We start from the raw sequence: 71,740 nt of genomic DNA, 5'->3' as shown, positions 1-71,740 counted from the left end.
ATGGCAGATTGCAGGAGCCACTTTGCACCATCAAACTACCCCGACTTGGCACTGGTGCCACCTCTGGTCTGGGAACCATCCTGCGTATCGTGGATTCTAAGGAGCCAGCCGGCCACTCCAACCCACAGGCCCCCAAACAAAAACAACGGCGCTTTTCCCTGGAAAACAAAACTCGCCTGCCAACTTTTTGATGGCAGATTGCAGGAGCCACTTGGTACTATCAAACCAGCCCAACTTGGCACTGGTGCCACCATGGGTCTGGTCACCATCCTGCCTATCGTAGCTTTTCAGGAGCCAGCCAGTCACTCCCAGCCATAGGCCCCCAGACACAAACCTCGGCCCGTTTCCCTGGCAAACAAAAGTAAGCTACCCCGCTTCTGGATGGCAGATTGCAGGACGCACTTGATAGTATCAAACCAGCCCGACTTGGCACTGGTGCCACCTCAGGTCTGGGAACCATGCTGCGTATCGTGGATTCTAATTAGCCATCTGGCCACTCCCACCCACAGGCCCCCAAACAAAAACAACGGCGCTTTTCCCGGGAAAACAAACCTCGCCTGCCAAATTTTGATGGCAGATTGCCGGAGCCACTTGGTACTATCAAACCAGCCCAACTTGACACTGGTGCCACCATGGGTCTGGTCACCATCCTGCCTATCGTAGCTTTTCAGGAGCCAGCCGGTCACTCCCAGCCATAGGCCCCCAGACAAAAACCTTGGCCCGTTTCCCTGGCAAACAAAAGTAAGTTATCCCGCTTCTGGATGGCAGATTGCAGGAGCCACTTTTCACCATGAAACCAGCCCGACTTGGCACTGGTGCCACCTCTGGTCTGGGAACCATCCTGCGTATCGTGGATTCTAAGGAGCCAGCCGGCCACTCCAAGCCACAGGCCCCCAAACACAAACCACAGCGCTTTTCCCTGGAAAACAAAACTCGCCGGCCAACTTTTTGATGGCAGATTGCAGGAGCCACTTGGTACTATCAAACCAGCCCAACTTGGCACTGGTGCCACCATGGATCTGGTCACCATCCTGCCTATCGTAGCTTTTCAGGACCTAGCCGGTCACTCGCAGCCATAGGCCCCCAGAGAAAAACCTCGGCCCGTTTCCCTGGCAAACAAAAGTAAGCTGCCCCGCTTCTGGATGGCAGATTGCAGGAGCCACTTGGTACTATCAAACCAGCCCAACTTGGCACTGGTGCCACCATGGATCTGGTCACCATCCTGCCTATCGTAGCTTTTCAGGACCTAGCCGGTCACTCCAAGCCATAGGCCCCCAGAGAAAAACCTCGGCCCGTTTCCCTGGCAAACAAAAGTAAGCTGCCCCGCTTCTGGATGGCAGATTGCAGGAACCACTTGGTACTATCAAACAAGCCCAACTTGGGACTGGTGCCACCTTGGGTCTGGGAACCATCCTGCGTATCGTGGATTCTAAGGAGCCAGCCGGTCACTCCCAGCCACAGGCCACCAAACACAAACAACGGCGCTTTTCCCTGGAAAACAAAACTCGCCTGCCAACATTTTGATGGCAGATTGCAGGAGCCACTTGGTACTATCAAATCAGCCCAACTTGGCACTGGTGCCACCATGGGTCTGGTCACCATCCTGCCTATCGTAGCTTTTCAGGAGCCAGCCGGTCACTCCCAGCCATAGGCCCCCAGAGAAAAACCTCGGCCCGTTTCCCTGGCAAACAAAAGTAAGCTACCCCGCTTCTGGATGGCAGATTGCAGGAGCCACTTTGCACCATCAAACTAGCCCGACTTGGCACTGGTGCCACCTCAGGTCTGGGAACCATCCTGCGTATTGTTCATTGTAAGGAGCCAGCCGGCCACTCCAAGCCACAGGCCCCCAGACACAAACAACGGCGCTTTTCCCTGGAAAACTAAACTCGCCTGCCAACTTTTTGATGGCAGATTGCAGGAGCCACTTGGTACTATCAAATCAGCCCAACTTGGCACTGGTGCCACCATGGGTCTGGTCACCATCCTGCCTATCGTAGCTTTTCAGGAGCCAGCCGGTCACTCGCAGCCATAGGCCCCCAGACACAAAACTCGGCCCGTTTCCCTGGCAAACAAAAGTAAGCTACCCCGCTTCTGGATGGCAGATTGCAGGAGCCACTTTGCACCATCAAACTGGCCCGACTTGGCACTGGTGCGACCTCTGGTCTGGGAACCATCCTGCGTATCGTGGATTCTAAGGAGCCAGCCGGTCACTCCCACCCACAGGACCCCAAACACAAACAACGGCACTTTTCCCTGGAAAACAAAACTCGCCTGCCAACATTTTGATGGCAGATTGCAGGAGCCACTTGGTACTATCAAACCAGCCCAACTTGGCACTGGTGCCACCATGGGTCTGGTCACCATCCTGCCTATCGTAGCTTTTCAGGAGCCAGCCGGTCACTCCCAGCCATAGGCCCCCAGACAAAAAGCTCGGCCCGTTTCCCTGGCAAACAAAAGTAAGTTATCCCGCTTCTGGATGGCAGATTGCAGGAGCCACTTTTCACCATCAAACTAGCCCGACTTGGCACTGGTGCCACCTCTGGTCTGGGAACCATCCTGCGTATCGTGGATTCTAAGGAGCCAGCCGGCCACTCCCAGCCACAGGCCCCCAAACACAAACAACGGCGCTTTTCCCTGGATAACAAACTCGCCTGCCAACTTTTTGATGGCAGATTGCAGGAGCCACTTGGTACTATCAAACCAGCCCAACTTGGCACTGGTGCCACCATGGGTCTGGTCACCATCCTGCCTATCGTAGCTTTTCAGGAGCCAGGCGATCACTCCTAGCCATAGGCCCCCAGACACAAACCTCGGCCCTTTTCCCTGGCAAACAAAAGTAAGCTGCCCCGCTTCTGGATGGCAGATTGCAGGAACCACTTGGTAGTATCAAACCAGCCCGACTTGGCACTGGTGCCACCTCTGGTCTGGGAACCATCCTGCGTATCGTGGTTCTAAGGAGCCATCCGTCCACTCCCAGCCACAGGCCCCCAAACACAAACAATGGCGCTTTTCCCTGGAAAACAAAACTCGCCTGCCAACTTTTTGATGGCAGATTGCAGGAGCCACTTGGTACTATCAAATCAGCCCAACTTGGCACTGGTGCCACCATGGGTCTGGTCACCATCCTGCCTATCGTAGCTTTTCAGGAGCCAGCCGGTCACTCGCAGCCATAGGCCCCCAGAAACAATACTCGGCCCGTTTCCCTGGCAAACAAAAGTAAGCTGCCCCGCTTCTGGATGGCAGATTGCAGGAGCCACTTGGTACTATCAAACCAGCCCAACTTGGCACTGGTGCCACCATGGATCTGGTCACCATCCTGCCTATCGTAGCTTTTCAGGACCTAGCCGGTCACTCCAAGCCATAGGCCCCCAGAGAAAAACCTCGGCCCTTTTCCCTGGCAAACAAAAGTAAGCTGCCCCGCTTCTGGATGGCAGATTGCAGGAACCACTTGGTACTATCAAACCAGCCCAACTTGGCACTGGTGCCACCTTGGGTCTGGGAACCATCCTGCGTATCGTGGATTCTAAGGAGCTATCCGGTCACTCCCAGCCAGGGGCCACCAAACACAAACAACGGCGCTTTTCCCTGGAAAACAAAACTCGCCTGCCAACTTTTTGATGGCAGATTGCAGGAGCCACTTGGTACTATCAAATCAGCCCAACTTGGCACTGGTGCCACCATGGGTCTGGTCACCATCCTGCCTATCGTAGCTTTTCAGGAGCCAGCCGGTCACTCCCAGCCATAGGCCCCCAGAGAAAAACCTCGGCCCGTTTCCCTGGCAAACAAAAGTAAGCTACCCCGCTTCTGGATGGCAGATTGCAGGAGCCACTTTGCACCATCAAACTAGCCCGACTTGGCACTGGTGCCACCTCAGGTCTGGGAACCATCCTGCGTATTGTTCATTGTAAGGAGCCAGCCGGCCACTCCCAGCCACAGGCCCCCAGACACAAACAACGGCGCTTTTCCCTGGAAAACAAAACTCGCCTGCCAACTTTTTGATGGCAGATTGCAGGAGCCACTTGGTACTATCAAATCAGCCCAACTTGGCACTGGTGCCACCATGGGTCTGGTCACCATCCTGCCTATCGTAGCTTTTCAGGAGCCAGCCGGTCACTCGCAGCCATAGGCCCCCAGACACAAAACTCGGCCCGTTTCCCTGGCAAACAAAAGTAAGCTACCCCGCTTCTGGATGGCAGATTGCAGGAGCCACTTTGCACCATCAAACTGGCCCGACTTGGCACTGGTGCGACCTCTGGTCTGGGAACCATCCTGCGTATCGTGGATTCTAAGGAGCCAGCTGGTCACTCCCACCCACAGGCCCCCAAACACAATCAACGGCACTTTTCCCTGGAAAACAAAACTCGCCTGCCAACATTTTGATGGCAGATTGCAGGAGCCACTTGCTACTATCAAACCAGCCCAACTTGGCACTGGTGCCACCATGGGTCTGGTCACCATCCTGCCTATCGTAGCTTTTCAGGAGCCAGCCGGTCACTCCCAGCCATAGGCCCCCAGACAAAAAGCTCGGCCCGTTTCCCTGGCAAACAAAAGTAAGTTATCCCGCTTCTGGATGGCAGATTGCAGGAGCCACTTTTCACCATCAAACTAGCCCGACTTGGCACTGGTGCCACCTCTGGTCTGGGAACCATCCTGCGTATCGTGGATTCTAAGGAGCCAGCCGGCCACTCCCAGCCACAGGCCCCCAAACACAAACAACGGCGCTTTTCCCTGGATAACAAACTCGCCTGCCAACTTTTTGATGGCAGATTGCAGGAGCCACTTGGTACTATCAAACCAGCCCAACTTGGCACTGGTGCCACCATGGGTCTGGTCACCATCCTGCCTATCGTAGCTTTTCAGGAGCCAGCCAGTCACTCCCAGCCATAGGCCCCCAGACACAAACCTCGGCCCGTTTCCCTGGCAAACAAAAGTAAGCTGCCCCGCTTCTGGATGGCAGATTGCAGGAACCACTTGGTAGTATCAAACCAGCCCGACTTGGCACTGGTGCCACCTCTGGTCTGGGAACCATCCTGCGTATCGTGGTTCTAAGGAGCCATCTGTCCACTCCCAGCCACAGGCCCCCAAACACAAACAATGGCGCTTTTCCCTGGAAAACAAAACTCGCCTGCCAACTTTTTGATGGCAGATTGCAGGAGCCACTTGGTACTATCAAATCAGCCCAACTTGGCACTGGTGCCACCATGGGTCTGGTCACCATCCTGCCTATCGTAGCTTTTCAGGAGCCAGCCGGTCACTCGCAGCCATAGGCCCCCAGAAACAATACTCGGCCCGTTTCCCTGGCAAACAAAAGTAAGCTGCCCCGCTTCTGGATGGCAGATTGCAGGAGCCACTTTGCACCATCAAACTAGCCCGACTTGGCACTGGTGCCACCTCTGGTCTGGGAACCATCCTGCGTATCGTGGATTCTAAGGAGCCAGCCGGCCACTCCCACCCACAGGCCCCCAAACAAAAACAACGGCGCTTTTCCCTGGAAAACAAAACTCGCCTGCCAATTTTTTGATGGGAGCTTGCAGGAGCCACTTGGTACTATCAAACCAGCCCAACTTGGCACTGGTGCCACCATGGGTCTGGTCACCATCCTGCCTATCGTAGCTTTTCAGGAGCCAGCCGGTCACTCGCAGCCATAGGCCCCCAGACACAAACCTCGGCCCGTTTCCCTGGCAAACAAAAGTAAGCTACCCCGCTTCTGGATGGCAGATTTCAGGACGCACTTGATAGTATCAAACCAGCCCGACTTGGCACTGGTGCCACCTCAGGTCTGGGAACCATGCTGCGTATCGTGGATTCTAATTAGCCATCTGGCCACTCCCACCCACAGGCCCCCAAACAAAAACAACGGCGCTTTTCCCTGGAAAACAAACCTCGCCTGCCAAATTTTGATGGCAGATTGCCGGAGCCACTTGGTACTATCAAACCAGCCCAACTTGGCACTGGTGCCACCATGGGTCTGCTCACCATCCTGCCTATCGTAGCTTTTCAGGAGCCAGCTGGTCACTCGCAGCCATAGGCCCCCAGACACAAAACTCGGCCCGTTTCCCTGGCAAACAAAAGTAAGCTACCCCGCTTCTGGATGGCAGATTGCAGGAGCCACTTTGCACCATCAAACTGGCCCGACTTGGCACTGGTGCGACCTCTGGTCTGGGAACCATCCTGCGTATCGTGGATTCTAAGGAGCCAGCCGGTCACTCCCACCCACAGGCCCCCAAACACAAACAACGGCACTTTTCCCTGGAAAACAAAACTCGCCTGCCAACTTTTTGATGGCAGATTGCAGGAGCCACTTGGTACTATCAAACCAGCCCAACTTGGCACTGGTGCCACCATGGGTCTGGTCACCATCCTGCCTATCGTAGCTTTTCAGGAGCCAGCCGGTCACTCCCAGCCATAGGCCCCCAGACAAAAAGCTCGGCCCGTTTCCCTGGCAAACAAAAGTAAGTTATCCCGCTTCTGGATGGCAGATTGCAGGAGCCACTTTTCACCATCAAACCAGCCCGACTTGGCACTGGTGCCACCTCTGGTCTGGGAACCATCCTGCGTATCGTGGTTCTAAGGAGCCATCCGTCCACTCCCAGCCACAGGCCCCCAAACACAAACAACGGCACTTTTCCCTGGAAAACAAAACTCGCCTGCCAACTTTTTGATGGCAGATTGCAGGAGCCGCTTGGTACTATCAAATCAGCCCAACTTGGCACTGGTGCCACCATGGGTCTGGTCACCATCCTGCCTATCGTAGCTTTTCAGGAGCCAGCCGGTCACTCGCAGCCATAGGCCCCCAGAAACAATATTCGGCCCGTTTCCCTGGCAAACAAAAGTAAGCTGCCCCGCTTCTGGATGGCAGATTGCAGGAGCCACTTTGCACCATCAAACTAGCCCGACTTGGCACTGGTGCCACCTCTGGTCTGGGAACCATCCTGCGTATCGTGGATTCTAAGGAGCCAGCCGGCCACTCCCACCCACAGGCCCCCAAACAAAAACAACGGCGCTTTTCCCTGGAAAACAAAACTCGCCTGCCAATTTTTTGATTGGAGATTGCAGGAGCCACTTGGTACTATCAAACCAGCCCAACTTGGCACTGGTGCCACCATGGGTCTGGTCACCATCCTGCCTATCGTAGCTTTTCAGGAGCCAGGCGGTCACTCGCAGCCATAGGCCCCCAGACACAAACCTCGGCCCGTTTCCCTGGCAAACAAAAGTAAGCTACCCCGCTTCTGGATGGCAGATTGCAGGACGCACTTGATAGTATCAAACCAGCCCGACTTGGCACTGGTGCCACCTCAGGTCTGGGAACCATGCTGCGTATCCTGGATTCTAATTAGCCATCTGGCCACTCCCACCCACAGGCCCCCAAACAAAAACAATGGCGCTTTTCCCTGGAAAACAAACCTCGCCTGCCAAATTTTGATGGCAGATTGCCGGAGCCACTTGGTACTATCAAACCAGCCCAACTTGACACTGGTGCCACCATGGGTCTGGTCACCATCCTGCCTATCGTAGCTTTTCAGGAGCCAGCTGGTCACTCCCAGCCATAGGCCCCCAGACAAAATCCTTGGCCCGTTTCCCTGGCAAACAAAAGTAAGTTATCCCGCTTCTGGATGGCAGATTGCAGGAGCCACTTTTCACCATCAAACCAGCCCGACTTGCCACTGGTGCCACCTCTGGTCTGGGAACCATCCTGCGTATCGTGGATTCTAAGGAGCCAGCCGGCCACTCCCAGCCACAGGCCCCCAAACACAAACCACAGCGCTTTTCCCTGGAAAACAAAACTCGCCTGCCAACTTTTTGATGGCAGATTGCAGGAGCCACTTGGTACTATCAAACCAGCCCAACTTGGCACTGGTGCCACCATGGATCTGGTCACCATCCTGCCTATCGTAGCTTTTCAGGACCCAGCCGGTCACTCCAAGCCATAGGCCCTGAGACACAAACCTCGGCCCGTTTCCCTGACAAACAAAAGTAAGCTGCCCCGCTTCTGGATGGCAGATAGCAGGACGCACTTGGTACTATCACACCAGCCCAACTTGGCACTGGTGCCACCTCTGGTCTGGGAACCATCCTGCGTATCGTGGATTCTAAGGAGCCAGCCGGTCACTCCCAGCCACAGGCCACCAAACACAAACAACGGCGCTTTTCCCTGGAAAAGAAAACTCGCCTGCCAACATTTTGATGGCAGATTGCAGGAGCCACTTGCTACTATCAAATCAGCCCAACTTGGCACTGGTGCCACCATGGGTCTGGTCACCATCCTGCCTATCGTAGCTTTTCAGGAGCCAGCCGGTCCCTCCCTGCCATAGGCCCCCAGAGAAAAACCTCGGCCCGTTTCCCTGGCAAACAAAAGTAAGCTACCCCGCTTCTGGATGGCAGATTGCAGGAGCCACTTTGCACCATCAAACTAGCCCGACTTGGCACTGGTGCCACCTCAGGTCTGGGAACCATCCTGCGTATCGTTCATTGTAAGGAGCCAGCCGGCCACTCCCAGCCACAGGCCCCCAGACACAAACAACGGCGCTTTTCCCTGGAAAACAAAACTCGCCTGCCAACTTTTTGATGGCAGATTGCAGGAGCCACTTGGTACTATGAAATCAGCCCAACTTGGCACTGGTACCACCATGGGTCTGGTCACCATCCTGCCTATCGTAGCTTTTCAGGAGCCAGGCGGTCACTCGCAGCCATAGGCCCCCAGACACAAACCTCGGCCCGTTTCCCTGGCAAACAAAAGTAAGCTACCCCGCTTCTGGATGGCAGATTGCAGGAGCCACTTTGCACCATCAAACTGGCCCGACTTGGCACTGGTGCGACCTCTGGTCTGGGAACCATCCTGCGTATCGTGGATTCTAAGGAGCCAGCCGGTCACTCCCACCCACAGGCCCCCAAACACAAACAACGGCACTTTTCCCTGGAAAACAAAACTCGCCTGACAACATTTTGATGGCAGATTGCAGGAGCCACTTGGTACTATCAAACCAGCCCAACTTGGCACTGGTGCCACCATGGGTCTGGTCACCATCCTGACTATCGTAGCTTTTCAGGAGCCAGCCGGTCACTCCCAGCCATAGGCCCCCAGACAAAAACCTCGGCCCGTTTCCCTGGCAAACAAAAGTAAGTTATCCCGCTTCTGGATGGCAGATTGCAGGAGCCACTTTTCACCATCAAACCAGCCCGACTTGGCACTGGTGCCACCTCTGGTCTGGGAACCATCCTGCGTATCGTGGATTCTAAGGAGCCAGCCGGCCACTCCCAGCCAGAGGCCCCCAAACACAAACAACGGCGCTTTTCCCTGGATAACAAACTCGCCTGCCAACTTTTTGATGGCAGATTGCAGGAGCCACTTGGTACTATCAAACCAGCCCAACTTGGCACTGGTGCCACCATGGGTCTGGTCACCATCCTGCCTATCGTAGCTTTTCAGGAGCCAGGCGGTCACTCCCAGCCATAGGCCCTGAGACACAAACCTCGGCCCGTTTCCCTGGCAAACAAAAGTAAGCTGCCCCGCTTCTGGATGGCAGATTGCAGGAACCACTTGGTACTATCAAACCAGCCCAACTTGGCACTGGTGCCACCTCTGGTCTGGGAACCATGCCGCGTATCGTGGATTCTAAGGAGCCAGCCGGCCACTCCCAGCCACAGGCCCCCAAACAGAAACAACGGCGCTTTTCCCTGGAAAACAAAACTCGCCTGCCAACTTTTTCATGGCAGATTGCAGGAGCCACTTGGTACTATCAAATCAGCCCAACTTGGCACTGGTGCCACCATGGGTCTGGTCACCATCCTGCCTATCGTAGCTTTTCAGGAGCCAGCCGGTCACTCCCAGCCATAGGCCCCCAGACACAAACCTCGGCCCGTTTCCCTGGCAAACAAAAGTAAGCTGCCCCGCTTCTGGATGGCAGATTGCAGGAGCCACTTGGTACTATCAAACCAGCCCAACTTGGCACTGGTGCCACCTCTGGTCTGGGAACCATGCTGCGTAACACAGATTCTAAGGCGCCAGTCGGCCACTCCCAGCCACAAGCCCCCAAACACAAACAACGGCGCTATTCTCTGGCAAACAAAACTCCACTGCCCCTCTTCTGGATGGCAAATTGCAGGACGCACTTGGTACTATAAAAACAGCCCGACTTGGCACTGGTGCCACCTTGGGTCTGGGAACCATCCTGCGTATCGATCTTTTTAATGAGACAGCCGGCCACTCCCAGCCATATGCCCCCAAACACAACCCACGGCCCTTTTCTCTGGCAAACAAAACTCAACTGCACCGCTTCTGGATGGCAGATTGCAGGAGCCACTTGGTACTATCAAACCAGCCCGACTTGGCACTGGTGCCACCTTGGGTCTGGGAACCATCCTGCGTATGGTGGATTCTAAGGAGCCAGCCGGCCACTCCCAGCCACAGGCCCCCAACAAAAACCACGGCCCTTTTTTCTGGCAAACAAAACTTAGCTGCCTCACTTCTGGATGGCAGATTGCAGGAGCCACTTGGTGTAATCAAACCAGCCCGACTTGGCACTGGTGCCACCTTGGGTCTGGGAACCATCCTGCGTATCGTGGATTCTAAGGAGCCAGCCGGCCACTCCCAGCCACAGGCCCCCAAACAAAATCAACGGCGCTGTTCCCTGGAAAACAAAACACGCCTGCCAACTTTTTGATGGAGTTTGCAGGAGCCACTTGGTACTATCAAACCAGCCCGACTTGGCACTGGTGCCACCTTGGGTCTGGGAAACATCCTGCGTATCGTGGATTCTTAGGAGCCAGCCGGCCACTCCTAGCCACAGGCCCCCAGACAAAAACCTAGGCCTATTTCTCTGGCAAACAAAAGTAAGCTGCCCTGCTTCTGGATGGCAGATTGCAGGAGACACTTGGTACTATAAAACCAGCCCAACTTGGCACTGGTGCCACCTTGGATCTGGGAACCATGCTGTGTATCGTGGATATTCAGGGGCCAGCCGGCCACTCTCAGCCATATGTCCCCAAACAGAAACCTCGGCCCGTTTCTCTGGCAAACAAAACTCAACTGCCCCTCTTCTGGATGGCAAATTGCAGGATGAACTTGATACTAAAACCGCAGGCCGACTTGGTAGTGGTGACACCTTGGACCTGGGAACCATCATGCGTATCGAGCATTTTAAGGAGCCAGCCGGCCACTCCCAGCAATATGCCCCCAAAAACAATCCACGGAATTTTTCTCTGGCAAACAAAAATCAGCTGCCCCGCTTCTGGATGGCAGATTGCAGGAGCCACTTTGCACCATCAAACCAGCCCGACTTGGCACTGGTGCCACCTTGCATCTGGGAACCATGCTGCCTAGCGTGGATTTTCAGGAGCCAGCCGGCCACTCTCAGCCATAGGCCCCCAAACAAAACCCACGGCCCGTTTCCCTGGCAAACAAAATTAAGCTGCCCCGCTTCTGGATGGCAGATTGCAGGACGCACTTGGTAGTATCAAACCAGCCCGACTTGGCACTGGTGCCACCTTGGGTCTGGGAACCATCCTGCGTATCGTGGGTTCAAAGGAGCCAGCCGGCCACTCCCAGCCACAGGCCCCCAAATACAAACAACGGCGCTTTTCCCTGGAAAACAAAACTCGCCTGACAACTTTTTGATGGCAGATTGCAGGAGCCACTTGGTACTATCAAACCAGCCCAACTTGGCACTGGTGCCACCATGGGTCTGGTCACCATCCTGCCTATCGTAGCTTTTCAGGAGCCAGCCAGCCACCCCCAGCCAGAGGCCCCTAGACAAATATTTTGGCCCGTTTCCCTGGCAAACAAAAGTAAGCTACCCCGCTTCTGGATGGCAGATTGCAGGAGCCACTTTGCACCATCAAACTAGCCCGACTTGGCACTGGTGCCACCTCTGGTCTGGGAACCATCCTGCGTATCGTGGATTCTAAGGAGCCAGCCGGCCACTCCCACCCACAGGCCCCCAAACACAAACAACGGCACTTTTCCCTGGAAAACAAAACTCGCCTGCCAACTTTTTGATGGCAGATTGCAGGAGCCACTTGGTAAAATCAAACCAGCCCAACTTGGCACTGGTGCCACCATGGGTCTGGTCACCATCCTGCCTATCGTAGCTTTTCAGGAGCCAGCCGGTCACTCCCAGCCATAGGCCCCCAGACAAAAACCTTGGCCCGTTTTCCTGGCAAACAAAAGTAAGTCATCCCGCTTCTGGATGGCAGATTGCAGGAGCCACTTTTCACCATCAAACCAGCCCGACTTGGCACTGGTGCCACCTCTGGTCTGGGAACCATCCTGCGTATCATGGATTCTAAGGAGCCAGCCGGCCACTCCCAGCCAGAGGCCCCCAAACACAAACAACGGCGCTTTTCCCTGGATAACAAACTCGCCTGCCAACTTTTTGATGGCAGATTGCAGGAGCCACTTGGTACTATCAAACCAGCCCAACTTGGCACTGGTGCCACCATGGGTCTGGTCACCATCCTGCCTATCGTAGCTTTTCAGGAGCCAGCCAGTCACTCGCAGCCATAGGCCCCCAGACACAAACCTCGGCCAGTTTCCCTGGCAAACAAAAGTAAGCTGCCCCGCTTCTGGATGGCAGATTGCAGGACGCACTTGGTACTATCAAACCAGCCCGACTTGGCACTGGTGCCACCTCTGGTCTGGGAACCATCCTGCGTATCGTGGATTCTAAGGAGCCAGCCGGCCACTCCCAGCCACAGGCCCCCAGACACAAACAACGGCGCTTTTCCCTGGAAAACAAAACTCGCCTGCCAACATTTTGATGGCAGATTGCAGGAGCCACTTGGTACTATCAAATCAGCCCAACTTGGCACTGGTGCCACCATGGGTCTGGTCACCATCCTGCCTATCGTAGCTTTTCAGGAGCCAGCCGGTCACTCCCAGCCATAGGCCCCCAGACACAAACCTCGGCCCGTTTCCCTGGCAAACAAAAGTAAGCTGCCCCGCTTCTGGATGGCAGATTGCAGGAGCCACTTTGCACCATCAAACTAGCCCGACTTGGCACTGGTGCCACCTCTGGTCTGGGAACCATGCTGTGTATCGTGGATTCTAAGGAGCCATCCGTCCACTCCCAGCCACAGGCCCCCAAACACAAACAACGGCGCTTTTCCCTGGAAAACAAAACTCGCCTGCCAACTTTTTGATGGCAGATTGCCGGAGCCACTTGGTACTATCAAACCAGCCCAACTTGGCACTGGTGCCACCATGGGTCTGGTCACCATCCTGCCTATCGTAGCTTTTCAGGAGCCAGCCGGTCACTCCCAGCCATAGGCCCCCAGACACAAACCTCGGCCCGTTTCCCTGGCAAACAAAAGTAAGCTGCCCCGCTTCTGGATGGCAGATTGCAGGACGCACTTTGTAGTATCAAACCAGCCCGACTTGGCACTGGTGCCACCTCTGGTCTGGGAACCATCCTGCGTATCGTGGATTCTAAGCAGCCAGCCGGCCACTCCCAGCCACAGGCCCCCAAACACAAACAACGGCGCTTTTCCCTGGAAAACAAAACTCGCCTGCCAACATTTTGATGGCAGATTGCAGGAGCCACTTGGTACTATCAAATCAGCCCAACTTGGCACTGGTGCCACCATGCGTTTGGTCACCATCCTGCCTATCGTAGCTTTTCAGGAGCCAGCCGGTCACTCGCAGCCATAGGCCCCCAGACACAAACCTCGGCCCGTTTCCCTGGCAAACAAAAGTAAGCTACCCCGCTTCTGGATGGTAGATTGCAGGACGCACTTGGTACTATCAAACCAGCCCGACTTGGCACTGGTGCCACCTCTGGTCTGGGAACCATCCTGCGTATCGTGGATTCTAAGGAGCCAGCCGGCCACTCCCAGCCACAGGCCCCCAGACACAAACAACGGCGCTTTTCCCTGGAAAACAAAACTCGCCTGCCAACATTTTGATGGCAGATTGCAGGAGCCACTTGGTACTATCAAATCAGCCCAACTTGGCACTGGTGCCACCATGGGTCTGGTCACCATCCTGCCTATCGTAGCTTTTCAGGAGCCAGCCGGTCACTCGCAGCCATAGGCCCCCAGACACAAACCTCGGCCCGTTTCCCTGGCAAACAAAAGTAAGCTGCCCCGCTTCTGGATGGCAGATTGCAGGAGCCACTTTGCACCATCAAACTAGCCCGACTTGGCACTGGTGCCACCTCTGGTCTGGGAACCATGCTGTGTATCGTGGATTCTAAGGAGCCATCCGTCCACTCCCAGCCACAGGCCCCCAAACACAAACAACGGCGCTTTTCCCTGGAAAACAAAACTCGCCTGCCAACTTTTTGATGGCAGATTGCAGGAGCCACTTGGTACTATCAAACCAGCCCAACTTGGCACTGGTGCCACCATGGGTCTGGTCACCATCCTGCCTATCGTAGCTTTTCAGGAGCCAGCCGGTCACTCGCAGCCATAGGCCCCCAGACACAAACCTCGGCCCGTTTCCCTGGCAAACAAAAGTAAGCTGCCCCGCTTCTGGATGGCAGATTGCAGGACGCACTTGGTAGTATCAAACCAGCCCGACTTGGCACTGGTGCCACCTCTGGTCTGGGAACCATCCTGCGTATCGTGGATTCTAAGCAGCCAGCCGGCCACTCCCAGCCACAGGCCCCCAAACACAAACAACGGCGCTTTTCCCTGGAAAACAAAACTCGCCTGCCAACATTTTGATGGCAGATTGCAGGAGCCACTTGGTACTATCAAATCAGCCCAACTTGGCACTGGTGCCACCATGCGTTTGGTCACCATCCTGCCTATCGTAGCTTTTCAGGAGCCAGCCGGTCACTCGCAGCCATAGGCCCCCAGACACAAACCTCGGCCCGTTTCCCTGGCAAACAAAAGTAAGCTGCCCCGCTTCTGGATGGCAGATTGCAGGAGCCACTTTGCACCATCAAACTAGCCCGACTTGGCAATGGTGCCACCTCTGGTCTGGGAACCATGCTGTGTATCGTGGATTCTAAGGAGCCATCCGTCCACTCCCAGCCACAGGCCCCCAAACACAAACAACGGCGCTTTTCCCTGGAAAACAAAACTCGCCTGCCAACTTTTTGATGGCAGATTGCAGGAGCCACTTGGTACTATCAAATCAGCCCAACTTTGCACTGGTGCCACCATGGGTCTGGTCACCATCCTGCCTATCGTAGCTTTTCAGGAGCCAGCCGGTCACTCCCAGCCATAGGCCCCCAGACACAAACCTCGGCCCGTTTCCCTGGCAAACAAAAGTAAGCTGCCCCGCTTCTAGATGGCAGATTGCAGGACGCACTTGGTAGTATCAAACCAGCCCGACTTGGCACTGGTGCCACCTCTGGTCTGGGAACCATCCTGCGTATCGTGGATTCTAAGCAGCCAGCCGGCCACTCCCAGCCACAGGCCCCCAAACACAAACAACGGCGCTTTTCCCTGGAAAACAAAACTCGCCTGCCAACATTTTGATGGCAGATTGCAGGAGCCACTTGGTACTATCAAATCAGCCCAACTTGGCACTGGTGCCACCATGCGTTTGGTCACCATCCTGCCTATCGTAGCTTTTCAGGAGCCAGACGGTCACTCCCAGCTATAGGCCCCCAGACAAAAACCTCGGCCCGTTTCCCTGGCATACAAAAGTAAGCTGCCCCGCTTCTGGATGGCAGATTGCAGGAACCACTTGGTACTATCAAACCAGCCCGACTTGGCACTGGTGCCACCTCTGGTCTGGGAACCATCCTGCGTATCGTGGTTCTAAGGAGCCATCCGTCCACTCCCAGCCACAGGCCCCCAAACACAAACAACGGCGCTTTTCCCTGGAAAACAAAACTCGCCTGCCAACTTTTTGATGGCAGATTGCAGGAGCCACTTGGTACTATCAAATCAGCCCAACTTGGCACTGGTGCCACCTCTGGTCTGGGAACCATGCTGCGTAACACAGATTCTAAGGCGCCAGTCGGCCACTCCCAGCCACAGGCCCCCAAACACAAACAACGGCGCTATTCTCTGGCAAACAAAACTCCACTGCCCCTCTTCTGGATGGCAAATTGCAGGACGCACTTGGTACTATAAAAACAGCCCGACTTGGCACTGGTGCCACCTTGGGTCTGGGAACCATCCTGCGTATCGATCTTTTTAATGTGACAGCCGGCCACTCCCAGCCATATGCCCCCAAACACAACCCACGGCCCTTTTCTCTGGCAAACAAAACTCAACTGCACCGCTTCTGGATGGCAGATTGCAGGAGCCACTTGGTACTATCAAACCAGCCCGACTTGGCACTGGTGCCACCTTGGGTCTGGGAACCATCCTGCGTATGGTGGATTCTAAGGAGCCAGCCGGCCACTCCCAGCCACAGGCCCCCAACAAAAACCACGGCCCTTTTTTCTGGCAAACAAAACTTAGCTGCCTCACTTCTGGATGGCAGATTGCAGGAGCCACTTGGTGTAATCAAACCAGCCCGACTTGGCACTGGTGCCACCTTGGGTCTGGGAACCATCCTGCGTATCGTGGATTCTAAGGAGCCAGCCGGCCACTCCCAGCCACAGGCCCCCAAACACAAACAACGGCGCTTTTCCCTGGAAAACAAAACACGCCTGCCAACTTTTTGATGGAGTTTGCAGGAGCCACTTGGTACTATCAAACCAGCCCGACTTGGCACTGGTGCCACCTTGGGTCTGGGAAACATCCTGCGTATCGTGGATTCTTAGGAGCCAGCCGGCCACTCCTAGCCACAGGCCCCCAGACAAAAACCTAGGCCTATTTCTCTGGCAAACAAAAGTAAGCTGCCCCGCTTCTGGATGGCAGATTGCAGGAGACACTTGGTACTATAAAACCAGCCCAACTTGGCACTGGTGCCACCTTGGATCTGGGAACCATGCTGTGTATCGTGGATATTCAGGGGCCAGCCGGCCACTCTCAGCCATATGTCCCCAAATAGAAACCTCGGCCCGTTTCTCTGGCAAACAAAACTCAACTGCCCCTCTTCTGGATGGCAAATTGCAGGATGAACTTGATACTAAAACCGCAGGCCGACTTGGTAGTGGTGACACCTTGGACCTGGGAACCATCATGCGTATCGAGCATTTTAAGGAGCCAGCCGGCCACTCCCAGCAATATGCCCCCAAAAACAATCCACGGAATTTTTCTCTGGCAAACAAAAATCAGCTGCCCCGCTTCTGGATGGCAGATTGCAGGAGCCACTTTGCACCATCAAACCAGCCTGACTTGGCACTGGTGCCACCTTGCATCTGGGAACCATGCTGCCTAGCGTGGATTTTCAGGAGCCAGCCGGCCACTCTCAGCCATAGGCCCCCAAACAAAACCCACGGCCCGTTTCCCTGGCAAACAAAATTAAGCTGCCCCGCTTCTGGATGGCAGATTGCAGGACGCACTTGGTAGTATCAAACCAGCCCGACTTGGCACTGGTGCCACCTTGGGTCTGGGAACCATCCTGCGTATCGTGGGTTCAAAGGAGCCAGCCGGCCACTCCCAGCCACAGGCCCCCAAATACAAACAACGGCGCTTTTCCCTGGAAAACAAAACTCGCCTGACAACTTTTTGATGGCAGATTGCAGGAGCCACTTGGTACTATCAAACCAGCCCAACTTGGCACTGGTGCCACCATGGGTCTGGTCACCATCCTGCCTATCGTAGCTTTTCAGGAGCCAGCCAGCCACCCCCAGCCAGAGGCCCCCAGACACAAAACTCGGCCCGTTTCCCTGGCAAATAAAAGTAAGCTACCCCGCTTCTGGATGGCAGATTGCAGGAGCCACTTTGCACCATCAAACTAGCCCGACTTGGCACTGGTGCCACCTCTGGTCTGGGAACCATGCTGCGTATCGTGGATTCTAAGGAGCCAGCCGGCCACTCCCACCCACAGGCCCCCAAACACAAACAACGGCACTTTTCCCTGGAAAACAAAACTCGCCTGCCAACTTTTTGATGGCAGATTGCAGGAGCCACTTGGTACTATCAAACCAGCCCAACTTGGCACTGGTGCCACCATGGGTCTGGTCACCATCCTGCCTATCGTAGCTTTTCAGGAGCCAGCCGGTCACTCCCAGCCATAGGCCCCCAGACAAAAACCTCGGCCCGTTTTCCTGGCAAACAAAAGTAAGTCATCCCGCTTCTGGATGGCAGATTGCAGGAGCCACTTTTCACCATCAAACCAGCCCGACTTGGCACTGGTGCCACCTCTGGTCTGGGAACCATCCTGCGTATCATGGATTCTAAGGAGCCAGCCGGCCACTCCCAGCCAGAGGCCCCCAAACACAAACCACGGCGCTTTTCCCTGGATAACAAACTCGCCTGCCAACTTTTTGATGGCAGATTGCAGGAGCCACTTGGTACTATCAAACCAGCCCAACTTGGCTCTGGTGCCACCATGGGTCTGGTCACCATCCTGCCTATCGTAGCTTTTCAGGAGCCAGCCGGTCACTCCCAGCCATAGGCCCTGAGACACAAACCTCGGCCCGTTTCCCTGGCAAACAAAAGTAAGCTGCCCCGCTTCTGGATGGTAGATTGCAGGACGCACTTGGTACTATCAAACCAGCCCGACTTGGCACTGGTGCCACCTCTGGTCTGGGAACCATCCTGCGTATCGTGGATTCTAAGGAGCCAGCCGGCCACTCCCAGCCACAGGCCCCCAGACACAAACAACGGCGCTTTTCCCTGGAAAACAAAACTCGCCTGCCAACTTTTTGATGGCAGATTGCAGGAGCCACTTGGTACTATCAAATCAGCCCAACTTGGCACTGGTGCCACCATGGGTCTGGTCACCATCCTGCCTATCGTAGCTTTTCAGGAGCCAGCCGGTCACTCGCAGCCATAGGCCCCCAGACACAAACCTCGGCCCGTTTCCCTGGCAAACAAAAGTAAGCTGCCCCGCTTCTGGATGGCAGATTGCAGGAGCCATTTTGCACCATCAAACCAGCCCGACTTGGCACTGGTGCCACCTCTGGTCTGGGAACCATGCTGTGTATCGTGGATTCTAAGGAGCCATCCGTCCACTCCCAGCCACAGGCCCCCAAACACAAACAACGGCGCTTTTCCCTGGAAAACAAAACTCGCCTGCCAACTTTTTGATGGCAGATTGCAGGAGCCACTTGGTACTATCAAACCAGCCCAACTTGGCACTGGTGCCACCATGGGTCTGGTCACCATCCTGCCTATCGTAGCTTTTCAGGAGCCAGCCGGTCACTCCCAGCCATAGGCCCCCGGACACAAACCTCGGCCCGTTTCCCTGGCAAACAAAAGTAAGCTGCCCCGCTTCTGGATGGCAGATTGCAGGACGCACTTGGTAGTATCAAACCAGCCCGACTTGGCACTGGTGCCACCTCTGGTCTGGGAACCATCCTGCGTATCGTGGATTCTAAGCAGCCAGCCGGCCACTCCCAGCCACAGGCCCCCAAACACAAACAACGGCGCTTTTCCCTGGAAAACAAAACTCGCCTGCCAACTTTTTGATGGCAGATTGCAGGAGCCACTTGGTACTATCAAATCAGCCCAACTTGGCACTGGTGCCACCATGCGTTTGGTCACCATCCTGCCTATCGTAGCTTTTCAGGAGCCAGACGGTCACTCCCAGCTATAGGCCCCCAGACAAAAACCTCGGCCCGTTTCCCTGGCATACAAAAGTAAGCTGCCCCGCTTCTGGATGGCAGATTGCAGGAACCACTTGGTACTATCAAACCAGCCCGACTTGGCACTGGTGCCACCTCTGGTCTGGGAACCATCCTGCGTATCGTGGTTCTAAGGAGCCATCCGTCCACTCCCAGCCACAGGCCCCCAAACACAAACAACGGCGCTTTTCCCTGGAAAACAAAACTCGCCTGCCAACTTTTTGATGGCAGATTGCAGGAGCCACTTGGTACTATCAAATCAGCCCAACTTGGCACTGGTGCCACCATGGGTCTGGTCACCATCCTGCCTATCGTAGCTTTTCAGGAGCCAGCCGGTCACTCGCAGCCATAGGCCCCCAGAAACAATACTCGGCCCATTTCCCTGGCAAACAAAAGTAAGCTGCCCCGCTTCTGGATGGCAGATTGCAGGAGCCACTTTGCACCATCAAACTAGCCCGACTTGGCACTGGTGCCACCTCTGGTCTGGGAACCATCCTGCGTATCGTGGATTCTAAGCAGCCAGCCGGCCACTCCCACCCACAGGCCCCCAAACAAAAACAACGGCGCTTTTCCCTGGAAACAAAACTCGCCTGCCAATTTTTTGATGGCAGATTGCAGGAGCCACTTGGTACTATCAAACCAGCCCAACTTGGCACTGGTGCCACCATGGGTCTGGTCACCATCCTGCCTATCCTAGCTTTTCAGGAGCCAGCCGGTCACTCCCAGCCATAGGCCCCCAGACACAAACCTCGGCCCGTTTCCCTGGCAAACAAAAGTAAGCTACCCCGCTTCTGGATGGCAGATTGCAGGACGCACTTGATAGTATCAAACCAGCCCGACTTGGCACTGGTGCCACCTCAGGTCTGGGAACCATGCTGCGTATCGTGGATTCTAATTAGCCATCTGGCCACTCCCACCCACAGGACCCCAAACAAAAACAACGGCGCTTTTCCCTGGAAAACAAACCTCGCCTGCCAAATTTTGATGGCAGATTGCCGGAGCCACTTGGTACTATCAAACCAGCCCAACTTGACACTGGTGCCACCATGGGTCTGGTCACCATCCTGCCTATCGTAGCTTTTCAGGAGCCAGCCGGTCACTCCCAGCCATAGGCCCCCAGACAAAAACCTTGGCCCGTTTCCCTGGCAAACAAAAGTAAGTTATCCCGCTTCTGGATGGCAGATTGCAGGAGCCACTTTTCACCATCAAACCAGCCCGACTTGGCACTGGTGCCACCTCTGGTCTGGGAACCATCCTGCGTATCGTGGATTCTAAGGAGCCAGCCGGCCACTCCCAGCCACAGGCCCCCAAACACAAACCACAGCGCTTTTCCCTGGAAAACAAAACTCGCCTGCCAACTTTTTGATGGCAGATTGCAGGAGCCACTTGGTACTATCAAACCAGCCCAACTTGGCACTGGTGCCACCATGGATCTGGTCACCATCCTGCCTATCGTAGCTTTTCAGGACCTAGCCGGTCACTCCAAGCCATAGGCCCCCAGAGAAAAACCTCGGCCCGTTTCCCTGGCAAACAAAAGTAAGCTGCCCCGCTTCTGGATGGCAGATTGCAGGAACCACTTGGTACTATCAAACCAGCCCAACTTGGCACTGGTGCCACCTCTGGTCTGGGAACCATCCTGCGTATCGTGGATTCTAAGGAGCCAGCCGGCCACTCCCAGCCACAGGCCCCCAAACAGAAACAACGGCGCTTTTCCCTGGAAAACAAAACTGGCCTGCCAACTTTTTCATGGCAGATTGCAGGAGCCACTTGGTACTATCAAATCAGCCCAACTTGGCACTGGTGCCACCATGGGTCTGGTCACCATCCTGCCTATCGTAGCTTTTCAGGAGCCAGCCGGTCACTCCCAGCCATAGGCCCCCAGACACAAACCTCGGCCCGTTTCCCTGGCAAACAAAAGTAAGCTGCCCCGCTTCTGGATGGCAGATTGCAGGAGCCACTTGGTACTATCAAACCAGCCCAACTTGGCACTGGTGCCACCTCTGGTCTGGGAACCATGCTGCGTAACACAGATTCTAAGGCGCCAGTCGGCCACTCCCAGCCACAAGCCCCCAAACACAAACAACGGCGCTATTCTCTGGCAAACAAAACTCCACTGCCCCTCTTCTGGATGGCAAATTGCAGGACGCACTTGGTACTATAAAAACAGCCCAACTTGGCACTGGTGCCACCTTGGGTCTGGGAACCATCCTGCGTATCGATCTTTTTAATGAGACAGCCGGCCACTCCCAGCCATATGCCCCCAAACACAACCCACGGCCCTTTTCTCTGGCAAACAAAACTCAACTGCACCGCTTCTGGATGGCAGATTGCAGGAGCCACTTGGTACTATCAAACCAGCCCGACTTGGCACTGGTGCCACCTTGGGTCTGGGAACCATCCTGCGTATGGTTGATTCTAAGGAGCCAGCCGGCCACTCCCAGCCACAGGCCCCCAACAAAAACCACGGCCCTTTTTTCTGGCAAACAAAACTTAGCTGCCTCACTTCTGGATGGCAGATTGCAGGAGCCACTTGGTGTAATCAAACCAGCCCGACTTGGCACTGGTGCCACCTTGGGTCTGGGAACCATCCTGCGTATCGTGGATTCTAAGGAGCCAGCCGGCCACTCCCAGCCACAGGCCCCCAAACAAAATCAACGGCGCTGTTCCCTGGAAAACAAAACACGCCTGCCAACTTTTTGATGGAGTTTGCAGGAGCCACTTGGTACTATCAAACCAGCCCGACTTGGCACTGGTGCCACCTTGGGTCTGGGAAACATCCTGCGTATCGTGGATTCTTAGGAGCCAGCCGGCCACTCCTAGCCACAGGCCCCCAGACAAAAACCTAGGCCTATTTCTCTGGCAAACAAAAGTAAGCTGCCCCGCTTCTGGATGGCAGATTGCAGGAGACACTTGGTACTATAAAACCAGCCCAACTTGGCACTGGTGCCACCTTGGATCTGGGAACCATGCTGTGTATCGTGGATATTCAGGGGCCAGCCGGCCACTCTCAGCCATATGTCCCCAAATAGAAACCTCGGCCCGTTTCTCTGGCAAACAAAACTCAACTGCCCCTCTTCTGGATGGCAAATTGCAGGATGAACTTGATACTAAAACCGCAGGCCGACTTGGTAGTGGTGACACCTTGGACCTGGGAACCATCATGCGTATCGAGCATTTTAAGGAGCCAGCCGGCCACTCCCAGCAATATGCCCCCAAAAACAATCCACGGAATTTTTCTCTGGCAAACAAAAATCAGCTGCCCCGCTTCTGGATGGCAGATTGCAGGAGCCACTTTGCACCATCAAACCAGCCCGACTTGGCACTGGTGCCACCTTGCATCTGGGAACCATGCTGCCTAGCGTGGATTTTCAGGAGCCAGCCGGCCACTCTCAGCCATAGGCCCCCAAACAAAACCCACGGCCCGTTTCCCTGGCAAACAAAATTAAGCTGCCCCGCTTCTGGATGGCAGATTGCAGGACGCACTTGGTAGTATCAAACCAGCCCGACTTGGCACTGGTGCCACCTTGGGTCTGGGAACCATCCTGCGTATCGTGGGTTCAAAGGAGCCAGCCGGCCACTCCCAGCCACAGGCCCCCAAATACAAACAACGGCGCTTTTCCCTGGAAAACAAAACTCGCCTGCCAACTTTTTGATGGCAGATTGCAGGAGCCACTTGGTACTATCAAATCAGCCCAACTTGGCACTGGTGCCACCATGGGTCTGGTCACCATCCTGCCTATCGTAGCTTTTCAGGAGCCAGCCAGCCACCCCCAGCCAGAGGCCCCTAGACAAATATTTTGGCCCGTTTCCCTGGCAAACAAAAGTAAGCTACCCCGCTTCTGGATGGCAGATTGCAGGAGCCACTTTGCACCATCAAACTAGCCCGACTTGGCACTGGTGCCACCTCAGCTCTGGGAACCATCCTGCGTATCGTTCATTGTAAGGAGCCAGCCGGCCACTCCAGCCACAGGCCCCCAGACACAAACAACGGCGCTTTTCCCTGGAAAACAAAACTCGCCTGCCAACTTTTTGATGGCAGATTGCAGGAGCCACTTGGTACTATCAAATCAGCCCAACTTGGCACTGGTGCCACCATGGGTCTGGTCACCATCCTGCCTATCGTAGCTTTTCAGGAGCCAGCCGGTCACTCGCAGCCATAGGCCCCCAGACACAAAACTCGGCCCGTTTCCCTGGCAAACAAAAGTAAGCTACCCCGCTTCTGGATGGCAGATTGCAGGAGCCACTTTGCACCATCAAACTAGCCCGACTTGGCACTGGTGCCACCTCTGGTCTGGGAACCATCCTGCGTATCGTGGATTCTAAGGAGCCAGCCGGTCACTCCCACCCACAGGCCCCCAAACACAAACAACGGCGCTTTTCCCTGGAAAACAAAACTCGCCTGCCAACATTTTGATGGCAGATTGCAGGAGCCACTTGGTACTATCAAACCAGCCCAACTTGGCACTGGTGCCACCATGGGTCTGGTCACCATCCTGCTTATCGTAGCTTTTCAGGAGTCAGCCGGTCACTCCCAGCCATAGGCCCTGAGACACAAACCTCGGCCCGTTTCCCTGGCAAACAAAAGTAAGCTGCCCCGCTTCTGGATGGTAGATTGCAGGACGCACTTGGTACTATCAAACCAGCCCGACTTGGCACTGGTGCCACCTCTGGTCTGGGAACCATCCTGCGTATCGTGGATTCTAAGGAGCCAGCCGGCCACTCCCAGCCACAGGCCCCCAGACACAAACAACGGCACTTTTCCCTGGAAAACAAAACTCGCCTGCCAACTTTTTGATGGCAGATTGCAGGAGCCGCTTGGTACTATCAAATCAGCCCAACTTGGCACTGGTGCCACCATGGGTCTGGTCACCATCCTGCCTATCGTAGCTTTTCAGGAGCCAGCCGGTCACTCGCAGCCATAGGCCCCCAGACACAAAACTCGGCCCGTTTCCCTGGCAAACAAAAGTAAGCTGCCCCGCTTCTGGATGGCAGATTGCAGGAGCCACTTTGCACCATCAAACTAGCCCGACTTGGCACTGGTGCCACCTCTGGTCTGGGAACCATGCTGTGTATCGTGGATTCTAAGGAGCCAGCCGGCCACTCCCAGCCACAGGCCCCCAAACACAAACAACGGCGCTTTTCCCTGGAAAACAAAACTCGCCTGCCAACTTTTTGATGGCAGATTGCAGGAGCCACTTGGTACTATCAAACCAGCCCAACTTGGCACTGGTGCCACCATGGGTCTGGTCACCATCCTGCCTATCGTAGCTTTTCAGGAGCCAGCCGGTCACTCCCAGCCATAGGCCCCCAGACACAAACCTCGGCCCGTTTCCCTGGCAAACAAAAGTAAGCTGCCCCGCTTCTGGATGGCAGATTGCAGGACGCACTTGGTAGTATCAAACCAGCCCGACTTGGCACTGGTGCCACCTCTGGTCTGGGAACCATCCTGCGTATCGTGGATTCTAAGCAGCCAGCCGGCCACTCCCAGCCACAGGCCCCCAAACACAAACAACGGCGCTTTTCCCTGGAAAACAAAACTCGCCTGCCAACATTTTGATGGCAGATTGCAGGAGCCACTTGGTACTATCAAATCAGCCCAACTTGGCACTGGTGCCACCATGCGTTTGGTCACCATCCTGCCTATCGTAGCTTTTCAGGAGCCAGACGGTCACTCCCAGCTATAGGCCCCCACACACAAACCTCGGCCCGTTTCCCTGGCATACAAAAGTAAGCTGCCCCGCTTCTGGATGGCAGATTGCAGGAACCACTTGGTACTATCAAACCAGCCCGACTTGGCACTGGTGCCACCTCTGGTCTGGGAACCATCCTGCGTATCGTGGTTCTAAGGAGCCATCCGTCCACTGCCAGCCACAGGCCCCCAAACACAAACAACGGCGCTTTTCCCTGGAAAACAAAACTCGCCTGCCAACTTTTTGATGGCAGATTGCAGGAGCCACTTGGTACTATCAAACCAGCCCAACTTGGCACTGGTGCCACCATGGGTCTGGTCACCATCCTGCCTATCGTAGCTTTTCAGGAGCCAGCCGGTCACTCGCAGGCATAGGCCCCCAGAAACAATACTCGGCCCGTTTCCCTGGCAAACAAAAGTAAGCTGCCCCGCTTCTGGATGGCAGATTGCAGGAGCCACTTTGCACCATCAAACTAGCCCGACTTGGCACTGGTGCCACCTCTGGTCTGGGAACCATCCTGCGTATCGTGGATTCTAAGGAGCCAGCCGGCCACTCCCACCCACAGGCCCCCAAACAAAAACAACGGCGCTTTTCCCTGGAAACAAAACTCGCCTCCCAATTTTTTGATGGCAGATTGCAGGAGCCACTTGGTACTATCAAACCAGCCCAACTTGGCACTGGTGCCACCATGGGTCTGGTCACCATCCTGCCTATCGTAGCTTTTCAGGAGCCAGCCGGTCACTCCCAGCCATAGGCCCCCAGACACAAACCTCGGCCCGTTTCCCTGGCAAACAAAAGTAAGCTACCCCGCTTCTGGATGGCAGATTGCAGGACGCACTTGATAGTATCAAACCACCCGACTTGGCACTGGTGCCACCTCAGGTCTGGGAACCATGCTGCGTATCGTGGATTCTAATTAGCCATCTGGCCACTCCCGCCCACAGGACCCCAAACAAAAACAACGGCGCTTTTCCCTGGAAAACAAACCTCGCCTGCCAAATTTTGATGGCAGATTGCCGGAGCCACTTGGTACTATCAAACCAGCCCAACTTGACACTGGTGCCACGATGGGTCTGGTCACCATCCTGCCTATCGTAGCTTTTCAGGAGCCAGCCGGTCACTCCCAGCCATAGGCCCCCAGACAAAAACCTTGGCCCGTTTCCCTGGCAAACAAAAGTAAGTTATCCCGCTTCTGGATGGCAGATTGCAGGAGCAACTTTTCACCATCAAACCAGCCCGACTTGGCACTGGTGCCACCTCTGGTCTGGGAACCATCCTGCGTATCGTGGATTCTAAGGAGCCAGCCGGCCACTCCCAGCCACAGGCCCCCAAACACAAACCACAGCGCTTTTCCCTGGAAAACAAAACTCGCCTGCCAACTTTTTGATGGCAGATTGCAGGAGCCACTTGGTACTATCAAACCAGCCCAACTTGGCACTGGTGCCACCATGGATCTGGTCACCATCCTGCCTATCGTAGCTTTTCAGGACCTAGCCGGTCACTCCCAGCCATAGGCCCCCAGAGAAAAACCTCGGCCCGTTTCCCTGGCAAACAAAAGTAAGCTGCCCCGCTTCTGGATGGCAGATTGCAGGAACCACTTGGTACTATCAAACCAGCCCAACTTGGCACTGGTGCCACCTCTGGTCTGGGAACCATCCTGCGTATCGTGGATTCTAAGGAGCCACCTGGTCACTCCCAGCCACAGGCCACCAAACACAAACAACGGCGCTTTTCCCTGGAAAACAAAACTGGCCTGCCAACATTTTGATGGCAGATTGCAGGAGCCACTTGCTACTATCAAATCAGCCCAACTTGGCACTGGTGCCACCATGGGTCTGGTCACCATCCTGCCTATCGTAGCTTTTCAGGAGCCAGCCGGTCCCTCCCTGCCATAGGCCCCCAGAGAAAAACCTCGGCCCGTTTCCCTGGCAAACAAAAGTAAGCTACCCCGCTTCTGGATGGCAGATTGCAGGACGCACTTTGCACCATCAAACTAGCCCGACTTGGCACTGGTGCCACCTCAGGTCTGGGAACCATCCTGCGTATCGTTCATTGTAAGGAGCCAGCCGTCCACTCCCAGCCACAGGCCCCCAGACACAAACAACGGCGCTTTTCCCTGGAAAACAAAACTCGCCTGCCAACTTTTTGATGGCAGATTGCACGAGCCACTTGGTACTATGAAATCAGCCCAACTTGGCACTGGTGCCACCATGGGTCTGGTCACCATCCTGCCTATCGTAGCTTTTCAGGAGCCAGCCGGTCACTCGCAGCCATAGGCCCCCAGACACAAAACTCGGCCCGTTTCCCTGGCAAACAAAAGTAAGCTACCCCGCTTCTGGATGGCAGATTGCAGGAGCCACTTTTCACCATCAAACCAGCCCGACTTGGCACTGGTGCCACCTCTGGTCTGGGAACCATGCTGCCTAGCGTGGATTTTCAGGAGCCAGCCGGCCACTCTCAGCCATAGGCCCCCAAAAACAATCCACGGAATTTTTCTCTGGCAAACAAAAATCAGCTGCCCCGCTTCTGGATGGCAGATTGCAGGAGCCACTTTGCACCATCAAACCAGCCCGACTTGGCACTGGTGCCACCGTGCATCTGGGAACCATGCTGCCTAGCGTGGATTTTCAGGAGCCAGCCGGCCACTCTCAGCCATAGGCCCCCACACAAAACCCACGGCCCGTTTCCCTGGCAAACAAAATTAAGCTGCCCCGCTTCTGGATGGCAGATTGCAGGACGCACTTGGTAGTATCAAACCAGCACGACTTGGCACTGGTGCCACCTTGGGTCTGGGAACCATCCTGCGTATTGTGGGTTCAAAGGAGCCAGCCGGCCACTCCCAGCCACAGGCCCCCAAATACAAACAACGGCGCTTTTCCCTGGAAAACAAAACTCGCCTGCCAACTTTTTGATGGCAGATTGCAGGAGCCACTTGGTACTATCAAACCAGCCCAACTTGGCTCTGTTGCCACCATGGGTCTGGTCACCATCCTGCCTATCGTAGCTTTTCAGGAGCCAGCCGGTCACTCCCAGCCATAGGTCCCCAGTCACAAACCTCGGCCCGTTTCCCTGGCAAACAAAAGTAAGCTGCCCCACTTCTGGATGGCAGATTGCAGGAGCCACTTGGTACTATCAAGCCAGCCCAACTTGGCACTGGTGCCACCTCAGGTCTGGGAACCATGCTGCGTAACACAGATTCTAAGGCGCCAGTCGGCCACTCCCAGCCACAAGCCCCCAAACACAAACAACGGCGCTATTCTCTGGCAAACAAAACTCCACTGCCCCTCTTCTGGATGGCAAATTGCAGGACGCACTTGGTACTATAAAAACAGCCCGACTTGGCACTGGTGCCACCTTGAGTCTGGGAACCATCCTGCGTATCGATCTTTTTAATGAGACAGCCGGCCACTCCCAGCCATATGCCCCCAAACACAACCCACGGCCCTTTTCTCTGGCAAACAAAACTCAACTGCACCGCTTCTGGATGGCAGATTGCAGGAGCCACTTGGTACTATCAAACCAGCCCGACTTGGCACTGGTGCCACCTTGGGTCTGGGAACCATCCAGCCTATCGTGGATTTTAAGGAGCCAGCCGGCTACTCCCAGCCACAGGCCCCCAACAAAAACCACGGCCCTTTTTTCTGGCAAACAAAACTTAGCTGCCTCACTTCTGGATGGCAGATTGCAGGAGCCACTTGGTGTAATCAAACCAGCCCGACTTGGCACTGGTGCCACCTTGGGTCTGGGAACCATCCTGCGTATCGTGGATTCTAAGGAGCCAGCCGGCCACTCCCAGCCACAGGCCCCCAAACAAAATCAACGGCGCTGTTCCCTGGAAAACAAAACACGTCTGCCAACATTTTGATGGAGTTTGCAGGAGCCACTTGGTACTATCAAACCAGCCCGACTTGGCACTGGTGCCACCTTGGGTCTGGGAAACATCCTGCGTATCGTGGATTCTAAGGAGCCAGCCGGCCACTCCTAGCCACAGGCCCCCAGACAAAAACCTAGGCCTATTTCTCTGGCAAACAAAAGTAAGCTGCCCCGCTTCTGGATGGCAGATTGCAGGAGACACTTGGTACTATCAAACCAGCCCAACTTGGCACTGGTGCCACCTTGGATCTGGGAACCATGCTGTGTATCGTGGATATTCAGGGGCCACCCGGCCACTCTCAGCCATATGTCCCCAAACAGAAACCTCGGCCCGTTTCTCTGGCAAACAAAACTCAACTGCCCCTCTTCTGGATGGCAAATTGCAGGATGAACTTGATACTAAAACCGCAGGCCGACTTGGTAGTGGTGACACCTTGGGCCTGGGAACCATCATGCGTATCGAGCATTTTAAGGAGCCCGCCGGCCACTCCCAGCAATATGCCCCCAAAAACAATCCACGGAATTTTTCTCTGGCAAACAAAAATCAGCTGCCCCGCTTCTGGATGGCAGATTGCAGGAGCCACTTTGCACCATCAAACCAGCCCGACTTGGCACTGGTGCCACCTTGCATCTGGGAAACATGCTGCCTAGCGTGGATTTTCAGGAGCCAGCCGGCCACTCTCAGCCATAGGCCCCCATACAAAACCCACGGCCCGTTTCCCTGGCAAACAAAATTAAGCTGCCCCGCTTCTGGATGGCAGATTGCAGGAACCACTTGGTACTATCAAACCAGCCCGACTTGGCACTGGTGCAACCTTGGGTCTGGGAACCATCCTGCGTATCGTGGATTCTAAGGAGCCAGCTGGCCACTCCCAGCCACAGGCCCCAAAACACACACAACGGTGCTTTTCCCTGGAAAACAAAACTCGCCTGCCAAACATTTGATGGCAGATTGCAGGAGCCACTTGGTACTATCAAACCAGCCCAACTTGGCACTGGTGCCACCATGGGTCTGGTCACCATCCTGCCTATCGTAGCTTTTCAGGTGCCAGCCAGCCACCCCCAGCCAGAGGCCCCTAGACAAATATTTCGGCCCGTTTCCCTGGCAAACAAAAGTAAGCTACCCCGCTTCTGGATGGCAGATTGCAGGAGCCACTTTGCACCATCAAACCAGCCCAACTTGGCACTGGTGCGACCTCTGGTCTGGGAACCATCCTGCGTATCGTGGGTTCTAAGGAGCCAGCTGGCCACTCCCAGCCACAGGCCCCCAAACACAAACAACGGCGCTTTTCCCTGGAAAACAAAACTCGCTTGCCAACTTTTTGATGGCAGATTGCAGGAGCCACTTGGTACTATCAAACCACCCCAACTTGGCAACAAGTGGTTCCTGCAATCTGACATCCAGAAGCGGGGCAGCTTACTTTTGTTTGCCAGGGAAATGGACCGTTGTTTGTGTTTGGAGGCGTATGGCTGGGAGTGGCCGACTGGCTCCTTAAAATCCACGATACGCAGCATGGATCCCAGACCAGAGGTGGCACCAGTGCCAAGTCGGGCTGGTTTGATAGTACAAAGTGGCTCCTGCAATCTGCCATCCAGAAGCGGGGCAGCTTACTTTTCTTTGCCAGGGAAACGGGCCGGGCTTTCTGTCTCGGGGCCTATGGCAGGGAGTGACCGGCTGGCTCCTGAAAAGCTACGATAGGCAGGATGGTGACCAGACCCATGGTGGCACCAGTGCCAAGTTGGGCTGGTTTGATAGTACCAAGTGGCTCCTGCAATCTGCCATCAAAAAGTTGGCAGGCGAGTTTTGTTTTCCAGGGAAAAGCGCCATTGTTTGTGTTTGGGGACCTGTGGTTGGGAGTGCCCGGCTGGCTCCTTACAAACCACGATATGCAGCATGGTTACAAGACAAGAGGTGCCACCAGTGCCAAGTTTTGCTGGTTTGATACTACCAAGTGGTTCCTGTAATCTGCCATCCAGAAGCGGGGCAGCTTACTTTTGTTTGCCACGGAAACGGGCCGTTGTTTGTGTTTGGGGGCCTGTGGCTGGGAGTGGCCGACTGGCTCCTTAGAATCCACGATACGCAGGATGGGTCCCAGACCAGAGGTGGCACCAGTGCCAAGTCGGGCTGGTTTGATAGTACCAAGTGGCTCCTGCAATCTGCCATCCAGAAGCGGGGCAGCTTACTTTTGTTTGCCAGGGAAACGGGCCGAGGTTTGTGACTGGGGACCTATGGCTGGGAGTGACCGGCTGGCTCCTGAAAAGTTACGATAGGCAGGATTGTGACCAGACCCATGGTGGCACCAGTGCCAAGTTGGGCTGGTTTGATAGTACCAAGTGGCTCCTGTAATCTGCCATCAAATAGTTGGTAGGCGAGTTTTGTTTTCCAGGGAAAAGCGCCGTTGTTTGTGTTTGGGGGCCTGTGGTAGGGAGTGGCCGGCTGGCTAATTAGAATCCACGATACGCAGGATGGTTCCCAGACCAGAGGTGGCACCAGTGCCAAGACGGGCTAGTTTGATGGTGCAAAGTGGCTCCTGCAATCTGCCATCCAGAAGCGGGGTAGCTTACTTTTGTTTGCCAGGGAAACGGGCCGAGCTTTTTGTCTGGGGGCCTATGGCGGGGAGTGACCGGCTGGCTCCTGAAAAGCTAAGATAGGCAGGATGGTGACCAGACCCATGGTGGCACCAGTGCCATGTTGGGCTGATTTGATAAAACCAAGTGGCTCCTGCAATCTGCCATCAAAAAGTTGGCAGGAGAGTTTTGTTTTCCAGGGAAAAGCGCCGTTGTTTGTGTTTGGGGGCCTGTGGCTGGGAGTGGCCGGCTGGCTCTTTATAATCCACGATACGCAGCATGGTATCCAGACCCAAGGTGGCACCAGTGCCAAGTTTTGCTGGTTTGATAGTACCAAGTGGTTCCTGCAATCTGCCATCCAGAAGCAGGGCAGCTTACTTTTGTTTGCCAGGGAAACGGTCCGAGGTTTTTGTCTGGGGGCCTATGGCTGGGAGTGACCGGCTGGCTCCTGAAAAGCTACGATAGGCAGGATGGTGACCAGACCCATGGTGGCACCAGTCCCAAGTTGGGCTGATTTGATAGTACCAAGTGGCTCCTGCAATCTGCCGTCAAAATTTGGCAGGCGAGTTTTTATTTTCCAGGGAAAAGCGCCGTTGTTTGTGTTTGGGGGCCTGTGGCTGGGAGTGGCCGGCTGGCTCCTTAGAATCCACGATACGCAGGATGGTTCCCAGACCAGAGGTGGCACCAGTGCCAAGTCGGGCTGGTTTTATAGTACCAAGTGCGTCCTGCAATCTGCCATCCAGAAGCGGGGCAGCTTACTTTTGTTTGCCAGGGAAACGGGCCGAGCTTTGTGTCAGGGGGCCTATGGCTGGGAGTGACCGGCTGGCTCCTGAAAAGCTACGATAGGCAGGATGGTGACCAGACCCATGGTGGCACCAGTGCCATGTTCGGTTGATTTCATAGTACCAAGTGGCTCCTGCAATCTGCCATCAAAAAGTCGGCAGGCGAGTTTTGTTTTCCAGGGAAAAGCGCCGTTGTTTGTGTCTGCGGGCCTGTGGCTGGAGTGGCCGGCTGGCTCCTTAGAATCCACGATACGCAGGATGGTTCCCAGACCTAAGGTGGCACCAGTGCCAAGTTGGGCTGGTTTGATAGTACCAAGTGCTTCCTGCAATCTGCCATCAAAATGTTGGCAGGCGAGTTTTGTTTTCCAGGGAAAAGCCTCGTATTTGTGTTTGGGGGCCTGTGGGTGGGAGTGGACGGATGGCTCCTTAGAATCCACGATACGCAGGATGGTTCCCAGACCCAAGGTTGCACCAGTCCCAAGTTGGGCTGGTTTGATAGTACCAAGTGGTTCCTGAAATCTGCCATCCAGAAGCGGGGCAGCTTACTTTTTTTTGCCAGGGATACGGGCCGAGGTTTGTGTCTGGGGGCCTATGGCTGGGAGTGACCGGCTGGCTCCTGAACGGCTACGATAGGCAGGATGGTGACCAGACCCATGGTGGCACCAGTGCCAAGTTGGGCTGGTTTGATAGTACCAAGTGGCTCCTGCAAGCTGCCATCAAAACTTGGCAGGCGAGTTTTGTTTCCCAGGGAAAAGCGCCGTTGTTTGTGTTTGGGGGCCTGTGGCTGGGAGTGGCCGGCTGGCTAATTAGAATCCACGACAGGCAGGATGGTTCCCAGACCAGAGGTGACACCAGTGCCAAGTCGGGCTAGTTTGATGGTGAAAAGTGGCTCCTGCAATCTGCCATCCAGAAGCGGGTTAACTTACTTTTGTTTGCCAGGGAAAAGGGCCGAGGTTTTGTCTGGGGGCCTATGGCTGGGAGTGACCGGCTGTCTCCTGAAAAGCTACGATAGGCAGGATGGTGACCAGACCCATGGTGGCACCAGTGCCAAGGTGGGCTGGTTTGATAGTACCAAGTGGCTCCTGCAATCTGCCATCAAAAAGTTGGCAGGCAAGTTTGTTATCCAGGGAAAAGCGCCGTTGCTTTGTTTGGGGGCCTGTGGCTTGGAGTGGCCGGATGGCTAATTAGAATCCACGATACGCAGCATGGTTCCCAGACCTGAGGTGGCACCAGTGCCAAGTTGGGCTGGTTTGATACTACCAAGTGCGTCCTGCAATCTGCCATCCAGAAGCGGGGCAGCTTACTTTTTTTTGCCAGGGAAACGGGCCGAGGTTTTGTCTGGGGGCCTATGGCAGGGAGTGACCGGCTGGCTCCTGAAAAACTACGATAGGCAGGATGGTGACTAGACCCATGGTGGCACCAGTGCCAAGTTGGGCTGGTTTGATAGTACCAAGTGGCTCCTGCAATCTGCCATCAAAATGTTGGCAGGCGAGTTTTGTTTTCCAGGGAAAAGCGCCGTTGTTTGTGTTTGGGGGCCTGTGGCTGGGAGTGGCCGGCTGGCTCCTTAGAATCCAAAATACGCAGGATGATTCCCAGACCTGAGGTGGCACCAGTGCCAAGTTGGGCTGGTTTGATTGTAGCAAATGGTTCCTGCAATCTACCATCCAGAAGCGGGGCAGCTTACTTTTGTTTGCCAGGGAAACGGGCCGAGCTTTGTGTCTGGGGGCCTATGGCTGGGAGTGACCGGCTGGCTCCTGAAAAGCTACGATAGGCAGGATGGTGACCAGACCCATGGTGGCACCAGTGCCATGTTTTGCTGATTTCATAGTACCAAGTGGCTCCTGCAATCTGCCATCAAAATGTTGGCAGGCGAGTTTTGTTTTCCAGGGAAAAGCGCCGTTGTTTGTGTCTGCGGGCCTGTGGCTGGAGTGGCCGGCTGGCTCCTTAGAATCCACAATACGCAGCATGGTTCCCAGACCCAAGGTGGCACCAGTGCCAAGTTGGGCTGGTTTGATAGTACCAAGTGGTTCCTGCAATCTGCCATCAAAATGTTGTCAGGCGAGTTTTGTTTTCCAGGGAAAATCGCCGTTGTTTTTGTTTGGGGGCCTGTGGCTGGGAGTGGCCGGCTGGCTCCTTAGGATCCACGATACCCAGGATGGTTCCCAGACCAGAGGTGGCACCAGTACCAAGTCGGGCTGGTTTGATAATAACAAGTGGATCCTGCAATCTGCCATCCAGAAACGGGGCAGCTTACTTTTGTTTGCCAGGGAAACGGGCCGAGCTTTGTGTCTGGGGGCCTATGGCTGGGAGTGACCGGCTGGCTCCTGAAAAGCTACGATAGGCAGGATGGTGACCAGACCCATGGTGGCACCAGTGCCAAGTTGGGCTGGTTTGATAGTACCAAGTGGCTCCTGCAATCTGCCATCAAAAAGTTGGCAGGCGAGTTTTGTTTTCCAGGGAAAAGCGCCGTTGTGTGTGTTTTGGGGCCTGTGGCTGGGAGTGGCCAGCTGGCTCCTTAGAATCCACGATACGCAGGATGGTTCCCAGACCCAAGGTGGCACCAGTGCCAAGTCGGGCTGGTTTGTTAGTACCAAGTGGTTCCTGCAATCTGCCATCCAGAAGCGGGGCAGCTGAATTTTGTTTGCCAGATAAAAAGGCTGTTGTTTGTGTTTCGGGGCCTGTGGCTGGCAGTGGACGGCTGGCTCCTGAAAATCCATGATACGCAGCATGGTTCCCAGACCCAAGGTGGCACCAGTGCCAAGTCGGGCTGGTTTCATAGTACCCAGTGGCTCCTGCAATCTGCCATCCAGAAGAGGGGCAGTTGAATTTTGTTTTCCAGAGAAAAGGGCCGTGGTTTGTGTTTGGGGCCTATGGCTGAGAGTGACCGGCTGGCTCCTGAAAAGCTACGATAGGCAGGATGGTGACCAGACCGATGGTGGCACCAGTGCCAAGTCGGGCTGGTTTGATAATACTAAATAGCTCCTGCAATCTGCCATCCAGACGCGGGGCAGCGGATTTTTGCTTGCTGGAGAAAAGTTCCGTGGGTTTTTTTTGGGGGTATATGGCTGGACGTTGCCGGCTGACTCCTTTAAAACATCGATACGCAGGATGGTTCCATGACCCAAGGTGGCATCACTGCCAAGTCGGGCTGTTTTCGTAGTACCAAGTGGCTCCTGCAATTTGCCATCCAGAAGAGGGGCAGTTGAGTTTTGTTTACCAGAGAAAAGGGCCGTGGTTTGTGTTTTGGGGCATATGGCTGAGAGTGGCCGGCTGGCGCCTGAAAATCCACGATAGGCAGGATGGTTCCCAGAGCCAAGGTGGCACCAGTGCCATGTTGGCCTGGTTTGATAGTACCATGTGGCTCCTGCAATCTGCCATCCAGAAGCGGGGCAGGTTACTTTTCTTTGCCAGGGAAACGGGCCGAGGTATTTGTCTGGGGGCCTATGGCTGGGAGTGACCGGCTGGCTCCTGAAAAGCTACGATAGGCAGGATGGTGACCAGACCCATGGTGGCACCAGTGCCAAGTTGGGCTGGTTTGATAGTACCAAGTGGCTCCTGCAATCTGCCATCAAAAAGTTGGCAGGCGAGTTTTGTTTTCCAGGGTAACGCGCCGTTGTTTTTGTTTAGAGGCCTGTGGCTGGGAGTGTCCGCCTGTCCTCTTAGAATCTACGTTACGCAGGATGGTTCCCAGAGCCAAGGTGGCACCAGTGCCAAGTTGGGCTGGTTTGATAGTAGCAAGTGGTTCCTGCAATCTGCCATCCAGAAGCGGGGCAGCTTACTTCTGTTTGCCAGGGAAACGGGACGAGGTATTTCTCTGGGGGCCTATGGCAGGGAGTGACCGGCCGGCTCCTGAAAAGCTAAGATAGGCAGGATGTTTACCAGACCCATGATGGCACCAGTGCCAAGTTGGGCTAATTTGATACTACCAAGTGGCTCCTGCAATCTGCCATCCAGAATCGGGGGTGCTTACTTTTGTTTTCCAGGGACACGGGCCGAGGTTTGTGTCTGGGGGTTTATGGCTGGGAGTGACCGGCTGGCTCCTGAAAAGCTACGATAGGCAGGATGGTGACCAGACCCATGGTGGCACCAGTGCCAAGTTGGGCTGGTTTGATAGTACCAAGTGGCTCCTGCAATCTGCCATCAAAATGTTGGCAGGCGAGTTTTGTTTTCCAGGGAAAAGCGCCGTTGTTTGTGTTTGGGCGCCTGTGGCACGGAGTGGCCGGGTGGCTGCTTAGAATCCACGATACGCAGGATGGTTCCCAGACCCAAGGTGGCACCAGTGCCAAGTCGGGCTGTTTTGACACTACCAAGTGGCTCCTGCAATCTGCCATCCAGAATCGGGGCAGCTTAATTTTGCTTGCCAGGGAAACGGTCCGAGGTTTGTGATGGGGGCCTATTGCTGGGAGTGACCGGCTGGCTCCTGAAATGGTACAATTGGCAGGATGGTTCCCAGACCCATAGTGGCACCAGTGCCAAGTTGGGATGATTTGATAGTACCAAGTGGCTCCTGCAATCTGCCATCAAAAAGCTGGCAGGCGAGTTTTGTTTTCCAGGGAAAAGCGCCGTTGTTTGTATTTGGGGGCCTGTGGCTGGGAGTGGCCGCCTGGCGCCTTAGAATCTACGTTACGCAGCATGGTTCCCAGACCCAAAGTGGCACCAGTGTCAAGTTGGGCTGGTTTGATAGTACCAAGTGGCTCCTGCAATCTGCCATCCAGAAGCGGGGTAGCTTACTTTTGTTTGCCAGGGAAACGGGCAGAGCTTTCTGTCTGGGGGCCTATGGTTGGGAGTAACCGGCTGGCTCCTGAAAAGCTACGATAGGCAGGATGGTTCCCAGATCCAAGATGGCACCAGTGCCAAGTCGGGGTGGTTTGATGGTGCAAAGTGGCTCCTGCAATCTGCCATCCTGACGCGGGGCAGCGGATTTTTGTTTCCAAGAGAAATGATCCGTGGTTTTTTTTTGGGGCTATATGGCTGGGCGTGGCCTGCTGGCTCCTTAAAAAGCTACGATAGGCAGGATGGTTCCCTGACCCAAGGTGGCACCAGTGCCAAGTCGGGCGGTTTTCGTAGTACAAAGTGCGTCCTAAAATTTGCCATCCAGAAGAGGGGCAGTTGAGTTTTGTTTACCAGAGAAAAGGGCCGTGGTTTGTTTTTGGGGGCATATGGCTGATAGTGGCCGTCTGGCGCCTGAAAATCCACGTTAGGCAGGATGGTTCCCAGACCAGAGGTGGCACCAGTGCCAAGTCGGGCTGGTTTGATAGTACTAAATAGCACCTGCAATCTGCCATGCAGAAGCGGGGCAGCTTACTTTTGTTTGCCAGGGAAACGGGCCGAGGTTTGTGTCTGGAGGCCTATGGCTGGGAGTGACCGGCTGGCTCCTGAAAAGCTACGATAGGCAGGATGGTTACCAGACCCATGGTGGCACCAGTGCCAAGTTGGGCTGGTTTGATAGTACCAAGTGGCTCCTGCAATCTGCCATCAAAAAGTTGTCAGGCGAGTTTTGTTTTCCAGGGAAAAGCGCCGTTGTTTGTGTTTGGAGGACTATTGGTGGGAGTGGCCGGCTGGCTCCTTAGAACACACGATACGCAGGATGGTTCCCAGACCCAAGGTGGCACCAGTGCCACGTCGGGCTGGTTTGATGGTGAAAAGTGGCTCCTGCAATCTGCCATCCTGAAGCGGGGTAGCTTACTTTTGTGTGCCAGGGAAACGGGCCGAGGTTTATGACTGGGGGCCTAGGGCTAGGAGTGACCGGCTGGCTCCTGAAAAGCAACAATAGGCAGGATGGTTCCCAGACCCAAGGTGGCACCAGTGCCAAGTTGGGCTGGTTTGATGGTACCAACTGGCTCCTGCAATCTGCCATCTAAAAGTTGTCAGGCGAGTTTTGTTTTCCAGGGAAAAGCGCCGTTGATTTTGTTTGGAGGCCTGTGGCTGGCAGTGGCTGCCTGTCGTCTTAGAATCCGGGTTACGCAGCATGGTTCCCAGAGCCAAGGTGGCACCAGTGCCAAGTTGGGCTGCTTTGATGGTGCAAAATGGCTCCTGCAATCTGCCATCCAGAAGTGCGGTAGCTTACTTTTGTGTGCCAGGGAAACAGGCCGAGGTTTGTGTCTGGGGGCCTATGGCTGGGAGTGACCGGCTGGCTCCTGAAAAGCTACGATAGGCAGGATGGTGACCAGACCCATGGTGGCACCAGTGCCAAGTTGGGCTGGTTTGATAGTACCAAGTGGCTCCTGCAATCTGCCATCAAAAAGTTGGCAGGCGAGTTTTGTTTTCCAGGGAAAAGCGCCGTTGTGTGTGTTTTGGGGCCTGTGGCTGGGAGTGGCCAGCTGGCTCCTTAGAATCCACGATACGCAGGATGGTTCCCAGACCCAAGGTGGCACCAGTGCCAAGTCGGGCTGGTTTGTTAGTACCAAGTGGTTCCTGCAATCTGCCATCCAGAAGCGGGGCAGCTGAATTTTGTTTGCCAGAGAAAAAGGCTGTTGTTTGTGTTTCGGGGCCTGTGGCTGGCAGTGGACGGCTGGCTCCTGAAAATCCATGATACGCAGCATGGTTCCCAGACCCAAGGTGGCACCAGTGCCAAGTAGGGCTGGTTTCATAGTACCCAGTGGCTCCTGCAATCTGCCATCCAGAAGAGGGGCAGTTGAGTTTTGTTTTCCAGAGAAAAGGGCCGTGGTTTGTGTTTGGGGCCTATGGCTGAGAGTGACCGGCTGGCTCCTGAAAAGCTACGATAGGCAGGATGGTGACCAGACCCATGGTGGCACCAGTGCCACGTCGGGCTGGTTTGATAATACTAAATAGCTCCTGCAATCTGCCATCCAGACGCGGGGCAGCGGATTTTTGCTTGCTGGAGAAAAGTTCCGTGGGTTTTTTTTGGGGGTGTATGGCTGGACGTTGCCGGCTGACTCCTTAAAAACATCGATACGCAGGATGGTTCCCTGACCCAAGGTGGCATCACTGCCAAGTCGGGCTGTTTTCGTAGTACCAAGTGCGTCCTGCAATTTGCCATCCAGAAGAGGGGCAGTTGAGTTTTGTTTACCAGAGAAAAGGGCCGTGGTTTGTGTTTGGGGGCATATGGCTGAGAGTGGCCGGCTGGCGCCTGAAAATCCACGATAGGCAGGATGGTTCCCAGAGCCAAGGTGGCACCAGTGCCATGTTGGCCTGGTTTGATAGTACCATGTGGCTCCTGCAATCTGCCATCCAGAAGCGGGGCAGCTTACATTTGTTTGCCAGGGAAACGGGCCGAGGTATTTGTCTGGGGGCCTATGGCTGGGAGTGACCGCCTGGATCCTGAAAAGCTACGATAGGCAAGATGGTGACCAGACCCATGGTGGCACCAGTGCCAAGTTGGGCTGGTTTGATAGTACCAAGTGGCTCCTGCAATCTGCCATCCAGAAGCGGGGTAGCTTACTTTTGTTTGCCAGGGAAACGGGCAGAGCTTTCTGTCTGGGGGCCTATGGTTGGGAGTAACCGGCTGGCTCCTGAAAAGCTACGATAGGCAGGATGGTTCCCAGATCCAAGATGGCACCAGTGCCAAGTCGGGGTGGTTTGATGGTGCAAAGTGGCTCCTGCAATCTGCCATCCTGACGCGGGGCAGCGGATTTTTGTTTCCAAGAGAAATGGTCCGTGGTTTGTTTTTGGGGCTATATGGCTGGGCGTGGCCTGCTGGCTCCTTAAAAAGCTACGATAGGCAGGATGGTTCCCTGACCCAAGGTGGCACCAGTGCCAAGTCGGGCTGGTTTGATGGTGAAAAGTGGCTCCTGCAATCTGCCATCCTGATGCGGGGTAGCTTACATTTGTGTGCCAGGGAAACGGCCCGAGGTTTATGACTGGGGGCCTAGGGCTAGAAGTGACCGGCTGGCTCCTGAAAAGCAACAATAGGCAGGATGGTTCCCAGACCCAAGGTGGCACCAGTGCCAAGTTGGGCTGGTTTGATGGTACCAACTGGCTCCTGCAATCTGCCATCTAAAAGTTGTCAGGCGAGTTTTGTTTTCCAGGGAAAAGCGCCGTTGATTTTGTTTGGAGGCCTGTGGCTGGCAGTGGCTGCCTGTCGTCTTAGAATCCGGGTTACGCAGCATGGTTCCCAGAGCCAAGGTGGCACCAGTGTCAAGTTGGGCTGGTTTGATAGTACCAAGTGGCTCCTGCAATCTGCCATCCAGAAGCGGGGCAGCTTACTTTTGTTTGCCAGGGAAACGGGCCGAGGTATTTGTCTGGGGACCTATGGCTGGGAGTGACCGGCTGGCTCCTGAAAAGCTACGATAGGCAGGATGGTTCCCTGACCCAAGGTGGCACCAGTGCCAAGTCGGGCGGTTTTCGTAGTACAAAGTGCGTCCTAAAATTTGCCATCCAGAAGAGGGGCAGTTGAGTTTTGTTTGCCAGAGAAAAGGGCCGTGGTTTGTTTTTGGGGGCATATGGCTGATAGTGGCCGTCTGGCCCCTGAAAATCCACGATAGGCAGGATGGTTCCCAGACCAGAGGTGGCACCAGTGCCAAGTCGGGCTGGTTTGATAGTACTAAATAGCACCTGCAATCTGCCATCCAGAAGCGGGGCAGCTTACTTTTGTTTGCCAGGGAAACGGGCCGAGGTTTGTGTCTGCGGGCCTATGGCTGGGAGTGACCGCCTGGCTCCTGAAAAGCTACGATAGGCAGGATGGTGACCAGACCCATGGTGGCACCAGTGCCAAGTTGGGCTGGTTTGATAGTACCAAGTGGCTCCTGCAATCTGCCATCAAAAAGTTGGCAGGCCAGTTTTGTTTTCCAGGGAAAAGCGCCGTTGTTTGTGTTTGGGGGACTGTGGCTGGGAGTGGCCGGCTGGCTCCTTAGAACACACGATACGCAGGATGGTTCCCAGACCCAAGGTGGCACCAGTGCCACGTCGGGCTGGTTTGATGGTGAAAAGTGGCTCCTGCAATCTGCCATCCTGAAGCGGGGTAGCTTACATTTGTGTGCCAGGGAAACGGGCCGAGGTTTATGACTGGGGGCCTAGGGCTAGAAGTGACCGGCTGGCTCCTGAAAAGCAACAACAGGCAGGATGGTTCCCAGACCCAAGGTGGCACCAGTGCCAAGTTGGGCTGGTTTGATGGTACCAACTGGCTCCTGCAATCTGCCATCTAAAAGTTGTCAGGCGAGTTTTGTTTTCCAGGGAAAAGCGCCGTTGATTTTGTTTGGAGGCCTGTGGCTGGCAGTGGCTGCCTGTCGTCTTAGAATCCGGGTTACGCAGCATGGTTCCCAGAGCCAAGGTGGCACCAGTGTCAAGTTGGGCTGGTTTGATAGTACCAAGTGGCTCCTGCAATCTGCCATCCAGAAGCGGGGCAGCTTAATTTTGTTTGCCAGGGAAACGGGCCGAGGTATTTGTCTGGGGACCTATGGCTGGGAGTGACCGGCTGGCTCCTGAAAAGCTACGATAGGCAGGATGGTGACCAGACCCATGGTGGCACCAGTGCCAAGTTGGGCTGGTTTGATAGTACCAAGTGGCTCCTGCAATCTGCCATCAAAAAGTTGGCAGGCGAGTTTTGTTTTCCAGGGAAAAGCGCCGTTGTGTGTATTTTGGGGCCTGTGGCTGGGAGTGGCCAGCTGGCTCCTTAGAATCCACGATACGCAGGATGGTTCCCAGACCCAAGGTGGCACCAGTGCCAAGTCGGGCTGGTTTGTTAGTACCAAGTGGTTCCTGCAATCTGCCATCCATAAGCGGGGCAGCTGAATTTTGTTTGCCAGAGAAAAAGGCTGTTGTTTTTGTTTCGGGGCCTGTGGCTGGCAGTGGACGGCTGGCTCCTGAAAATCCATGATACGCAGCATGGTTCCCAGACCCAAGGTGGCACCAGTGCCAAGTAGGGCTAGTTTCATAGTACCCAGTGGCTCCTGCAATCTGCCATCCAGAAGAGGGGCAGTTGAGTTTTGTTTTCCAGAGAAAAGGGCCGTGGTTTGTGTTTGGGGCCTATGGCTGAGAGTGACCGGCTGGCCCCTGAAAATCCACGATAGGAAGGATGGTTCCCAGATCCAAGCTGGCAGCAGTGCCATGTTGTGCTGGTGTGATAGTCCCAAGTGGCTCCTGCAATCTGCCATCCAGAAGTGGGGCAGCTGAATTGTGTTTGCCAGAGAAAAAGGCTGTGGTTTTTGTTTGGGGGCCTATGGCTGGGAGTGGCCGGCTGGCTCCTGAAAATCCATGATACGCAGCATGGTTCCCAGACCCAAGGTGGCACCAGTGCCAAGTGGGGCTGGTTTCACAGTGTCAAGTGCCTCCTGCAATCTCCCATCCAGAAGCGGGGCAGCTGAGTTTTGTTTGCCTGTGAAACGGGCCGTTGTTTTTGATTGGGGTCTGTGGCCGAGAATGTTCAGCTGGCTCCTGACAATCCACAATACGCAGGATGGTTCCCAGACCCAAGGTGGCACCAGTGCCAAGTCTTGCTGGTTTGATAGTACCAAGTGGCTCCTGCAATTTTCCATCCAGAAGAGGGGCAGTTGAGTTTTGTTTGCCAGAGAAAAGCGCCGTTGTTTGTGTTTGGGGGCTTGTGGCTGGGAGTGGCCGACTGGCGCCTTAGAATCTGCGATACGCAGCATGGTTCCCAGACCCAAGGTGGCACCAGTTCCAAGTTGGGCTGGTTTGATAGTACCAAGTGGCTCCTGCAATCTGCCATCCAGAAGCGGGGCAGCTTACTTTTGTTTGCCAGGGAAACGGGCCGAGGTTTGTGTTTGGGGGCCTATGGCTGGGAGTGACCGGCTGGCTCCTGAAAAGCTACGATAGGCAGGATGGTGACCAGACCCATGGTGGCACCAGTGCCAAGTTGGGCTGGTTTGATAGTACCAAGTGGCTCCTGCAATCTGCCATCAAAAAGTTGGCAGGCGAGTTTTGTTTTCCAGGGAAAAGCGCCGTTGTTTGTGTTTGGGGGCCTGTGGCTGGGAGTGGCCGGCTGGCTCCTTAGAATCCACGATACGCAGGATGGTTCCCAGACCCAAGGTGGCACCAGTGCCAAGTCGGGCTGGTTTGATACTACCAAGTGGTTCCTGCAATCTGCCATCCAGAAGTGAGGCAGCTTACTTTTGTTTGCCAGGGAAACGGGCCGTGGGTTTTGTTTGGGGGCATATAGCTGAGAGTGGCCCGCTGGCCCCTGAAAATCCACGCTAGGCAGCATGGTTCCCAGATGCAAGGTGGCACCAGTGCCAAGTCGGGCTGGTTTGATGGTGCAAAGTGGCTCCTGCAATCTGCCATCCAGAAGCGGGGCAGCTGATTTTTGCTTGCCAGAGAAAAATTCCGTGGATTGTTTTTGGGGGCATATTGCTGGGAGTGGCCGGCTGGCTCCTTAAAATGCTCGATACGCATGATGGTTCCCAGGCCCAAGGTGTCACCACTACCAAGTCGGCCTGCGGTTTTAGTATCAAGTTCATCCTGCAATTTGCCATCCAGAAGAGGGGCAGTTGAGTTTTGTTTGCCAGAGAAACGGGCCGAGGTTTCTGTTTGGGGACATATGGCTGAGAGTGGCCGGCTGGCCCCTGAAAATCCACGATACACAACATGGTTCCCAGATCCAAGGTGGCACCAGTGCCAAGTTGGGCTGGTTTGATAGTCCCAAGTGTCTCCTGCAATCTGCCATCCAGAAGCGGGGCAGCTTACTTTTGTTTGCCAGAGAAATAGGCCTAGGTTTTTGTTTGGGGGCCTGTGGCTAGGAGTGGCCTGCTGGCTCCTAAGAATCCACGATACGCAGGATGTTTACCAGACCCATGGTGGCACCAGTGCCAAGTTGGGCTGGTTTGATAGTACCAAGTGGCTCCTGCAAACTCCATCAAAAAGTTGGCAGGCGTGTTTTGTTTTCCAGGGAACAGCGCCGTTGATTTTGTTTGGGGGCCTGTGGCTGGGAGTGGCCGGCTGGCTCCTTAGAATCCACGATACGCAGGATGGTTCCCAGACCCAAGGTGGCACCAGTGCCAAGTCGGGCTGGTTTGATTACACCAAGTGGCTCCTGCAATCTGCCATCCATAAGTGAGGCAGCTAAGTTTTGTTTGCCAGAAAAAAGGGCCGTGGTTTTTGTTGGGGGCCTGTGGCTGGGAGTAGCCGGCTGGCTCCTTAAAATCCACGATAGGCAGGATGGTTCCCAGACCCAAGGTGGTACCAGTGCCAAGTCGGGCTGGTTTGATAGTACCAAGTGGCTCCTGCAATCTGCCATCCAGAAGCGGGGCAGCTTACTTTTGTTTGCCAGGGAAACGGGCCGAGCTTTGTGTCTCGGGGCCTATGGCAGGGAGTGACCGGCTGGCTCCTGAAAAGCTACGATAGGCAGGATGGTGACCAGACCCATGGTGGCACCAGTGGCAAGTTGGGCTGGTTTGATAGTACCAAGTGGCTCCTGCAATCTGCCATCAAAAAGTTGGCAGGCGAGTTTTGTTTTCCAGGGAAAAGCGCCGTTGTGTGTGTTTTGGGGCCTGTGGCTGGGAGTGGCCAGCTGGCTCCTTAGAATCCACGATACGCAGGATGGTTCCCAGACCCAAGGTGGCACCAGTGCCAAGTCGGGCTGGTTTGTTAGTACCAAGTGGTTCCTGCAATCTGCCATCCAGAAGCGGGGCAGCTGAATTTTGTTTGCCAGAGAAAAAGGCTGTTGTTTGTGTTTCGGGGCCTGTGGCTGGCAGTGGACGGCTGGCTCCTGAAAATCCATGATACGCAGCATGGTTCCCAGACCCAAGGTGGCACCAGTGCCAAGTAGGGCTGGTTTCATAGTACCCAGTGGCTCCTGCAATCTGCCATCCAGAAGAGGGGCAGTTGAGTTTTGTTTTCCAGAGAAAAGGGCCGTGGTTTGTGTTTGGGGCCTATGGCTGAGAGTGACCGGCTGGCCCCTGAAAATCCACGATAGGAAGGATGATTCCCAGATCCAAGGTGGCACCAGTGCCATGTTGTGCTGGTGTGATAGTCCCAAGTGGCTCCTGCAATCTGCCATCCAGAAGCGGGGCAGCTGAATTTTGTTTGCCAGAGAAAAAGGCTGTGGTTTTTGTTTGGGGGCCTATGGCTGGGAGTGGCCGGCTGGCTCCTGAAAATCCATGATACGCAGCATGGTTCCCAGACCCAAGTTGGCACCAGTGCCAAGTGGGGCTGGTTTCACAGTGTCAAGTGCCTCCTGCAATCTCCCATCCAGAAGCGGGGCAGCTGAGTTTTGTTTGCCTGTAAAACGGGCCGTTGTTTTTGATTGGGGTCTGTGGCCGAGAGTTTCCAGCTGGTCCCTGACAATCCACAATACGCAGGATGGTTCCCAGACCCAAGGTGGTACCAGTGCCAAGTCGTGCTGGTTTGATAGTACCAAGTGCGTCCTGCAATTTGCCATCCAGTAGAGGGGCAGTTGAGTTTTGTTTGCCAGAGAAAAGCGCCGTTGTTTGTGTTTGGGGTCTTGTGGCTGGGAGTGGCCGACTGGCGCCTTAGAATCTGCGATACGCAGCATGGTTCCCAGACCCAAGGTGGCACCAGTGCTAAGTCGGGCTGGTTTGATAGTACCAAGTGGCTCCTGCAATCTGCCATCCAGAAGCGGGGCAGCTTACTTTTGTTTGCCAGGGAAACGGGCCGAGGTTTGTGACTGGGGGCCTATGGCTGGGAGTGACCGGCTGGCTCCTGGAAAGCTACAATAGGCAGGATGGTTACCAGACCCATGGTGGCACCAGTGCCAAGTTGGGCTGGTTTGATAGTACCAAGTTGCTCCTGCAATCTGCCATCAAAAAGTTGGCAGGCGAGTTTTGTTTTCCAGGGAAAAGCGCCGTTGTTTGTATTTGGGGGCCTGTGGCTGGGAGTGGCCGGCTGGCTCCTTAGAATCCACGATACGCAGGATGGTTCCCAGACCCAAGGTGGCACCAGTGCCAAGTCGGGCTGGTTTGATACTACCAAGTGGTTCCTGCAATCTGCCATCCAGAAGCGGGGCAGCTTACTTTTGTTTGCCAGGGAAACGGGCCGTGGGTTTTGTTTGGGGGCATATAGCTGAGAGTGGCCGGCTGGCCCCTGAAAATCGACGCTAGGCAGCATGGTTCCAGGATGCAAGGTGGCACCAGTGCCAAGTCGGCCTGCGGTTTTAGTATCAAGTTCATCTTGCAATTTGCCATCCAGAAGAGGGGCAGTTGAGTTTTGTTTGCCAGAGAAACGGGCCGAGGTTTCTGTTTGGGGGCATATGGCTGAGAGTGGCCGGCTGGCCCCTGAAAATCCACGATACACAGCATGGTTCCCAGATCCAAGGTGGCACCAGTGCCAAGTTGGGCTGGTTTGATAGTCCCAAGTGTCTCCTGCAATCTGCCATCCAGAAGCGGGGCAGCTTACTTTTGTTTGCCAGAGAAATAGGCCTAGGTTTTTGTTTGGGGGCCTGTGGCTAGGAGTGGCCGGCTGGCTCCTAAGAATCCACGATACGCAGGATGTTTACCAGACCCATGGTGGCACCAGTGCCAAGTTGGGCTGGTTTGATAGTACCAAGTGGCTCCTGCAAACTCCATCAAAAAGTTGGCAGGCGTGTTTTGTTTTCCAGGGAACAGCGCCGTTGATTTTGTTTGGGGGCCTGTGGCTGGGAGTGGCCGGCTGGCTCCTTAGAATCCACGATACGCAGGATGGTTCCCAGACCCAAGGTGGCACCAGTGCCAAGTCGGGCTGGTTTGATTACACCAAGTGACTCCTGCAATCTGCCATCCATAAGTGAGGCAGCTAAGTTTTGTTTGCGAGAAAAAAGGGCCGTGGTTTTTGTTGGGGCCCTGTGGCTGGGAGTAGCCGGCTGGCTCCTTAAAATCCACGATAGGCAGGATGGTTCCCAGACCCAAGGTGGCACCAGTGCCAAGTCGGGCTGGTTTGATAGTACCAAGTGGCTCCTGCAATCTGCCATCCAGAAGCGGGGCAGCTGAGTTTTGTTTGCCAGAGAAAAAGACTGTGGTTTTTGTTTGGGGGCCTGTGGCTGGCAGTGGCCGGCTGGCTCCTGAAAATCCACGATACGCAGCATGGTTCCCAGACCCAAGGTGGCACCAGTACAAAGTGGGGCTCGTTTGACAGTGTCAAGTGCCTCCTGCAATCTCCCATCCAGAAGCGGGGCAGCTGAGTTTTTTTTGCCAGGGAAACGGACCTTTGTTTTTGATTGGTGTCTGTGGCCGAGAGTGGTCGGCTGTCTCCTGACAATCCACAATACGCAGGATGGTTCCCAGACCAAAGGTGGCACCAGTGCCAAGTCGGGCTGGTTTGATAGTACCAAGTGTCTCCTGCACTCTGCCATCCAGAAGCGGGGCAGCTGAGTTTTGTTTGCCAGAGAAAAGGGCCGTGGGTTGTGTTTGGGGGCATATGGCTGGGAGTGGCCACCTGGCTCCTTAAAATGCACGATACGCCGCATGGTAACCAGACGCAAGGTGGCACCAGTGCCAAGTCGGGCTGTTTTTGTAGTACCCAGTGGCTCCTGCAATTTGCCATCCAGAAGCGGGGCAGCTAAATTTTGTTTGCTAGAGAAAAGGGCTGTGGTTTGTGTTTGGGGGCCTATGGCCGAGAGTGGTAGGCTGGCCCCTGAAAATCAACGATAGGCAGGATGGTTCCCAGATCCAAGGTGGCACCAGCGCCAAGTAAGGCTGGTTGTATGGTTCAAAGTGATTCCTGCAATCTGCCATCCAGAAGTGGGACAGCTGATTTTTTTTTGCCAGAGAAAAGGTCCGTGGTTTCTTTTTGGGGCATACGGCTGGGAATTGCCGGCTGGCTCCTTAAAATGCTCGATACGCAGGATGGTTCCCAGAGCCAAGGTGGCACCACTGCCAAGTCGGGCTCTTTTTGTAGTACCAAGTGCGTCCTGCAATTTGCCATCCAGAAGAGGGGCAGTTGAGTTTTGTTTGCCAGAGAAAAGGGCCGAGGTTTGTGTTTGGGAGCATATGGCTGGGAATGACCGGCTGGCCCCTGAAAATCCACGATACGCCGGATGGTTCCCAGATCCAAGATGGTACCATTACCAAGTCGGGCTGCTTTGATAGTCCCAAGTGGCTCCTGCAAACTGCCATCCAGAAGCGGGGCAGCTGAGTTTTGTTTGCCAGGGAAATGGGCCGTTGTTTGTGTTTGGGGGCCTGTGGCTGGGAGTGTTCGGCTGGTTCCTGAATATGTACGATACGCAGGATTGTTCCCAGATCCAAGGTGGCAGCAGTGCCATGTTGTGCTGGTGTGATAGTCCCAAGTGGCTCCTGCAATCTGCCATCCAGAAGTGGGGCAGCTGATTTTTGTTTGCCAGAGAAAAGGTCCGTGGTTTGTGTTTGGGAGCATATGGCTGAGAGTGGCCGGCTGGCCCCTGAAAATCCACGATACACAGGATGGTTCCCAGATCCAAGGTGGCACCTGTGCCAAGTCGGGCTGATTTGATAGTACTAAGTAGCTCCTGCAATCTGCCATCCAGAAGCGGGGCAGCTTACTTTTGTTTGCCAGGGAAACGGGCCGAGGTTTCTGTTTGGGGGCCTATGGCTGGGAGTGACCGGCTGGCTCCTGAAAAGCTACAATAGGCAGGATGGTTCCCAGAGCCAAGGTGGCACCAGTGCCAAGTTGGGCTGGTTTGATAGTACCAAGTGGCTCCTGCAATCTGCCATCCAGAAGCAGGGCAGCTGAGTTTTGTTTGCCAGAGAAAAGGGCTTGGTTTGTGTTTGGGGGCCTATGGCTGTGTGTGGCCAGCTGGCTCCTTAAAATGCACGATATGCAACATGGCTCCCAGACCCAAGGTGGCACCAGTGCCAAGTCGGGCTGGTTTGATAGTACCAAGTGGCTCCTGCAATCTTCCATGATCACGTGGAGAAATACTTTCTGGTTTCAGCCATATGCTCTTTCTTCTCTCCCTCAACTTCTCTATCACCTCTCATCTGGTTCACATGCGCTGTCTTCAAGGTCCACAGGCTACTTTTCACAGAATCTTCTGGCCTGATGAAGTAAGAATGATGAATAGAACAGAGCTGGGATCTATTTTCCAGTTTGGATAAAATGCATTCTGCACACAAATCCAAGGAGAACGGGCTGCCCCAATGCCCAGAAAATCTTTCACTCCTGCTAGTGTTCTACGTCAACCGCAACTTAGTCTGAAAGAAAAGCTTTTTCTCTGAGAGCATCTGAGAGGTTTGCATGAAGCACTGATATCTGACATATGCAATTTTGAATAGGAGAGGAAAAAGAAAATGGCAAGGAGTTTTTAATTTTAGTGGTTTCAATTTTAATTTCCGTGCACTTTTTCAAAACTTGTCAGCTCAAATGCCCATCAACATCTTTTAGTCATCTGTAAGTCAGTATTCATATAAAATGTGCTTCAAATCCAAAGAATTTCAAATTTGCACTCCAAGCTTCTATGCCTAGATTTATGATTTCCTACACATATTAGATGAAAGGAAGGCCTTTTTTACTGTGGGAGTGCTGGAACACTGGAACAGGTTGCCCAGAGAAGTTGTGGGTGTCCCATCCCTGAAAGTATTCAAGGTCACCTTGGACGGGGCTTGGAGCAGCAACAAAGGAGAAGCTTGATGGTAGAGAAACAAAGTTGGACTATAGAAGAAACTCGGATTGAAGTATAGGATCAAGTTTTCTCTCAGCTCTTGGGGTAAATTCAAAGTTGTACAAAATGACATTTATCTGTGCTATTCACTACTGTAACAGAAAGTTTCATGAAAACTGTACAGAAGATAGTAAATTTTAAAAGAGATAAGAATTACAGCATAAAATCCATGGGATAGGTTACAACATGAGACACTCTCTAAGAGAAAATCTCTGTGTTTCAGCACTTCATCGGGGTAAGATTTCATGAAGTGCCAAAGAAGGCGGCAAAATATCATTCGGGACATTATTTACTGGAATTCAGCCTGGCCATTAGTAGGAACTGCCTTTGAACATATCATGTAGATATACCACACACGCTTTCCCTTCACTGAAAAATTACTGTTTACAACAAATAAGCAATTGACGATCAAAATTGATTGAAAGCATCTTAAACATGTCAAGTATTTCATTGTAGATGATCTGTGATCCAAATGCTTCTTCCACCTTCGAGAGGGACAGAAGAATTCTTCCATATCATGATGGTTTAAAATTGTATCAACCAATGTTTTCTGCTGAAAAGATATCATCTATTTTTTTCTATTTTTGGAAGAAAATATTCCTAGACATACAACAGGTGAGAACTAAGTAATTTTAAAGAAACAAATGAAATGAAAATATTCTGTAAATAGAATGAAATGAAAAGCTGTGTTTTAAATAGGAGCTAAATATTAAACAGAATTTTTGTACCAGGCATTTGAATTACTGCACCAGCTCTTTTGCCCATCAAGAGAGGCATTTAGCATTTCAGTCTTTTCCAAGGTGTTCATGATCTGCTATGCTGATCTCTGTGTGTGCCTAGGTGTGTGTGGAGGGGGGGGCATATGAAGGGGAGTGTGTATGTTTGCTTTACAATTGTTGTGGCAGATTCATGCCTCAGCTCCACATTTTGTTTTAAAAAGGTCACACCGAGTGGATATGAAGTTTACTATCAACAAGAGATCGATTCCCAAATCATCCATTTGACTCTCCCTTATAAATCATGTGCTTTGTTGCATATTTTATCAAATATACTTTCAAGCCAGATGGAGGAAGGAGGATGTGGGAATCCCTCCACCATCTTGCAACTTTTATGTAAGTAGGTTTTCAAGAAAATCATCATTTCTCTTTTAAATATGTCTGGAACAGGCATGATGGTAGTGTCAACCTGTTGGAGTTTTTGTTGCTGGAAGAAGTTGTACAAAAGGATTGGTTTTTACATTGACCAGTTACTGAATCAAGCGCAGGAATACATTGGAAATTTAGCTGGGGGTTCCTTTTCCCAGCAGACTACTTCTAGAACGAGCTTGTACACTGAAGCTGACTCTTTTGCTCTCTTTTTGTTTCTTTCCTATTTTCTTGGCTTCTTTGCCACTATCTAGACAATTTTGGAACTTTGTTCCCAACTAAAATGGTTTCAATAGTCTGATTGTGATCATACATTTTTACAAGGAATTTTTAAAATCTTTCCTCGAGTCCAGAAAGTCAAGGACTTAGATCTTTTTCTTCCCTTATCAATATTGCCATGAAATTGATAAATAAAGACCAACTCTTTATTTTTGTTTTTAACCCACGTAGATAATTCCCATCCATTAATCCATTTTGTGGACCAATAGCTGCCATTCTGATGGAAGCTGTCACTTCTTAACAATAGGCATTCTGTGACTATGTTGACTGCACTTTGGGTGAAGATCCTAACTGGTCTTAGATATACATAGGGAGAAATTTGCTCAGCCAGTGTCAGTCTTAAGCATGCGTATCAGAAGATCTTTCTAGAGCTGGGAATTTTCCCATGAAAGGGATTCAGTTAGGGAAGAGACACTTGTGCCAGAGTTTTACATTCTTCTTGAACACTGCTTAAGGAACTTAGATGCCATGTCCATTTGGATCTCTGTCTGCACAGAACTTTGTCATGCCAGTGCTTTGAAATGCATCTTGAAGAGAATTCACTAGCACAGAATGAAAGAGAGTGGAAGGGGTTGGTGGGGCTAACCAGGCCCAACCCCCCTGCCTAAACCAGGATACCTAGAGCCTCTTGCCCAGGATTCTATCTGGGTGTACTTTTAATGTCTTCAAAGATCCAGGCTCCACAATCTTTCTGGGCAGTCTGTGCCGTGGTTCAGTCACCCTGACAGTAAAGAAACATTTACTGATGTTCAAAGGCAATCTCCTGTATTTCAGTGTGTGCCCACTGCCTCTTGTCTTTTCCCTCAGCATCACTGAAAAGACACTGATTCCCTCCCCTTTGCACTATTGCTTCCATATGTATGTGTGATGCCATGTAGAGGTATGTCAAAAACCTCCCTGAAGCCCAGGCAGATAATATTCCCTTCATCTACCAGTCAAGTTGATTCATCAGAGGAGTTTAAAGTGATGTTCAGCATGAAATTCCCCTGAAAAATCATGCTAACTACATTATTTGGTCATCTGTCATGTGCCTGGCAAGGATTTCCAGGAAGAGCTGCTTCATCAACTTCCTGGGGATAAAAAAGAGGCTGGCTGGTTTGTACTATGGCGAGTCCTCTTAATTGCCTTTTTTGAAGATGGGTGTCATTTGCTAACATCCACTCTTTAGCCTCTGTTGTCGTCTACATCTTAGCAAAACGCTTTTCCACTATGTCTGGCTAGGAAAAACTGTGCCAGCACAGAAAACATCTCCCATCGTGTTCTAGAAGTTGCACGGATGTCTGCCAAGTGTTTGGCAGGAAGAAAAGAAAAGTTGTCCAAAACAGCTTCCAATCGAATGTTCCTGTGATTGGAAAAGTCAGGAGAGTGCAAAGGTACTGTTTTCTATCAGTTGGCAAGGTGCGCACACAATCCCAGTGTTGTACAGCTTGCTTCTTCACCTTCCCGAAGCTGCCGCTCTCGCCGGCTGCCGGAGCCCAAGAAGCGGCTTCTTCGCGCAAAGACGATTGTGCCGCTCACAGTGCTCTCCTTAGCGCGGCTTCTGCCGAAAGACGCCCGGCAGCGGCTCTTACCTCCGGAGAGCATCCTACCTTCGTCTTTAGCTCCTCTTCTCATCTACACCTCGGCAAAAAGCTTTTCCACTATGTCTGGCTAGGAAAAACTGTGCCAGCACAGAAAACATCTCCCATCGTGTTCTAGAAGTTGCACGGATGTCTGCCAAGTGTTTGGCAGGAAGAAAAGAAAAGTTGTCCAAAACAGCTTCCAATCGAATGTTCCTGTGATTGGAAAAGTCAGGAGAGTGCAAAGGTACTGTTTTCTATCAGTTGGCAAGGTGCGCACACAATCCCAGTGTTGTACAGCTTGCTTCTTCACCTTCCCGAAGCTGCCGCTCTCGCCGGCTGCCGGAGCCCAAGAAGCGGCTTCTTCGCGCAAAGACGATTGTGCCGCTCACAGTGCTCTCCTTAGCGCGGCTTCTGCCGAAAGACGCCCGGCAGCGGCTCTTACCTCCGGAGAGCATCCTACCTTCGTCTTTAGCCTCTGTTGTCGTCTACATCTTAGCAAAACGCTTTTCCACTATGTCTGGCTAGGAAAAACTGTGCCAGCACAGAAAACATCTCCCATCGTGTTCTAGAAGTTGCACGGATGTCTGCCAAGTGTTTGGCAGGAAGAAAAGAAAAGTTGTCCAAAACAGCTTCCAATCGAATGTTCCTGTGATTGGAAAAGTCAGGAGAGTGCAAAGGTACTGTTTTCTATCAGTTGGCAAGGTGCGCACACAATCCCAGTGTTGTACAGCTTGCTTCTTCACCTTCCCGAAGCTGCCGCTCTCGCCGGCTGCCGGAGCCCAAGAAGCGGCTTCTTCGCGCAAAGACGATTGTGCCGCTCACAGTGCTCTCCTTAGCGCGGCTTCTGCCGAAAGACGCCCGGCAGCGGCTCTTACCTCCGGAGAGCATCCTACCTTCGTCTTTAGCTCCTCTTCTCATCTACACCTCGGCAAAAAGCTTTTCCACTATGTCTGGCTAGGAAAAACTGTGCCAGCACAGAAAACATCTCCCATCGTGTTCTAGAAGTTGCACGGATGTCTGCCAAGTGTTTGGCAGGAAGAAAAGAAAAGTTGTCCAAAACAGCTTCCAATCGAATGTTCCTGTGATTGGAAAAGTCAGGAGAGTGCAAAGGTACTGTTTTCTATCAGTTGGCAAGGTGCGCACACAATCCCAGTGTTGTACAGCTTGCTTCTTCACCTTCCCGAAGCTGCCGCTCTCGCCGGCTGCCGGAGCCCAAGAAGCGGCTTCTTCGCGCAAAGACGATTGTGCCGCTCACAGTGCTCTCCTTAGCGCGGCTTCTGCCGAAAGACGCCCGGCAGCGGCTCTTACCTCCGGAGAGCATCCTACCTTCGTCTTTCGCGTCTTTTGTAGTCTACATCTTAGCAAAACGCTTTTCCACTATGTCTGGCTAGGAAAAACTGTGCCAGCACAGAAAACATCTCCCATCGTGTTCTAGAAGTTGCACGGATGTCTGCCAAGTGTTTGGCAGGAAGAAAAGAAAAGTTGTCCAAAACAGCTTCCAATCGAATGTTCCTGTGATTGGAAAAGTCAGGAGAGTGCAAAGGTACTGTTTTCTATCAGTTGGCAAGGTGCGCACACAATCCCAGTGTTGTACAGCTTGCTTCTTCACCTTCCCGAAGCTGCCGCTCTCGCCGGCTGCCGGAGCCCAAGAAGCGGCTTCTTCGCGCAAAGACGATTGTGCCGCTCACAGGGCTCTCCTTAGCGCGGCTTCTGCCGAAAGACGCCCGGCAGCGGCTCTTACCTCCGGAGAGCATCCTACCTTCGTCTTTCGCGTCTTATGTAGTCTACACCTCGGCAAAACGCTTTTCCACTATGTCTGGCTAGGAAAAACTGTGCCAGCACAGAAAACATCTCCCATCGTGTTCTAGAAGTTGCACGGATGTCTGCCAAGTGTTTGGCAGGAAGAAAAGAAAAGTTGTCCAAAACAGCTTCCAATCGAATGTTCCTGTGATTGGAAAAGTCAGGAGAGTGCAAAGGTACTGTTTTCTATCAGTTGGCAAGGTGCGCACACAATCCCAGTGTTGTACAGCTTGCTTCTTCACCTTCCCGAAGCTGCCGCTCTCGCCGGCTGCCGGAGCCCAAGAAGCGGCTTCTTCGCGCAAAGACGATTGTGCCGCTCACAGGGCTCTCCTTAGCGCGGCTTCTGCCGAAAGACGCCCGGCAGCGGCTCTTACCTCCGGAGAGCATCCTACCTTCGTCTTTCGCGTCTTTTGTAGTCTACACCTCGGCAAAACGCTTTTCCACTATGTCTGGCTAGGAAAAACTGTGCCAGCACAGAAAACATCTCCCATCGTGTTCTAGAAGTTGCACGGATGTCTGCCAAGTGTTTGGCAGGAAGAAAAGAAAAGTTGTTCAAAACAGCTTCCAATCGAATGTTCATGTGATTGGAAAAGTCAGGAGAGTGCAAAGGTACTGTTTTCTATCAGTTGGCAAGGTGCGCACACAATCCCAGTGTTGTACAGCTTGCTTCTTCACCTTCCCGAAGCTGCCGCTCTCGCCGGCTGCCGGAGCCCAAGAAGCGGCTTCTTCGCGCAAAGACGATTGTGCCGCTCACAGTGCTCTCCTTAGCGCGGCTTCTGCCGAAAGACGCCCGGCAGCGGCTCTTACCTCCGGAGAGCATCCTACCTTCGTCTTTCGCGTCTTTTGTAGTCTACATCTTAGCAAAACGCTTCTCCACTATGTCTGGCTAGGAAAAACTGTGCCAGCACAGAAAACATCTCCCATCGTGTTCTAGAAGTTGCACGGATGTCTGCCAAGTGTTTGGCAGGAAGAAAAGAAAAGTGGTCCAAAACAGCTTCCAATCGAATGTTCCTGTGATTGGAAAAGTCAGGAGAGTGCAAAGGTACTGTTTTCTATCAGTTGGCAAGGTGCGCACACAATCCCAGTGTTGTACAGCTTGCTTCTTCACCTTCCCGAAGCTGCCGCTCTCGCCGGCTCCCGGAACCGAAGAATCGGCTTGTTCGCGCAAAGACGATTGTGCCGCTCACAGGGCTCTCCTTAGCGCGGCTTCTGCCGAAAGACGCCCGGCAGCGGCTCTTACCTCCGGAGAGCATCCTACCTTCGTCTTTCGCGTCTTTTGTAGTCTACATCTTAGCAAAACGCTTTTCCACTATGTCTGGCTAGGAAAAACTGTGCCAGCACAGAAAACATCTCCCATCGTGTTCTAGAAGTTGCACGGATGTCTGCCAAGTGTTTGGCAGGAAGAAAAGAAAAGTGGTCCAAAACAGCTTCCAATCGAATGTTCCTGTGATTGGAAAAGTCAGGAGAGTGCAAAGGTACTGTTTTCTATCAGTTGGCAAGGTGCGCACACAATCCCAGTGTTGTACAGCTTGCTTCTTCACCTTCCCGAAGCTGCCGCTCTCGCCGGCTCCCGGAACCGAAGAATCGGCTTGTTCGCGCAAAGACGATTGTGCCGCTCACAGGGCTCTCCTTAGCGCGGCTTCTGCCGAAAGACGCCCGGCAGCGGCTCTTACCTCCGGAGAGCATCCTACCTTCGTCTTTCGCGTCTTATGTAGTCTACATCTTAGCAAAACGCTTTTCCACTATGTCTGGCTAGGAAAAACCGTGCCAGCCCAGAAAACATCTCCCATCGTTTTCTAGAAGTTACAGATATGTCTGCCAAGTGTTTGGGAGGAAGAAAAGAAAAGTTGTCCAAAACAGCTTCCAATCGAATGTTCCTGTGATTGGAAAAGTCAGGAGAGTGCAAAGGTACTGTTTTCTATCAGTTGGCAAGGTGCGCACACAATCCCAGTGTTGTACAGCTTGCTTCTTCACCTTCCCGAAGCTGCCACTCTCAGGAGGTAAGAGCCGCTGCCGGGCGTCTTTCGGCAGAAGCCGCGCTAAGGAGAGCCCTGTGAGCGGCACAATCGTCTTTGCGCGAAGAAGCCGCTTCTTGGGCTCCGGCAGCCGGCGAGAGCGGCAGCTTCGGGAAGGTGAAGAAGCAAGCTGTACAACACTGGGATTGTGTGCGCACCTTGCCAACTGATAGAAAACAGTACCTTTGCACTCTCCTGACTTTTCCAATCACAGGAACATTCGATTGGAAGCTGTTTTGGACAACTTTTCTTTTCTTCCTGCCAAACACTTGGCAGACATCCGTGCAACTTCTAGAACACGATGGGAGATGTTTTCTGTGCTGGCACAGTTTTTCCTAGCCAGACATAGTGGAAAAGCGTTTTGCTAAGATGTAGACTACAAAAGACGCGAAAGACGAAGGTAGGATGCTCTCCGGAGGTAAGAGCCGCTGCCGGGCGTCTTTCGGCAGAAGCCGCGCTAAGGAGAGCACTGTGAGCGGCACAATCGTCTTTGCGCGAAGAAGCCGCTTCTTGGGCTCCGGCAGCCGGCGAGAGCGGCAGCTTCGGGAAGGTGAAGAAGCAAGCTGTACAACACTGGGATTGTGTGCGCACCTTGCCAACTGATAGAAAACAGTACCTTTGCACTCTCCTGACTTTTCCAATCACAGGAACATTCGATTGGAAGCTGTTTTGGACAACTTTTCTTTTCTTCCTGCCAAACACTTGGCAGACATCCGTGCAACTTCTAGAACACGATGGGAGATGTTTTCTGTGCTGGCACAGTTTTTCCTAGCCAGACATAGTGGAAAAGCTTTTTGCCGAGGTGTAGATGAGAAGAGGAGCTAAAGACGAAGGTAGGATGCTCTCCGGAGGTAAGAGCCGCTGCCGGGCGTCTTTCGGCAGAAGCCGCGCTAAGGAGAGCACTGTGAGCGGCACAATCGTCTTTGCGCGAAGAAGCCGCTTCTTGGGCTCCGGCAGCCGGCGAGAGCGGCAGCTTCGGGAAGGTGAAGAAGCAAGCTGTACAACACTGGGATTGTGTGCGCACCTTGCCAACTGATAGAAAACAGTACCTTTGCACTCTCCTGACTTTTCCAATCACAGGAACATTCGATTGGAAGCTGTTTTGGACAACTTTTCTTTTCTTCCTGCCAAACACTTGGCAGACATCCGTGCAACTTCTAGAACACGATGGGAGATGTTTTCTGTGCTGGCACAGTTTTTCCTAGCCAGACATAGTGGAAAAGCGTTTTGCTAAGATGTAGACTACAAAAGACGCGAAAGACGAAGGTAGGATGCTCTCCGGAGGTAAGAGCCGCTGCCGGGCGTCTTTCGGCAGAAGCCGCGCTAAGGAGAGCACTGTGAGCGGCACAATCGTCTTTGCGCGAAGAAGCCGCTTCTTGGGCTCCGGCAGCCGGCGAGAGCGGCAGCTTCGGGAAGGTGAAGAAGCAAGCTGTACAACACTGGGATTGTGTGCGCACCTTGCCAACTGATAGAAAACAGTACCTTTGCACTCTCCTGACTTTTCCAATCACAGGAACATTCGATTGGAAGCTGTTTTGGACAACTTTTCTTTTCTTCCTGCCAAACACTTGGCAGACATCCGTGCAACTTCTAGAACACGATGGGAGATGTTTTCTGTGCTGGCACAGTTTTTCCTAGCCAGACATAGTGGAAAAGCTTTTTGCCGAGGTGTAGATGAGAAGAGGAGCTAAAGACGAAGGTAGGATGCTCTCCGGAGGTAAGAGCCGCTGCCGGGCGTCTTTCGGCAGAAGCCGCGCTAAGGAGAGCACTGTGAGCGGCACAATCGTCTTTGCGCGAAGAAGCCGCTTCTTGGGCTCCGGCAGCCGGCGAGAGCGGCAGCTTCGGGAAGGTGAAGAAGCAAGCTGTACAACACTGGGATTGTGTGCGCACCTTGCCAACTGATAGAAAACAGTACCTTTGCACTCTCCTGACTTTTCCAATCACAGGAACATTCGATTGGAAGCTGTTTTGGACAACTTTTCTTTTCTTCCTGCCAAACACTTGGCAGACATCCGTGCAACTTCTAGAACACGATGGGAGATGTTTTCTGTGCTGGCACAGTTTTTCCTAGCCAGACATAGTGGAAAAGCTTTTTGCCGAGGTGTAGATGAGAAGAGGAGCTAAAGACGAAGGTAGGATGCTCTCCGGAGGTAAGAGCCGCTGCCGGGCGTCTTTCGGCAGAAGCCGCGCTAAGGAGAGCACTGTGAGCGGCACAATCGTCTTTGCGCGAAGAAGCCGCTTCTTGGGCTCCGGCAGCCGGCGAGAGCGGCAGCTTCGGGAAGGTGAAGAAGCAAGCTGTACAACACTGGGATTGTGTGCGCACCTTGCCAACTGATAGAAAACAGTACCTTTGCACTCTCCTGACTTTTCCAATCACAGGAACATTCGATTGGAAGCTGTTTTGGACAACTTTTCTTTTCTTCCTGCCAAACACTTGGCAGACATCCGTGCAACTTCTAGAACACGATGGGAGATGTTTTCTGTGCTGGCACAGTTTTTCCTAGCCAGACATAGTGGAAAAGCTTTTTGCCGAGGTGTAGATGAGAAGAGGAGCTAAAGACGAAGGTAGGATGCTCTCCGGAGGTAAGAGCCGCTGCCGGGCGTCTTTCGGCAGAAGCCGCGCTAAGGAGAGCACTGTGAGCGGCACAATCGTCTTTGCGCGAAGAAGCCGCTTCTTGGGCTCCGGCAGCCGGCGAGAGCGGCAGCTTCGGGAAGGTGAAGAAGCAAGCTGTACAACACTGGGATTGTGTGCGCACCTTGCCAACTGATAGAAAACAGTACCTTTGCACTCTCCTGACTTTTCCAATCACAGGAACATTCGATTGGAAGCTGTTTTGGACAACTTTTCTTTTCTTCCTGCCAAACACTTGGCAGACATCCGTGCAACTTCTAGAACACGATGGGAGATGTTTTCTGTGCTGGCACAGTTTTTCCTAGCCAGACATAGTGGAAAAGCGTTTTGCTAAGATGTAGACGACAACAGAGGCTAAAGAGTGGATGTTAGCAAATGACACCCATCTTCAAAAAAGGCAATTAAGAGGACTCGCCATAGTACAAACCAGCCAGCCTCTTTTTTATCCCCAGGAAGTTGATGAAGCAGCTCTTCCTGGAAATCCTTGCCAGGCACATGACAGATGACCAAATAATGTAGTTAGCATGATTTTTCAGGGGAATTTCATGCTGAACATCACTTTAAACTCCTCTGATGAATCAACTTGACTGGTAGATGAAGGGAATATTATCTGCCTGGGCTTCAGGGAGGTTTTTGACATACCTCTACATGGCATCACACATACATATGGAAGCAATAGTGCAAAGGGGAGGGAATCAGTGTCTTTTCAGTGATGCTGAGGGAAAAGACAAGAGGCAGTGGGCACACACTGAAATACAGGAGATTGCCTTTGAACATCAGTAAATGTTTCTTTACTGTCAGGGTGACTGAACCACGGCACAGACTGCCCAGAAAGATTGTGGAGCCTGGATCTTTGAAGACATTAAAAGTACACCCAGATAGAATCCTGGGCAAGAGGCTCTAGGTATCCTGGTTTAGGCAGGGGGGTTGGGCCTGGTTAGCCCCACCAACCCCTTCCACTCTCTTTCATTCTGTGCTAGTGAATTCTCTTCAAGATGCATTTCAAAGCACTGGCATGACAAAGTTCTGTGCAGACAGAGATCCAAATGGACATGGCATCTAAGTTCCTTAAGCAGTGTTCAAGAAGAATGTAAAACTCTGGCACAAGTGTCTCTTCCCTAACTGAATCCCTTTCATGGGAAAATTCCCAGCTCTAGAAAGATCTTCTGATACGCATGCTTAAGACTGACACTGGCTGAGCAAATTTCTCCCTATGTATATCTAAGACCAGTTAGGATCTTCACCCAAAGTGCAGTCAACATAGTCACAGAATGCCTATTGTTAAGAAGTGACAGCTTCCATCAGAATGGCAGCTATTGGTCCACAAAATGGATTAATGGATGGGAATTATCTACGTGGGTTAAAAACAAAAATAAAGAGTTGGTCTTTATTTATCAATTTCATGGCAATATTGATAAGGGAAGAAAAAGATCTAAGTCCTTGACTTTCTGGACTCGAGGAAAGATTTTAAAAATTCCTTGTAAAAATGTATGATCACAATCAGACTATTGAAACCATTTTAGTTGGGAACAAAGTTCCAAAATTGTCTAGATAGTGGCAAAGAAGCCAAGAAAATAGGAAAGAAACAAAAAGAGAGCAAAAGAGTCAGCTTCAGTGTACAAGCTCATTCTAGAAGTAGTCTGCTGGGAAAAGGAACCCCCAGCTAAATTTCCAATGTATTCCTGCGCTTGATTCAGTAACTGGTCAATGTAAAAACCAATCCTTTTGTACAACTTCTTCCAGCAACAAAAACTCCAACAGGTTGACACTACCATCATGCCTGTTCCAGACATATTTAAAAGAGAAATGATGATTTTCTTGAAAACCTACTTACATAAAAGTTGCAAGATGGTGGAGGGATTCCCACATCCTCCTTCCTCCATCTGGCTTGAAAGTATATTTGATAAAATATGCAACAAAGCACATGATTTATAAGGGAGAGTCAAATGGATGATTTGGGAATCGATCTCTTGTTGATAGTAAACTTCATATCCACTCGGTGTGACCTTTTTAAAACAAAATGTGGAGCTGAGGCATGAATCTGCCACAACAATTGTAAAGCAAACATACACACTCCCCTTCATATGCCCCCCCCTCCACACACACCTAGGCACACACAGAGATCAGCATAGCAGATCATGAACACCTTGGAAAAGACTGAAATGCTAAATGCCTCTCTTGATGGGCAAAAGAGCTGGTGCAGTAATTCAAATGCCTGGTACAAAAATTCTGTTTAATATTTAGCTCCTATTTAAAACACAGCTTTTCATTTCATTCTATTTACAGAATATTTTCATTTCATTTGTTTCTTTAAAATTACTTAGTTCTCACCTGTTGTATGTCTAGGAATATTTTCTTCCAAAAATAGAAAAAAATAGATGATATCTTTTCAGCAGAAAACATTGGTTGATACAATTTTAGACCATCATGATATGGAAGAATTCTTCTGTCCCTCTCGAAGGTGGAAGAAGCATTTGGATCACAGATCATCTACAATGAAATACTTGACATGTTTAAGATGCTTTCAATCAATTTTGATCGTCAATTGCTTATTTGTTGTAAACAGTAATTTTTCAGTGAAGGGAAAGTGTGTGTGGTATATCTACATGATATGTTCAAAGGCAGTTCCTACTAATGGCCAGGCTGAATTCCAGTAAATAATGTCCCGAATGATATTTTGCCGCCTTCTTTGGCACTTCATGAAATCTTACCCCGATGAAGTGCTGAAACAAAGAGATTTTCTCTTAGAGAGTGTCTCATGTTGTAACCTATCCCATGGATTTTATGCTGTAATTCTTATCTCTTTTAAAATTTACTATCTTCTGTACAGTTTTCATGAAACTTTCTGTTACAGTAGTGAATAGCACAGATAAATGTCATTTTGTACAACTTTGAATTTACCCCAAGAGCTGAGAGAAAACTTGATCCTATACTTCAATCCGAGTTTCTTCTATAGTCCAACTTTGTTTCTCTACCATCAAGCTTCTCCTTTGTTGCTGCTCCAAGCCCCGTCCAAGGTGACCTTGAATACTTTCAGGGATGGGACACCCACAACTTCTCTGGGCAACCTGTTCCAGTGTTCCAGCACTCCCACAGTAAAAAAGGCCTTCCTTTCATCTAATATGTGTAGGAAATCATAAATCTAGGCATAGAAGCTTGGAGTGCAAATTTGAAATTCTTTGGATTTGAAGCACATTTTATATGAATACTGACTTACAGATGACTAAAAGATGTTGATGGGCATTTGAGCTGACAAGTTTTGAAAAAGTGCACGGAAATTAAAATTGAAACCACTAAAATTAAAAACTCCTTGCCATTTTCTTTTTCCTCTCCTATTCAAAATTGCATATGTCAGATATCAGTGCTTCATGCAAACCTCTCAGATGCTCTCAGAGAAAAAGCTTTTCTTTCAGACTAAGTTGCGGTTGACGTAGAACACTAGCAGGAGTGAAAGATTTTCTGGGCATTGGGGCAGCCCGTTCTCCTTGGATTTGTGTGCAGAATGCATTTTATCCAAACTGGAAAATAGATCCCAGCTCTGTTCTATTCATCATTCTTACTTCATCAGGCCAGAAGATTCTGTGAAAAGTAGCCTGTGGACCTTGAAGACAGCGCATGTGAACCAGATGAGAGGTGATAGAGAAGTTGAGGGAGAGAAGAAAGAGCATGAGGCTGAAACCAGAAAGTATTTCTCCACGTGATCATGGAAGATTGCAGGAGCCACTTGGTACTATCAAACCAGCCCAACTTGGCACTGGTGCCACCTTGGGTCTGGGAGCCATGTTGCATATCGTGCATTTTAAGGAGCCAGCTGGCCACACCCAGCCATATGCCCCCAAACACAAACCAAGGCCCTTTTCTCTGGCAAACAAAACTCAGCTGCCCTGCTTCTGGATGGCAGATTGCAGGAACCACTTGGTACTATCAAACCAGCCCAACTTGGCACTGGTGCCACCATGGGTCTGGTCACCATCCTGCCTATTGTAGCTTTTCAGGAGCCAGCCGGTCACTCTCAGCCATAGGCCCCCAAACACAAACCTCGGCCCGTTTCCCTGGCAAACAAAAGTAAGCTGTCCCGCTTCTGGATGGCAGATTGCAGGAGCTACTTAGTACTATCAAACCAGCCCGACTTGGCACAGGTGCCACCTTGGATCTGGGAACCATCCTGTGTATCGTGGATTTTCAGGGGCCAGCCAGCCACTCTCAGCCATATGCCCCCAAAAACAAACCACGGACCTTTTCTCTGGCAAACAAAACTCAACTGCCCCTCTTCTGGATGGCAAATTTTAGGACGCACTTTGTACTACGAAAACCGCCCGACGTGGCACTGGTGCCACCTTGTGTCAGGGAACCATCCTGCATATCGAGCTTTTTAAGGAGCCAGCCGGCCAGGCCCAGCCATATACCCCCAAAAACAAACCACGGACCATTTCTCATGGAAACAAAAATCCGCTGCCCCGCGTCTGGATGGCAGATTGCAGGAGCCACTTTGCACCATCAAACCAGCCCGACTTGGCACTGGTGCCACCTTGGGTGTGGGAACAATCCTGCGTATCGTACATATTCAGGAACCAGCCGAACACTCCCAGCCACAGGCCCCCAAACACAAACAACGGCCCATTTCCCTGGCAAACAAAACTCAGCTGCCCCGCTTCTGGATGGCAGATTGCAGGAGCTACTTAGTACTATCAAATCAGCCCGACTTGGCACAGGTGCCACCTTGGATCTGGGAACCATCCTGCGTATCGTGGATTCTAAGGAGCCAGCCGGCCACTCCCAGCCACAGGCCCCCAACAAAAACCACGGCCCTTTTCTCTGGCAAACAAAACTTAGCTGCCTCACTTCTGGATGGCAGATTGCAGGAGCCACTTGGTGTAATCAAACCAGCCCGACTTGGCACTGGTGCCACCTTGGGTCTGGGAACCATCCTGCGTATCGTGGATTCTAAGGAGCCAGCCGGCCACTCCCAGCCACAGGCCCCCAAACAAAATCAACGGCGCTGTTCCCTGGAAAACAAAACATGCCTGCCAACTTTTTGATGGAGTTTTCAGGAGCCACTTGGTACTATCAAACCAGCCCGACTTGGCACTGGTGCCACCTTGGGTCTGGGAAACATCCTGCGTATCGTGGATTCTTAGGAGCCAGCCGGCCACTCCTAGCCACAGGCCCCCAGACAAAAACCTAGGCCTATTTCTCTGGCAAACAAAAGTAAGCTGCCCCGCTTCTGGATGGCAGATTGCAGGAGACACTTGGTACTATCAAACCAGCCCAACTTGGCACTGGTGCCACCTTGGATCTGGGAACCATGCTGTGTATCGTGGATATTCAGGGGCCAGCCGGCCACTCTCAGCCATATGTCCCCAAACAGAAACCTCGGCCCGTTTCTCTGGCAAACAAAACTCAACTGCCCCTCTTCTGGATGGCAAATTGCAGGATGAACTTGATACTAAAACCGCAGGCCGACTTGGTAGTGGTGACACCTTGGACCTGGGAACCATCATGCGTATCGAGCATTTTAAGGAGCCAGCCGGCCACTCCCAGCAATATGCCCCCAAAACCAATCCACGGAATTTTTCTCTGGCAAACAAAAATCAGCTGCCCCGCTTCTGGATGGCAGATTGCAGGAGCCACTTTGCACCATCAAACCAGCCCGACTTGGCACTGGTGCCACCTTGCATCTGGGAACCATGCTGCCTAGCGTGGATTTTCAGGAGCCAGCCGGCCACTCTCAGCCATAGGCCCCCAAACAAAACCCACGGCCCGTTTCCCTGGCAAACAAAATTAAGCTGCCCCGCTTCTGGATGGCAGATTGCAGGACGCACTTGGTAGTATCAAACCAGCCCGACTTGGCACTGGTGCCACCTTGGGTCTGGGAACCATCCTGCGTATTGTGGGTTCAAAGGAGCCAGCCGGCCACTCCCAGCCACAGGCCCCCAAATACAAACAACGGCGCTTTTCCCTGGAAAACAAAACTCGCCTGACAACTTTTTGATGGCAGATTGCAGGAGCCACTTGGTACTATCAAACCAGCCCAACTTGGCACTGGTGCCACCATGGGTCTGGTCACCATCCTGCCTATCGTAGCTTTTCAGGAGCCAGCCGGTCACTCCCAGCCATAGGCCCCCAGACACAAAACTCGGCCCGTTTCCCTGGCAAACAAAAGTAAGCTGCCCCGCTTCTGGATGGCAGATTGCAGGAGCCACTTGGTACTATCAAACCAGCCCGACTTGGCACTGGTGCCACCTCTGGTCTGGGAACCATGCTGCGTAACACAGATTCTAAGGCGCCAGTCGGCCACTCCCAGCCACAAGCCCCCAAACACAAACAACGGCGCTATTCTCTGGCAAACAAAACTCCACTGCCCCTCTTCTGGATGGCAAATTGCAGGACGCACTTGGTACTATAAAAACAGCCCGACTTGGCACTGGTGCCACCTTGGGTCTGGGAACCATCCTGCGTATCGATCTTTTTAATGAGACAGCCGGCCACTCCCAGCCATATGCCCCCAAACACAACCCACGGCCCTTTTCTCTGGCAAACAAAACTCAACTGCACCGCTTCTGGATGGCAGATTGCAGGAGCCACTTGGTACTATCAAACCAGCCCAACTTGGCACTGGTGCCACCTTGGGTCTGGGAACCATCCTGCGTATGGTGGATTCTAAGGAGCCAGCCGGCCACTCCCAGCCACAGGCCCCCAACAAAAACCACGGCGCTTTTTTCTGGCAAACAAAACTTAGCTGCCTCACTTCTGGATGGCAGATTGCAGGAGCCACTTGGTGTAATCAAACCAGCCCGACTTGGCACTGGTGCCACCTTGGGTCTGGGAACCATCCTGCGTATCGTGGATTCTAAGGAGCCAGCCGGCCACTCCCAGCCACAGGCCCCCAAACAAAATCAACGGCGCTGTTCCCTGGAAAACAAAACACGCCTGCCAACTTTTTGATGGAGTTTTCAGGAGCCACTTGGTACTATCAAACCAGCCCGACTTGGCACTGGTGCCACCTTGGGTCTGGGAAACATCCTGCGTATCGTGGATTCTTAGGAGCCAGCCGGCCACTCCTAGCCACAGGCCCCCAGACAAAAACCTAGGCCTATTTCTCTGGCAAACAAAAGTAAGCTGCCCCGCTTCTGGATGGCAGATTGCAGGAGCCACTTGGTACTATCAAACCAGCCCAACTTGGCACTGGTGCCACCATGGGTCTGGTCACCATCCTGCCTATCGTAGCTTTTCAGGAGCCAGCCAGCCACCCCCAGCCAGAGGCCCCTAGACAAATATTTCGGCCCGTTTCCCTGGCAAACAAAAGTAAGCTACCCCGCTTCTGGATGGCAGATTGCAGGAGCCACTTTGCACCATCAAACTAGCCCGACTTGGCACTGGTGCCACCTCAGCTCTGGGAACCATCCTGCGTATCGTTCATTGTAAGGAGCCAGCCGGCCACTCCAGCCACAGGCCCCCAGACACAAAGAACGGCGCTTTTCCCTGGAAAACAAAACTCGCCTGCCAACATTTTGATGGCAGATTGCAGGAGCCACTTGCTACTATCAAATCAGCCCAACTTGGCACTGGTGCCACCATGGGTCTGGTCACCATCCTGCCTATCGTAGCTTTTCAGGAGCCAGCCGGTCACTCGCAGCCATAGGCCCCAAGACACAAAACTCGGCCCGTTTCCCTGGCAAACAAAAGTAAGCTACCCCGCTTCTGGATGGCAGATTGCAGGAGCCACTTTGCACCATCAAACTAGCCCGACTTGGCACTGGTGCCACCTCAGGTCTGGGAACCATGCTGCGTATCGTGGATTCTAAGGAGCCAGCCGGTCACTCCCACCCACAGGCCCCCAAACACAAACAACGGCACTTTTCCCTGGAAAACAAAACTCGCCTGCCAACTTTTTGATGGCAGATTGCAGGAGCCACTTGGTACTATCAAACCAGCCCAACTTGGCACTGGTGCCACCATGGGTCTGGTCACCATCCTGCCTATCGTAGCTTTTCAGGAGCCAGCCGGTCACTCCCAGCCATAGGCCCCCAGACAAAAACCTCGGCCCGTTTCCCTGGCAAACAAAAGCAAGTCTTCCCGCTTCTGGATGGCAGATTGCAGGAGCCACTTTTCACCATCAAACCAGCCCGACTTGGCACTGGTGCCACCTCTGGTCTGGGAACCATCCTGCGTATCATGGATTCTAAGGAGCCAGCCGGCCACTCCCAGCCAGAGGCCCCCAAACACAAACAACGGCGCTTTTCCCTGGATAACAAACTCGCCTGCCAACATTTTGATGGCAGATTGCAGGAGCCACTTGGTACTATCAAACCAGCCCAACTTGGCACTGGTGCCACCATGCGTTTGGTCACCATCCTGCCTATCGTAGCTTTTCAGGAGCCAGCCGGTCACTCCCAGCCATAGGCCCTGAGACACAAACCTCGGCCCGTTTCCCTGGCAAATAAAAGTAAGCTGCCCCGCTTCTGGATGGTAGATTGCAGGACGCACTTGGTACTATCAAACCAGCCCAACTTGGCACTGGTGCCACCATGGGTCTGGGAACCATGCTGTGTATCGTGGATTCTAAGGAGCCATCCGTCCACTCCCAGCCACAGGCCCCCAAACACAAACAACGGCGCTTTTCCCTGGAAAACAAAACTCGCCTGCCAACTTTTTGATGGCAGATTGCAGGAGCCACTTGGTACTATCAAACCAGCCCAACTTGACACTGGTGCCACCATGGGTCTGGTCACCATCCTGCCTATCGTAGCTTTTCAGGAGCCAGCCGGTCACTCCCAGCCATAGGCCCCCAGACACAAAGCTCGGCCCGTTTCCCTGGCAAACAAAAGTAAGCTGCCCCGCTTCTGGATGGTAGATTGCAGGACGCACTTGGTAGTATCAAACCAGCCCGACTTGGCACTGGTGCCACCATGGGTCTGGGAACCATCCTGCGTATCGTGGATTCTAAGCAGCCAGCCGGCCACTCCCAGCCACAGGCCCCCAAACACAAACAACGGCGCTTTTCCCTGGAAAACAAAACTCGCCTGCCAACATTTTGATGGCAGATTGCAGGAGCCACTTGGTACTATCAAATCAGCCCAATTTGGCACTGGTGCCACCATGCGTTTGGTCACCATCCTGCCTATCGTAGCTTTTCAGGAGCCAGACGGTCACTCCCAGCTATAGGCCCCCAGACAAAAACCTCGGCCCGTTTCCCTGGCATACAAAAGTAAGCTGCCCCGCTTCTGGATGGCAGATTGCAGGAACCACTTGGTACTATCAAACCAGCCCGACTTGGCACTGGTGCCACCTCTGGTCTGGGAACCATCCTGCGTATCGTGGTTCTAAGGAGCCATCCGTCCACTCCCAGCCACAGGCCCCCAAACACAAACAACGGCGCTTTTCCCTGGAAAACAAAACTCGCCTGCCAACTTTTTGATGGCAGATTGCAGGAGCCACTTGGTACTATCAAATCAGCCCAACTTGGCACTGGTGCCACCATGGGTCTGGTCACCATCCTGCCTATCGTAGCTTTTCAGGAGCCAGCCGGTCACTCGCAGCCATAGGCCCCCAGAAACAATACTCGGCCCGTTTCCCTGGCAAACAAAAGTAAGCTGCCCCGCTTCTGGATGGCAGATTGCAGGAGCCACTTTGCACCATCAAACTAGCCCGACTTGGCACTGGTGCCACCTCTGGTCTGGGAACCATCCTGCGTATCGTGGATTCTAAGGAGCCAGCCGGCCACTCCCACCCACAGGCCCCCAAACAAAAACAACGGCGCTTTTCCCTGGAAAACAAAACTCGCCTGCCAATTTTTTGATGGCAGATTGCAGGAGCCACTTGGTACTATCAAACCAGCCCAACTTGGCACTGGTGCCACCATGGGTCTGGTCACCATCCTGCCTATCGTAGCTTTTCAGGAGCCAGCCGGTCTCTCCCAGCCATAGGCCCCCAGACAAAAAGCTCGGCCCGTTTCCCTGGCAAACAAAAGTAAGTTATCCCGCTTCTGGATGGCAGATTGCAGGAGCCACTTTTCACCATCAAACCAGCATGACTTGGCACTGGTGCCACCTCAGCTCTGGGAACCATCCTGCGTATCGTGGATTCTAAGCAGCCAGCCGGCCACTCCCACCCACAGGCCCCCAAACACAAACAACGGCGCTTTTCCCTGGATAACAAACTCGCCTGCCAACTTTTTGATGGCAGATTGCAGGAGCCACTTGGTACTATCAAATCAGCCCAACTTGGCACTGGTGCCACCATGGGTCTGGTCACCATCCTGCCTATCGTAGCTTTTCAGGAGCCAGCCGGTCTCTCCCAGCCATAGGCCCCCAGACACAAACCTCGGCCCGTTTCCCTGGCAAACAAAAGTAAGCTACCCCGCTTCTGGATGGCAGATTGCAGGAGCCACTTTGCACCATCAAACTAGCCCGACTTGGCACTGGTGCCACCTTGTGTCAGGGAACCATCCTGCATATCGAGCTTTTTAAGGAGCCAGCCGGTCAGGCCCAGCCATATACCCCCAAAAACAAACCACGGACCATTGCTCATGGAAACAAAAATCCGCTGCCCCGCGTCTGGATGGCAGATTGCAGGAGCCACTTTGCACCATCAAACCAGCCCGACTTGGCACTGGTGCCACCTTGGGTCTGGGAACAATCCTGCATATCGTACATATTCAGGAACCAGCCGAACACTCCCAGCCACAGGCCCCCAAACACAAACAACGGCCCATTTCCCTGGCAAACAAAACTCAGCTGCCCCGCTTCTGGATGGCAGATTGCAGGAGCTACTTAGTACTATCAAATCAGCCCGACTTGGCACAGGTGCCACCTTGGATCTGGGAACCATCCTGTGTATGGTGGATTCTAAGGAGCCAGCCGGCCACTCCCAGCCACAGGCCCCCAACAAAAACCACGGCCCTTTTCTCTGGCAAACAAAACTTAGCTGCCTCACTTCTGGATGGCAGATTGCAGGAGCCACTTGGTGTAATCAAACCAGCCCGACTTGGCACTGGTGCCACCTTGGGTCTGGGAACCATCCTGCGTATCGTGGATTCTAAGGAGCCAGCCGGCCACTCCCAGCCACAGGCCCCCAAACAAAATCAACGGCGCTGTTCCCTGGAAAACAAAACACGGCTGCCAACTTTTTGATGGAGTTTGCAGGAGCCACTTGGTACTATCAAACCAGCCCGACTTGGCACTGGTGCCACCTTGGGTCTGGGAAACATCCTGCGTATCGTGGATTCTTAGGAGCCAGCCGGCCACTCCTAGCCACAGGCCCCCAGACAAAAACCTAGGCCTATTTCTCTGGCAAACAAAAGTAAGCTGCCCCGCTTCTGGATGGCAGATTGCAGGAGACACTTGGTACTATCAAACCAGCCCAACTTGGCACTGGTGCCACCTTGGATCTGGGAACCATGCTGTGTATCGTGGATATTCAGGGGCCAGCCGGCCACTCTCAGCCATATGTCCCCAAACAGAAACCTCGGCCCGTTTCTCTGGCAAACAAAACTCAACTGCCCCTCTTCTGGATGGCAAATTGCAGGATGAACTTGATACTAAAACCGCAGGCCGACTTGGTAGTGGTGACACCTTGGACCTGGGAACCATCATGCGTATCGAGCATTTTAAGGAGCCAGCTGGCCACTCCCAGCAATATGCCCCCAAAAACAATCCACGGAATTTTTCTCTGGCAAACAAAAATCAGCTGCCCCGCTTCTGGATGGCAGATTGCAGGAGCCACTTTGCACCATCAAACCAGCCCGACTTGGCACTGGTGCCACCTTGCATCTGGGAACCATGCTGCCTAGCGTGGATTTTCAGGAGCCAGCCGGCCACTCTCAGCCATAGGCCCCCAAACAAAACCCACGGCCCGTTTCCCTGGCAAACAAAATTAAGCTGCCCCGCTTCTGGATGGCAGATTGCAGGACGCACTTGGTAGTATCAAACCAGCCTGACTTGGCACTGGTGCCACCTTGGGTCTGGGAACCATCCTGCGTATCGTGGGTTCAAAGGAGCCAGCCGGCCACTCCCAGCCACAGGCCCCCAAATACAAACAACGGCGCTTTTCCCTGGAAAACAAAACTCGCCTGACAACTTTTTGATGGCAGATTGCAGGAGCCACTTGGTACTATCAAACCAGCCCAACTTGGCACTGGTGCCACCATGGGTCTGGTCACCATCCTGCCTATCGTAGCTTTTCAGGAGCCAGCCGGTCACTCCCAGCCATAGGTCCCCAGTCACAAACCTCGGCCCGTTTCCCTGGCAAACAAAAGTAAGCTGCCCCGCTTCTGGATGGCAGATTGCAGGAGCCACTTGGTACTATCAAACCAGCCCAACTTGGCACTGGTGCCACCT

Source organism: Melospiza melodia, chromosome 2 (genome assembly GCF_035770615.1).
Source record: "Melospiza melodia melodia isolate bMelMel2 chromosome 2, bMelMel2.pri, whole genome shotgun sequence".
Classification (NCBI taxonomy): domain Eukaryota; kingdom Metazoa; phylum Chordata; class Aves; order Passeriformes; family Passerellidae; genus Melospiza; species Melospiza melodia.
The sequence above is the reverse complement of the archived record's forward strand: the minus strand, read 5'-3'. Positions refer to the sequence as shown.